We start from the raw sequence: 61,043 nt of genomic DNA, 5'->3' as shown, positions 1-61,043 counted from the left end.
TTTATTAATTTATTTATTAAAAATAGAGTAAATCACATTTTTTTTTAATTTTTTCGCATTTTTTCAACTTTACTACAATTTTTTAAAAAAAAATTTCGCACTTTGTTAACTTTTCTACAATTTTTTAAAATTTTTTTAAACCTATTTCTCATTTTTTTTCTAATGCATTTGGCATTTATGTGCCATGTCAACAAATATTTTAAATAAAAAAACTAAATAAATGTCATATAGGATGGATGACCTTCTATTTAAGTAAAATATCTAGGATTGAAACATCAAATGAAACTTAAATGACCTAATTGGAACAAAAAGAATTATAAGTGACCTAATTAGAACACTTTTGAAACTTGGTTACTATTGTACAAAGTTAACCCTTAAAAAAATAAGACTAATCTCTAACTATATTGATTAATATTATAGTATATTATATTGTATTATTTGATACATTTATATTAATTATAGATAATTATCAATTAAATTACTAATTAAGCCCCTCCACAACCTACAACCTAAGGTTTTGTTGTTAATCCCTATCGGTTTTGAAATGTAATTCCTTGTTTGAGGTCGGTCCACTATTGTGATTTGTTCAATTGTAAATATGTTCACTAAAAGTTGGATTTTATTTGAAGGCAAAAAAAATGTCCCTAATCCGTCAGAAAGCTACTAACCATCGGGGAAATTATGTGGGAAATCTAGGTGGAGGTATGGACATCATCAATGGAACGACATATATTACCGACAGGCCACCTAAGGCTATAGGGTGTGGTCATGACCCTCATGGTCATCATCATCATCATGATCCTCCATATTAGCGTCATGTCACCCACTTTTAATCCACCATCCAAAACCACTACCCTGAGGGTGTGGTCATGACCCAAACCATTATTCTCTTATTTTAATTTATTTTTGTGAAAAGGAAAGGGAGAAATTAAAAAAGGAAAGGAGGTCATGACCCAAACCATTATCCATGCCAACCATGGTGGATGAGACAAGAGGGTGGTGTAGCAATCCATTAATGATCCTACGTGACGATTGATGACCCAATTCATGCCCCCCACACCCTTTAGCCTAAGAGCAATGGAATGACGGATTACCGAGTTCATTTAACGTATATCATATTTGTTTAGATTTAGCAACAAAAATGGAGACAATTTATCGTTGTCGATGAACACACCACACTAAAATTGGAAGCCTCATTATTGGTTATCATTTTGACCTTTTTATGTGGATATTGAAGTTGTAAGGTTGTTTTCTCATCAATACTAAACAATATATCAATAACTGGCTAAGTGCCTCTAATGTTTAATGTTTTATCAAACGTTAGGGGCAGTTTCAACTTTTGTTGATAGAGAAGAATAGAAATCTAACCTTTTGAGTAGTTCTTCCAGTTTGTGTTGATGGCTCTTGCATGTGCCATGTAGTAATACATTAAGGCCATATGTATAAGAAGAAAAGTTTAAAGAAGAGGATTCAATTCAATCAATTAGCTAATGTATAATATATCGGTCATTTGCTTAAGTACAATCAAAGAAACAACTAAACTAACGATCAACCTCTTGCCATTAGCCCGTCTATGTCTATTTCTATCATCGACACGATAATCATGTTACATCCTAAATATAGGTAATGTTGTTAATCGGTTAAGGTGTGTAGGTATAGGGGTCTAGCAAATACGGGTATGGGTTTCTTTCCTTAAATCTTATATCTAATTCATCAGTGCTACCCAATGCATACTACCAACTAACCGTATATCCAACTCATTACTATTTTAGCTTTCACTCGAAAGATAAATGGATAGGCTTTGTATATACAACCAAAAAGAACTTGAAACCTACCAAGTACACACAAAACCAATAATAAACTTTTTAAATTAGACGGGTATGTTTCGATAGATGATAAACGTATCATTCACCAAATTTCAGTCACACAAGATTAAAAAGAAAATCAACTTCCCCTAAAGTAACCGATCCCAAAAAACAATGCCTGTCGTGTTCCACAGTATAATACACTACAAAGCATATGAGCACACATAGTATATGCTTCTCTAACAGTAACTTTACACACCTCCAAATCAAAAATTAAGGACCCAACCACCTATTCTTGCCTCCTTTCTATAACCCTAGTGTGGCAAGAATGTGACTTCACTATATATTATATCATCATGGCTCAAAACTCTTTGCCAAAACCCTAAAGGTTATTTATGTAATTTCACTTTAAAGAGGGTCCATTGATCCACTTTTCAGCCTCTCCATGCGGGCTTGAAGCCCAGATAGTGCCTTTTCATCCATTGGTAGAACACCACTATGGACGGGATTGGGATTGACTGCACTAACCTCGTCTGTGGGTTGACCAGACTCATGGTCTTCGTTACTAACATTCATTTGCATCATGGGTTGGTTCGCAGGTTCTGGGTTCCCAGCAGACGCTAACTGGATGCTCTTCATCCTTTCTCTTATTGCATCTAGAGTCCCACTGCTAACTGTGTATCAATAAATATATAAATAAATAAAGGATTAATTTCATATATACCCTTACAAACTTGAAATTTTTCATATATACCCAATCAAAACTAAAAATATCATATATGCCCTCACAAAATAATTAAAATATAAAATATACACAATTAATTAAAAACAATCTAATAAACAATCATTTTACTCTTATTTTTTTTAACTTCAACTTTTCATATATGCTCATCTTTTAACTTCATAGTTTTATATAACACATATTGATTTTTACCCATTTTTATTTTTTTTTTAATTTTTTCATAGACAATGGGCCAGGATCATTTCAATTTCAGAACCATAAATATTTACAAAACTCGCAGAACTTCTAATAAACAATTTTTTTATTTATATATTTTTATGTTTAGGATAATTTTATCATTTATTATGTGTATTTTTACGATTACATACATGTTAAGAGTAATTTTATCATTTTTTATATGTAATTTTATAATTACACATATGTAGACTAGCTTTTTACATATATGTAATTAGTTATGACACATATATATAATTTTGGCAATTAAACATATGTAAACTACTTTTAACATATATGTAATCAAAGAAATACATATAATAAATGATAAAAAGATCCTAAATACAAAAACTTACATATAAAATGTTTGTTTATTAGGAGTTCTGAAAGTTCTGTAGTTATTTAGAGTTCTGAAATGAACTCAACCCAACAATAGTATTCTTCATATATAATATTTCAACTACTTTGTAAGGGTATATATTTATAATTTTGCAAGGGTACATACGATATTTTGCAAATTTGCAGAGGTATATATGAAATTGAAATAAACAAACAAATTATAAAGACCATACAATTAGTGCACTATGATTGCGGTAGAAATTAAGAAATATACCTCCAGATGGGAATCTGTCGTCTGATTGAACGGGGATTTGACCTCTTGAGGATGACATGTCATCCTCAGCGTATGATGGTGGTAGACTGAAACTTGTGGGGTCCATTTTAGTATTAACAGATTTTCCATCATTTAAAGAATTAGTATGTACAGGTGAAAGTGGTGCGAATTTCGGAGATGGAAGGTTTAAGGCAGATGGTGGAGGTGTTGGCATGGGCACACTGGATGGAGTTCTTCCAGCTGCAGCGTTTTTCTCCATCTGATATACAAGAAAAACTAACTTAAAATGGAGAAAATTTCAGAAACGAAACAGAAGTTGTTGAGAAGAAAGTTGTTATCCAGACCTGTGCTAAACCGTCTCTAATGTATGTTCTGAAAGCTTCACTTGCGTTTTGAAGTTGAGAAAATATGTCAACCTGACAACCAACAGTTAAAGCTCAAGTTCAAAGGTGAAGAAGTAATTTCACTTGTGAGCGAATGATAATAATGTTACCTTTGGGTACAGCTGAGTTATTCGGTATAGTTCATAAAGACCAATACTGCATGTTTGTTTGTCCCCGATTTTCTTGAATATTGCAGCCAGCTCTTGCTGTATACCCCAACACCCAAGAATATTAGAAGCAAGAACAGGTGTACTGAATACAGCAATTTTTACCCATTTACTTAAAAATTAGCAAGTACATAATCTTCTAAATCACTTGTTGCAAAAAATTACTTAAAAAATAGCCATTTTTGTCCCTTGAGGTTTGGCCAGTTTTGCGACTTTCGTCCAAAAGATTCTTTTTTCCACATCTGGATCCAAAAGATTATTAATCTTGCCATTTTCATCCGGCTTCTTAACTCCATCCATTTTTCTCCATTAAGTCGGGGGTATTTTTCGTCTTTTTGTTAACTTAAAGTGCATTTCGGTTTTTTGCCCTTTGAGTTAACAAAAAAGACGAAAATACCCCTGACTTAACCGAGAAAAATGGATGGTGTTAACGAGCTGGAAGAAAATGGCAAGCTTTCAAACCTTTTGGATCCAAATGGAGAAAAAACTTTTCGACGAAATTCGCAAAAATGGACAAACCTCAGGGACGAAAATGGCATTTTACTCTAAAAAATATTATAAAGAAGTGCAATTTTTACAAGAATGAAAAAACTAACCTTCAATTGAGCATCAGCAGAATGTGTAGCAGGCATAGGATTATTGGCCATGGAGTCACCCCAATGAGTTTGACCCACGGGACCCGTTGGTGTCAGCATTCTTGCAGCAGCTAAGGTCTAACAGTTTTTCAAAAACAAAAATAGACTTAATACAAGTATTCACGTCACGTTTATCGAGTGATAGATCAAAGAAAATACCTGGAGATTAAGATCGATGTAGGCAAGTATTATAGGTTGGGGTTCCATGTCTATTGGAACCATAGAAAGATGGCCTTTTATCGCAGTACCACGAAGCTTTACAAGCTCATGCAGAACCGTTTTCACCATGCGCAAAGGCTTGTCATCTGCTCCAGCTCTGTAAATAGCAGAAAATGAGGGTAAACCTGTCATACTACAAATAACAACTCTAATAATTATCAACTGGATTATGACAAGATATAGCAAACCTCCTTCTGATCTCTTCCATCCCAAGTTCTTGGAGATAAATATGAATGCTTTGAAGAATGCGATCAAGGTCAACCTCGTAAATTGTACTTTGTAGAACCTGCATCAAAATATTAAATATTCAAGAAAGACAGACCAATGTGTGAAAGTTAATTAATAATATATCCAAAAGCTGACCGACCTTTGTAAGTTTGATCAGGCATTTGACGACCAAATCTGAAAATTTCATATTTCTTGAAGCAAATGACTCGTTTGATGGTGGATATGGCCATCTAGAAGGGTCCAATGGTTTCAAAAGATTAATCAGTACCACAAATGATGATGTACGCTCAGCATTATCCTGAAATTAATAACAACCAAGTCAACACAATAAGTTAACAGAAATAAAAGTATTAGATATTTTTGCATGAGTTTAGGTAAGAGGCAAAGGTTCACCAATATCTTAAGCATTAGAACATTTAATGCTTTCAAAAGCTGACTGCCATCATCCATCCTTGGAACCCTCTCATCTAAAAGCCAGAGTAAAAGCTCTGTAATCAGATTGTCAAGGGTTCTCTGGTTGACAGCATGGGCAAGCCTTTTATTTTGAAATGTCTGCATGAGTGTGTTGAGAACATATTTACAAGACCTAGAAGATGCACCCCGCAAGCTAAAGTCAAAAGTATTTGCGACCTGGAAAACAAAAATAATTCAAATTAATAGAGAATGTGTGGAAGAAAACAATACTAAACGAAAGTAGAGCAAGAAGTACCTTAGCTGCTAAACAAGACACGAGCTTGTCGGCATCTTTGATTAATTCATCCATCAAACTGCCTTCGGGGTCATTGGTTGCAGCTGCTAACTCATGGCACACAACTTTCATACCTTCAACAGACTGCGTATGCAAATAGCCAGTTTAAGCATTCAGTAAAACCTTCATTGAATAGACAGAATTTAGTTGAAGAAAAAATATATATCAAACCTGCTCAGGAGAGCCATATGTAATGATATCTAGAGCCTCGTTCCAGTCTGTAGGACCGATTACACCTCCAGATGGCCGTGCCATTGGATGTCTTTCCATTTGAGCTTCTGGGGGAGTATAGATATCCCTAAAAGATATAAAAAGCCAATTGTATAACCAAATAATGTATTTTTTTCACATCAGTATGGGATAAGAGGAAAAAGTACAAAGAGAAAATAACAAGTAAAGAAAACAGAACAATGTGGTTACCTGGTAAAAGCTGGTCCGGATATGGATCGTGATACTTCGCCACTTTGCTCGGCAAGGTCAGAACTGTAAAAGAAAGTATAGAAGCTAAATAAATAAATAATAATAAAAATAAAAACAAAATAAAAACAAAAATTCCAAAAGAACTATGACGGTGTAAACTCTAAAATGATTTTTTTTAAAGGCATAAGAAGAAGCAAAGGATAGTAAGGTGAAACAAAAGGGTTATTCTGATGTTTACCCATTCTCTCTAACAGAACGCCTTAATAAAGCAGCAGCTCTTGCTTCACCTGGCATACCCTCCTTTCTTTTATTCATTTCTCGGGCCTAGAGAAACATAAAAAGCATAATAGGGTTACAGTAATAGATTAAAATGCACTGAACAAACAATATTGCTGCATCACATGTACTAGAGAGCAATTATTCATTTGTTTTTCTCCTAAATAGTGGTAGTACATGTACTTATGAATATAGTTCTCAGGGTAGTAGGGCAGAGGGAACTTCAAAAAAGCAAAAACAAAAGTGATAATAGAAATCATTAATATCATTACAATTATAGACTTATAGTAGTGGTAGTACTGTAGTAGTAGAGAGTAATAATCATAAGGGTGTACCTATCTACACACTCATTTCACTATCTACACACCAAAAAAAGGTGTTTTTTGTCCTTACATGCACACCCTGTAGTGTCGAACTGTGGCTAAAACGCGGCGTTTTGGTCCGGTTAACCAGACAAAGACTGACGGGTGTCTGACGGGTCTGTTGACCGGACCAAAACGCCGAGCTTCGGCCGCGTTTTGGTCCTGTCAACCAGACAAAAGACTGACACCCGGTCTGGTTGACAGGACCAAAACGCGGCCAAAGCTCGGCGTTTTGGTCCGGACAACAGACCCGTCAGACACCCGTCAGTCTTTGTCTGGTTAACCGAATCAAAACGCGGCGTTTTGGTCACAGTTCGACACTGCAGAGTATGCATGTAAGGACAAAAAACACTTTTTAATGGTGACTATCTACACACTTAGTGTGTAGATAGTTTGGCCCTAATCATAATAATGATGATAATGATTTTAAAAATAATAACAATTAGTAATAAAAAGGGAGAAAAACAAGAACATAATATACCTTATATTTAAATCTGTCATCTATCATACTTTTTTGTGCTTCAGTCAGCTTCCCAACAAAATTCCAGATGTCATCACCTTGCATCAAACAATAATCACAAAGTTCAACATCTTCCAACAAAGGTTTAGTAGTCCTGTCTATGACGCATATTACATGTTAATCTTCTATTAGTATAAACCTTAAACTCACCAAATATCTTATAACCAGTGGCTAAACAATTTAAAGCAGCTTTTCTAAGATCACCATCTCGTTCTGCAGTTAAACTTGCAACATCTTTCAAGGATTTTAGCTGTGCATTACTTATCTGCATAAATTGTAAGAGACATGAGCAACCTTCGTCTACAAGTTCAGCCATTATTAAGTTTAGGGAGCATGTACCTCGGAGCCATTATTGTCCAGCAAATATCCAACAAGATCAGCACACTCGATTCTTGTCCTGTTATTTCTCGAACGCAGACCTTCCAAAATGAAAGGGAAAGTTTTTGCAGCAGAATAGCTATGTATGAGCTGCTTCATTAGCTCCCGAATTTTCTCTCTTAGTTTCTCGATGTTGTGACCAGTCTGTACAAATAAATAGATTAATCGTAAGTAGGCATTCAAACTCTGTCATGTATATTCTATAAAGTCTAGGGTTAAGTAAACCTTTTCCACCAAGCAAGGAAAAAAGATGTAAGCTTCAGATTCATTCAGAGTGTAGTTCTCGTTTCTTAATGTGTCAAAGAACTCCGGAAGAAATTCCAGCACCTGTAATCATAATTAAAATGAATATAAGTTTTATACATATAATGCCAAACATAAATGACACGATATGTTTGACAAAACAAGATAATAATAATAATAATAATAATAGAAAGTTTTAACCTTTAGTAAGCAAGAGGTGTTGGATTCACAAAATCGCAAAACAAACCACTTTAACAGTATATCAATAACTTCGATTAAATCTTTAGCAATTGTTGGAAGTGCCCTATGAAGCATCTCGATCCCATCAACTTGTTTTTTGAAATCTGTGCTTAAAAGCCGCCGGTGCAAATCCTCCCTGAAGTACTTCATCAAATCATTCTGTTTCATGAAGAAGAAAAAAATTGTTTTTAAAATCTGGATGACCACCACAGCACATTGCCATTGATTTTGATAATAACAACCTCTAAATCCTGAATCTGCTCCACACGCAGCTCTTCAAATTTAGACCTACGAACCACAATTCTCTCTCTTTCAGCCTGCAAGCAAATAAGAATACAATATGCTTAGATACTTTTAATGTTGATTTATACATTAACGTATACGCAACATTGCAACTTAGAACGATACCTTGTTAGAGTCCCTGACATTTATTAAAGCTTGTGACTGGATGTTGATATCTTGAACAGACATGATCGGCTCTGGTTTTGAGCCCTTTGCTGAAACCGCTCTCTAGAACCGAAAAAGAGACAATAATTCAATATAAATTTCACAAATTAGTATGAACAAAGTATAGCAGATAGTATATCAATACCGAAGATACAGATCTGCTTCCATGCCTTGATGCATGACCATTTGATTTGGCAATCTTTGAACCTGTTTTCGATGGTTGTCCAGCTGGGACTGTTCTTGTGTTCTCATGCACTTCTGGAAATGCACCGTGTGTCTTCAATCGTTCAAGAACAATCGCCAGCGCGGGACCTTGAATATCTCTTACATTCTTCATGACCTACAGTGGATGAGAAAATTGGTTCAAAACGATTATGCAAAAGTAAAAACATATGAATATTAAAATTTAAAAGTAAGAAGTTTTACACACCATTTCTGGTCCACAAACTCTAACAATATCTCCAAAGCATGCTTCTGCGGCTTTACGAACATCTGCTGATTTATCCTGATAAACAAAAACTACTTAATCCGCTGACTGACAAATGAAACAACGAATATAGTCTTTATAGATAATAAATACCGTCATAGCAACAGCAACTGGTCTCAGTAACTGAATGGCATCAGGGAACTCTGCCAATCCTGTAAGTTGCCTCGACAACCAGTCAAAAAGGTCCTTACGTCCTTCTGCCCCAAGTTTAGCATCAGTCAAAGAAGCAGTAATATATGGTACCTACAAATAACCAAAAGTCACGATTAATACAGTTAAATATAATTCGAACGCACAAAATTAGATATGAATAAAACATGTACCATTTTATCAAGATGGGTAACAGCAACCCAAGCATCCAAAGTTGTCAAGGTAGATTCCCTCGTGCTCTTTTTATTGTCACCAAGGCATTTGATAACATCGGACAAAATTCCCTGCAAGAAAAGCATATATTATTATTATTGTTGTTAAATGTTAAATCTTGGATTTATAATAACCTAACTTTTTATATATAAATGGAGATAGACGTATCTATTGACCTTGCTGGCCTTCTCTACTGCAGGTCCCATAGCCGATGCAAGAGCACTTATAGAAGTCAGTGTAGCCGTAATTAAGTTTTTGTTGCTGTCATATAACCGAGCTCTAAGAGCCCCAAACAATTCCACTGAAAAAAACACAAAAAAAACGTGTAAAAGATGAGAAAACAACAAAAATATATCAAAAAAATGCAAAAAAAAGTACCTGTTCCAGTAGGCTGAACACGCTTGTTAGCCTCATCCACAATTTTACTTACTGCTTCAATAGATTCGAGACGAGCCTGAACAAAACCAAAAACAATGTCAAAATGACTTTCCATGTTTTATTATTTATTAATTTAATTAATAAAGTAGTTATAAAAGCATCATCACCTTCCAATCATTACTCTCCAATCCTTTAAGAAGAGCCGGTGTTATCTTTCCGCTTATATCCTCTCGTGGCAAGCTATCCAAACCACCACCAGACACAGAAGATACAGAATCTGTTGCTTTAACAGTCTTTTTAGGTGCAGCAGCTGCACCCTCAAATGGATTTTTCTCACACTCTGCATCCACTGCACTAAGAAGAGCAGGCTTAACATCTGACAAGAACGCTTTGATATCGGGACCCACATATTTGTGTAAAGCGCCAATAAGTTTAATGGTGGCATTTCTAGTTGCAGCAGCACTTGATTGTAAACCAGTATCTTTGCAGAAATCAATTACATCCTTCAATTTCAGATGTCCAACGCCAAAATCTTCAACTGCAGAAACCATCCACAACAGACCCTCACTAAGAACTTTAGGATTCTTATGCTCTTTCATAATCTTGAACATCTACAATGTTGTGAAAGAACATGGTATAAAACTTCAGTGTAAGACTAAACGATAAAAAGAAAATCTTTTTTCTAAAAAAATACTGACAACTGGCTACACTTACTCTTTCGAAAATGAAACCGGGGCCCACAGCTTCTGAGAAAGTGGTTAAACATTTCATAGCTTGGGCACGGGTCTTAATATCAGCAACCCTTTCACAAATACCTGCCAGAATGAAAAAGATATACTCAGATGCAAAACAATTTAAAAAAAACATGCTCTTTCCTGATAATATTTTCAATCACATGTTCTTTACTACTGCAAATAACTACTAATCACAATCTATGTAATCTTTTTTACCTCCTATGCAAAGTACAACGCATTTTTTTGGAAATTTTGATGCAGTAGAAGCTATATGGCTGACTACTTCTATAACCTGTTGCTGGACCTGCACGTTTTTCTCAGTCCAACCAGGAACAGCACATAATAGACGGATTAAAATCTCAACCGACCGGTCAAGTTCTTGGAGTGCTACAACTTGTTCTTTAACAGAGGTAATTGCTGCAGAAACATAATTTTGAAAAAACATATTGGTCAATGTCACCCATCATAAAAACGAAAAAAAAAATCTTTAAATCAACGTTATCGCTAGTAATTTAAAAAACAATAAAAGTTTGTTCCAATCTTATGTATCATTATTGTGGATTAAAAAACCTTCAAGTCGTTCTTTCCATGCGGCACTTTTTAACTGGGTAATAGTATCTGCTTGAATAAGAGACCCTATTCTACTTTCGATCTCGTCAAGGGACATCTCAGCCGGCTGCAAGCAACAAACAAAGATATGATTGATTAAAGAAACATAGACATGTGTGTAGGCTGCGCAAGTAACGCACCTCAACATCTTCAGGTTGTTCAACTTTTTTTGTTTGACTTGGTCCATCTGCTTTCTTGCCAGCAACTGTCTTCGCAGGAGCGGACTTCTTAGCAGCAGGCTTAAATATCAAAAAAAAATAATATTAACAACAAGAAGAGGGATAAGATATTTAAAAAAACGACAGAATATTGATATGTAGAAACTCACAGCAGCCGAAATAGGCTTCTTCCCGCTAAGCATGCTTGCTGCTGACCTTCTAACAAAACCTCCATCAGAAGCCTGCAAATTTATGCCATGATGTGTTATCTTATACTCTAATGATAAGTTGATAGCATTAGAATATTAACTCCGTCAACATGTTACTTTTAAAATGAAAATGAAACTAAATGGTATTAACAAGCTAACTAAAAAGCAAAAAAACAAACGCACCTCCGCAGATGATACGGTTCCACCAGACGACGGGGCACCTGCGCCAGCAGTTGGAGCACCACCTCCAGAAACACCAATCATTTCTGACAGCTTCTTTCGTCTGACATCATCAAGTTTCTCCAATGACTTCTCCAAAGGCCGCATACCAACCGACTAAAAAACAGAAAACTGTTTAATATCGGCAGAAAAAAAAATAAAAAATGGTAGGCCTGTACCAAAACTTGTAATATGATGGAATACCTTCGCTATTGCTGCCAAGACTGAAAATGCAGCATCCCTAACGTCAGGTGTCCCGTCATTGAGACACTACAAAAAGCAAACATGTTTTAATAGACTGTTCATCAATCTATATTGAGACGAAAAAGTTAACCAAACTTTTTTTCGAAAATAGAGCCATGTCAATTGTCCAATAATCTGTATTATAACGGCAACAAATACACTAACCTCCATGCAAATGGGAACATAGTCCTTGTGCACTTTAAGAATGACTGCCTTGTTGCTTGTTTCGATGCAATGTGTTACCCAGTTTAATGTCAGTGAACGTACAAGGGGAACTTTATTTTTGACAGCTACTTTAACATCTGTTATAAACCATTTCAGCAAGATATTAGGGCACTGATAGAACAACTATTAACAGATCATCGCTGAGAGAGCAATGACAGACTGCTATAAATACATAATAATACCTTCAACAATATCAGCAAGAGTCACACATCCAGCCTTGTGAATAGCTTGGAGAGTATTACTAAGTGCTTCTGTCATAGTAGGCTTTTTCTCTTTCAATTTTTCCTAGAAAAACAATACTCTTTTGTATAAACAACACTGATCATCATTATATATGATATAAATAAACATGAATCCATGTAAAAAGACTAAACAAGCAAGATAAAATGAGACATTGATGTACGATAATGTTATCTGCCACTACTAGAGACTCTAAAGATCTTAAAACATGATAAAATGTACACTTACAAGCAAAGCAGGCAGTATAAAACGTGAACTTGCAGAAAAGTTGGTTCTTAATCCAGTTGCAAGATTGCCTATGGCTTGGACTGCTTCTACAGCAACAGCAATATTTACATCTGTAATAAGCTGCAAAGAACAGAAATTGCCCAAAACGATTTAATAACTCACTTCCCAGTATAGAGAAAAAGATTCAGAATTTTAGGTACCTTCTTAAGTGTACGACAGATTTCTGAAAAGTCTCCAGGAGCTATCCTCTTTGTCGATGCAAGTTTAGTCAATTCGGCAACAGCATCTTTCCTCTCAGACCACTTAGTAGCTTTCTGGAGGGTATTTATGTGAATATATAAATTAACAGAAGAAACAAAAGCAAAGGTACAGATTTCACAAAACAGAGATGAAAAAACACCAACCACTCCATTCCAAAACCCTGATTTCTCTAATGGTGTTAAGATATCAACGGGATCAACGAGCTCATATTCATCTATTTCTTGAGGAACTGCCACACAAATTTTGTCAGTATATAAATTCAAGCATTATACATAGATAAAAAAAATAAACGTACACATCATACATCTACTATTATAACAGATACTATAACGGAAAATATATTCTTATTAAATATTAGTCAAAAAATATAGCAATTCATAAAGGTTAATGACATACCCTCAGCAGCAGACTCTTCAGAAGGACCAGAGCCCGAAGCCTCAGCTGCAACTTCCTGTTCTGGTTCCTTATCTTGCTCGGATCTGGCAAGCATTGAAAAATATATCCATATCTATAATCTACATTACTATGATATATATAATATACATGGACACAGTGCAACACTAAGCCCAACAAGATATAGAACTGAGACGTCTATAAAGAACTAGAAGTAGAACCTTATTTTGCGAGTAGGCTTAGCAACCCCTGTGACATTGGCAAGCTCAGCCTCCAATTCTTTTTTCTTCAACAACAAAATTAAAAAAATAAGAAACAACATAAACCAGAAGTGGAACAATAAAATAAATAATAATATCAGCGTACCATTGTATCCCGCATTTTCTCGAAGAGTATAGACTTAACAGGGTCTCTACCAATCCAACGACAAAGCTCAAGAGTTAGCCCTTTAGATGAAGCACGAACATTTTGATCTTGATGATCAAAAAGTTCTGGAAGCATCTTTAATATTCTCTTTGGTGGCACAATCTTTGAACCAAATTCACTGTTTATTAGCAGAACATTTTCAATGTTAAAATGGCAACTGAAAAAAATTAGAAAAACCTTCTAATTTAATACCAAACAAATCGGTCGCAAACCTTAAGGCTTGAAACATGACATCTATAGCGGGAACAACAGCTTTCGCAACTTTGTTTTTTATTGCTTTTTCCATAGAATCCTATCACCAAGCAATCCCATTAGAAAACCAATAGCAAACAGAATATTTTGTACTCATAAAACCAGACACTATACACGCAAAGGCATGTTCATTAACCATTCTCTGCAAAATGAGTTGTAGCTATTCTCACAAATTAGTATTGAAAATAAGGTGGAACTACAGTTAATAATAGCAAAACAAGCACCTCCTACTATACAATACATACAGTGTAGAAAAAGTTCCTCATAAGTACACATATACAAAAGAATGATGCTACAGAAGTGCCAAATGCTAACATCCTGAGAACTGCGATATGTATGTGTATGGTAACAAAAACAAGAGCAAATGTTGATGTTTAAATAGGCTATGGAAAGTTGGATGTATACACTTTCTTTAGAAGTATCAAAGTCACCTAATTATCTTTAGTAGTAAACAAAAACCTAGTTTCAATAAACGTTGCATACTTTGCGAAACCAACCTAGGGAGCATGTAACAATACAGCATATAGATATACACACAGAAGGGACTGCATCGCATGCAACAAGTTAAACTTCATATTCAAAATATGCAAATACATTATCTCAACACAAAAGTCAAAAACATACCAGGAAAACATCCACAGCTTCCAACTCCACCCAAAGCATAAACACAATCTGCGCCTTCTCCACCGTCTTTGGCCGCCCCGTAAGGCATTTTGCCACAACTGAATCGCAAACTTCCTTCGCAAACCTACACATATACAATATAACATCTTCAAAACCACGCCTTTCAATTCACAACCAAACGATAACCGCTATCTCAGTTTCTGAAAATGTAACTGAAATCGACATTTAGATCTAGTCGACTTGACTGTCCAAAGCATAGACTACATAACTTCCTTATAAACATGTTAAACAGAAACACAACACCACAAAACCCTAGACAAATTCAAAAACAAAGTAAACAAACCTTCCAGCATCAGCATCCGCCGCTTTCAAGTAAGCAATTAACGCATCAAGCGCCTTATCTTGCACCGGCGCATTGGAATCAGCAACCGTCTTCTTAAAAAAATGCCCTAAACAAACAAAATTCAACATACATTACACAGATCGAGATTACAATCGCCATAACTTAGATCTACAACAATCAAACCCTAGAAACTCAAATTTAACAAAACAAAAAACCATCAAACCCTAGAAACAACAAAAAAACGAAACCGACTAACCTAATTCACGAATTCTCGGATCTTTAGGATCCGTAATCCCGTCGCATAACGCAGCGAGATCAATGTTGGCATCGTTACGGACCTTCCAGTTCTTATGCAACAATCGATCCTCCCAGGGTAACTTCTTCGCCTCCTTTAACAACTTCTCATCTTCGGTTGACATTGTATAGATATAGATGGATAATTATACGTATATACAGAAGAGAAGTATGTGAGTTGGAGTGTGGGGGAAGAAGAAGAAGGGGACGTTTTGGGGGTGGTGGTGGTTGTTGTAATCTGAATTTGAAAAAGATGAGAGAGAGAGAGAGAGAGAGAGAGAGAGAGAGATTAGAGAGAGAAAGAGAGAGAGGGGGGAGATTTGGGGGTGAATGTGAATATTTGAGTTTTACGAATTGAAGGAGGGGGTGATGGTGTGTGTGTGTATGGGGGTCGGGTCGGGTCGGGTCGGAAGTGTGTGTGCCCTGCCGTCCCAGGGTCTAGATTTGGAAATGCCAACATAAAAATGGTGACTTGGTGTTATTATTGATATTAGTTTATTGTTCAGGTTATTCGTTTTGTTGACTGTTATTTTTTTATGTCATAGTATATTTGAAATTTGAATATCTTAATAATTGAGTTAAAAATGATTGAAAGTATGGGTCTGTATAAATTGTTATGATATTACTAAAACTGTAAACTGTATAAAGTTTGATTGTTTGAGATTCAAACGGTTTAGTTCATGATTTAATAGTTGTGGTAGTAGAATATTTGAAATTGATCATTTAACCTTTATTAATTTTTTTTATTTCATCTTTGTGAAGTGTAGATTGTATATGTGTTAGGGTTGTTTGTTTACCTCTTAATGAGTGGTTTAGACCTCTTACTGTTCAGCACTTAGTGGGTAAGACTGTTTGTTTCGCGAGCAGATGTCCGAATGGTTAAGACATTTGTCTCTGAATGGTTAAGATTATACTGGGTCTGAATGGTTCAGACCTCTAATCTGAATTGGTCAGACATTTGTCTCTGAATGATTAAGAATTATACTAGCTCTTAGTGGTTCAAACCTCTTACTGATTCAGCACTTCATGGTTCAAACCTCTTACTGATTCAGCACTTCATGGTTCAAACCTCTTACTGATTCAGCATTTAACTATTCAGAAGTTGCCAAACAGCCCCTTATAACCATGATTTGCTTCATAGGCTTAAAATGTTCGATGCAAACTAATGATTTTGAACAAAAAAAACAGTTGAAGTTCTCAAACTGTTAAAGAGTCAAATAGATGGAACTAGCAGGTCAGGTCGACACATCCATAAAAGGGTTAGTTCACTTTGTTGTTCCCCAAAATCCTTGTTAAGACTATACGGAGTGGGGGCATGAAAGAGTAGCGTTTTTCGACATGTGATTGTCACATCAATACGCGTCAGAAAAATGGCGTGGTGTAAAAAAGGTAGGAGTGGAAGCGGCATGGTTAGTGGCGTTTTTATAAAAAAAAAAAATTAAACAAGAACCAATCAAAACCAACCAAAATTCACCAACACTGAAAAGCATCCACATCACCAAACCTAAGCACCCCATGCGGGGGGTGGTGTTCCCAGCATAGAGGAGCCTCCACGCCATTTTTTCACGCCCACTCCGTGTAAGGGTGTAGGAAGTGGTTAGACACTTGAAAGTGGTAAACTTTAAAATCAACCAATAAGAATGTGCCATGTCAAAGTGGTAAACTATGCTCAAAAGTGTTGACAATGGTTAGACACTTCATGAATTGGTAAACTATTTAAAAAGAAAAATGTGTGATTGGTTGATATGGCATGCCCCACCACACAACCCCACTCTCTCCACTTTCCTCCCTCACCCCGATTCGGTAATCCCTCGCCGATTTCTCCCCCCAAATAGGTAAAACATTTCAGTAAACATTTGGGCATTGGTCACCGATCGGTGCCGAACCCCTTTGCCGACTCCACTCCGGACAGCCTAAGATATTTTAGTGTAATTGGGGTTAACTTTGTGACCAAGGGGAATTATAATATACATCGAACAGGTTAGAGAGTGCACGCTTGTTCGAGCTGTTATAATTCTAAGTGTTCGGGTGAAGCCTCGAATGGCGGTTCCCCCTTTGCAGCGACCCGGGAACAGGGTCTAAGGGGCGACAACCCCTAGTTGGGGTTGAGCTGATTTTTATTTCCATTAAATTGCTTTATTAAAATGGCTTAAAAATAATTTTCCAAAAATTAGGACATGATTTCTCAATGGAAAATAAGGTCATTTTTGAAGGCATTTAAATATTAATAATTAATAAATGCCAACAGGCAGTTACGAGCCTTTCATTCCTAAATGTGAAATTATGGGTTCTTGGTCATATTTTCTAGTTCATTACGAATTTCACATACACACATACTGATGTTCGATTTTTCAATCAGAGTTGTATCTGATTGAATTATTCGGGAGAACCATCGAAATAATTTGATCTGAGAGTGATTACACGTCTCTCTCATTATCCGTGTTTGCAAAATTCCCACTCCATGTGGTCTAAAGCTTTGGCTTTTTTTTGGGTCAAAACCAGCCGAACCAAACTGTAGACATCTATTACAAAATAAACTTTAGATAAAAAATTACTTTAGATAAAAAATTAATTACTTAATAGACCGCTTATAATACCGAATAAATCACTACGAAAATTATCTATTACTGTTAATGTTAATATTGTAACTCACAATCTAGTTCAGAACTAAATATATGGTTCATTTAATTTTCAATTTTTGGTTCAATATGGCAATTGCAAATCTATATGGCCTATAGATGGAAAGTTGTTTTGTGAAGTTCCAAAATTTAATCTTTGTGATGGTGTGTTCCAGTTTTTTTTTTTTTTTTTTGAACGATAAATTTGAATAACCGACGCATCACTCCACTAGATCATATTCATCTCCACTAGGATGTACCGCATATACACCAATTTAAGAGGAAACCTAATAAATCTGGGAAAAATCCCCTTGTGGGAATCAAACCCAAGACCTAATGGTCCTTAGTCTTATCTCACCCTAAGATATCACTAGGCTATAACGTCATGGACCTGCTCTATCACTCTCTCGTCAATGCACCGGTTTCCCCCTGGTTGTCAAATGAAATTTTCGATTCTAGAAATCCTATATAAAGGGTGGTTCTTTATTTTTGATATCATGATCCTTTGTCTTAATCTTGGTAATATGACTTGGCTAGTGTTCGTTTGATTGTTCTATTTTGTCTTTTTTTTTTGCGCAGATGTTTAAAGTCTGCAGCTTGTTTGTTTTCCGGAAGATCTGCAAACCAAAAACGTCTGCCTCACCTCTTCCCCACGCAGACATGGCCTTAAGTCTGCGGACCTCTTCTCCTGCCCACAAACCTGCATCGCCTCCACCACCACACATCTCCGCCACCATCTCCGCCACCACCTCCACCACCACGTCTCCGCCACCACCTCCACCACCACCGCCACCAGATGCACCCCCACAAAAGAAACACCACCCAAAACCCCCAAATCGAAACCACCACGTCTCCGCCACCACCTCCACCATCTCCGCCACCACGTCTCCGCCACCACTTCCACCATCTCCGCCACCACGTCTCCGCCACCACCTCCACCTTCTTCCCTGCCACCACCGCTGGTGCGGCTCCCAAAACCTCCCAAATCGAAACCCAGATCGATCGCTAACAAAACCCCCAAATCAAATTGTCATCATCTGTTATGGTGGTGGTGAGTGTTTGGTGGTGGTGGTGGTTGCGACGGGGGTGATGGTGGGTGCGACGGTGGACGGTGGATGGTTGTGGTGGTGGTGGATGGTTGTGGTGGTGGTGGTGGTGGTGGGGAGATGAAGACAGAGAGAGAAGTTATGTGGTGTGTGTTGTGTGTGTAGAAGATGTTTTTGTAAAAGTAAAAAAAACAAACTCTCTTCTCCTTGCAGACTGTAGACTTTTGGTCCACCTCTTCTCCTGCAGATGCCTGCAGATATGGTTCGCAGACTGCAGATCTTTTCCCGAAAAAAAACAAACACCACCTTTGTCTTTTTTTTTTTTTGGGTATTCCTTTATTTCATCATAGATTGTATTTGTTTATTTCATCAACTGGATATTCTTGTATGTTTGGTATACCTTTATTTCATCATAGATTGTATTTGTTTATTTCATCCGACTGAATAATCTTGTATGTTCTTAAAGCAGTCAATAAAATCATAAATTTTTTACATATATACTTTAAACGTAAAAACAGTTTCGTTTTGGTTGTGTTTAGACACTTGTGGTGCTACTTTTCCATTGCGTTATGTCATATTTAAAGTTCTAGTAAGTTTCTTAAATGTTTTGAAAGAAGCTTGTGATTTTTAATACTTTTCATTTTAAAATTTAAAATAAAGATTTTGATTTGAACAACATCAATTTATAAGACAAGTGATATGTCAATTTAAAATATTAAGATACATGTTTTAGTGGCTTGTTAGACCATGTGTAGTGGTTTAGCTCAATAATGTTCTCACCCTTGGGCGTTTTGCTACACGTGGCAGCCCAGTCAGCATGGGGCATTATTGGGGGTTATTGCAAAAGTGGCGTAGTGGGAATAATGCCCAATAACGCCCCTTCCAATCATTAAACAATTATTATTTTTTTAATTAAAATCTTAAATAGCACTGAATTGGGCCTCGATTAATTAAGTTGTCAGACCATGTGGGGTTTAGCTCAATAATGATTGGTGGGTGCAAATATCTCGCAGCATTTTTAAAACAACGCGATTGAATTTTTTTTCAAAAAAAAACGCCCGATAACGCCTAGGTGTAATGGATATGGGGCGTTTTTCGGCGTAAAAAAAACGCCCCACTACGGGGGGTCTTAGAGTAGCTTAAATAGCAATATATTGGCACTCTTCACACTTTGTCTAAGGTAATAACAAAATCATTTGTTATAAAACCAAATAAATCACCCCCAAAAGATTTTCATTGTCACACATCAAAATTGTGGATTTGACTTGAAAAAGTGTATGCTTCTAGTGACGCTTAAGTTCAGATTTATACACAAGTGTCCAAAATTTTATTTACATATAGGACGCGGTCCATATAAGCCTAATGTAACACATTAGATGATCACAAAACTCTTATAGTGAGCGCGATCAAGCGCCTTAAATGACTCAGTGTTGTGCTGCAAGCATTTGTTCTCTCTATATATACATGTCACTAAGGTTTTTGTTTTCTTATTTAAAAAAAATACTACTGCATATTGTCGGCTTGTATTTGTTGTGCGATCTCTCTTGTTAAGTTTTCAGCACGATCATCTTGTCCCCCAGCAAATGAATAGACCCGAAATGCAAACTGGAATGCCTTCCAAAGGGTTTTCCCTGAACTAACCTTCTTCGCGTTTTTTCTAGACGCACTTGCCAATTTTCTTTCCTGTTCAAAGACAAAATCGCATCAATTGAACATGATCATGTAATACATATCGAGTTTTATTATATTTAGAGTAAACTTCCGTTTTGCTCCCTGTGGTTTGGTCACTTTAACGGTTTTGCTCCAAACCTTTAAAAATAGCCATTTTGCTCCCTGATGTTTCGGTTTTTTTGCCAGTTTGCTCCCCGCCTCTAACTCCATCCAAATTGTTTGTTTTTCCATTTTGATATCAAGTTTTATTATATTTAGAGTAAACTTCCGTTTTGCTCCCTGTGGTTTGGTCACTTTAACGGTTTTGCCCCAAAACTTTAAAAATAGCCATTTTGCTCCCTGATGTTTTGGTTTTGTTGCCAGTTTGCTCCCTGCGGGGAGCAAAATGGAAAAACAAACAATTTGGATGGAGTTAGAGGCGGGGACCAAACTGGCAAAAAAACCGAAACATCAGGGAGTAAAATGACTATTTTTAAAGGTTTGGAGCAAAACCGTTAAAGTGACCAAACCACAGGGAGCAAAACGGAAGTTTACTCCTAATATTTTGATGATGCTTAGATGAAAAATGATTTGACAAAATTACCTTTAATGCCAATTCCATACAGCTTGAGGAGACATCCACCATGAGTTCTTTAATTCTGGTAAGTATAGCAAAATCAAAATGGATTTTTTGGCTCTTAAATTTCTTGATTTCTTCATCCTTCGTTCGGTCTAATGTGTCCAATTCTCCTTTGATCTTGACGTGAAATCACTCATCTGTTAGCGACGAAAAAGGAAAACGGTCTAAGAGTAAGATAAATTAGAAAAAAAAATGTTACCTTATTGAAATAATTCTCAACTCTATCAAGAAGTTGATTCACTGGTGGCTCTATATTCCAGTTTTGCAACGTATCGGCTATCGCATCTAACTTGGAGTATAACGCTGCAGCCATTCTTAATCCCTCCAACTTCTTACTAGGAAAATCTTCGAACCTTGCCAGAACCTAGAATTAAGTTAAATCTAAATGTGTTTCGTCTTTCGAATTACATTCATACAATGATAAAATAGTCATCGATGCATCGTATAATAAGAGTGTAGACCTGCGTTTCATCGGATAGTTTCTCAAGATGGGATTCCACGTATTTGTGGAAGCTGATGAGCTCATCCATATCTGTTGTTTGAAACTTTATCAATGCAACTTGCACCTCTTTGATAGAATTTGAATAATTTTTCACATCCTCTTCGATTTGCTGAAAGTAGGATGATCTGAAAACAAAAAAAGATAACTATACAGGGAACAAAAGAAGTTTATATATAGAGTAAAATACCATTTTCCTCCCCTAAGGTTTGGTCCGTTTTGCGACTTTCGTCCAAAGGTTTGATTTTCCGCATCTGGATCCAAAAGGTTTGAAATCCTACCGTTTTCATCCAGTTTGTTAAATCCATCCATTTTTCTCCGTTAAAGTAGGGGTATTTTCGTCTTTTTTGTTAACTTAAGGGTATTTTCGTCTTTTTGAAGATTTGTACATTATGCTAAATGCTTGTGCATAAAGTGAAAAAAACGAATTGCCCTTTAAGTTAAAAAAAAAAGACGAAAATACCCTTGCCTGAACGGAGAAAAACGGATGGAGTTAACGAGCCGAATGAAAACGGCAAGATTTGAAACCTTTGGGATCCAGATGCGGAAAAACAAACACTTTGACAAGTCGCAAAACTGGCCAAACCTCAGGGACGAAAATGGCATTTTACCCTTATAAATATGTGTACTTAATGTTTGGTTATAAACTTATAATTACCGTCTTGTAATCTCTGCAAGTGCATCAGCCATTCCCTTTTTTTCATTACCACTAGAAGCAGGCACAACTTTACTGTCTTTCTTTTGCGATGTTCTAGTTTTGGTACCTGATCCTTCAACCTTTGCTTTGAGTTGGCGGTACAGGCATCCCATCTGAGATGATCTTTTTAACTTGCTAACTGATTTACGCAGCAATTTGCCGCCATTACTACCACCAGGGGGTGGTGGTGGAGCACCCCCTTTGACCTCTTGCACTGGTTTTGGTGTTGGAACTGATCCGTTAGATGATGGTATAGGTGGTGGTGGTGGTGGAATGTTTCCACATGCTGTCGGAGCTGGTGGTGGAATGCTTCCATGTGCTGTTGGAGCTGGCGGCGGTGGTGGAGGCAATCCTAGTGCCACTGGCATGCCATTGCCATTGTCTGACGACGACAGAGGCGGCGGTGGTGGCGGTGGTGGTGGCGGTGTCGATACATTACTTGCGGTGAATGAGGGCGGTGGAGGTGACAATGATGTTGTATTACTTGTTACTGGTGGCAGCGGTGGTGGCGGTGGCGGTGGCGGTGGTGGCGGTGGTGGAGGTGGCGGTGGTGGAGGTGATACTGATGTTGTATTACTTATGGTCATTGACGGTGGAGGTGGAGGTGGAGGTGGCACTGGTGTTGTTTCAGTATCACCTTCTACCACTGAGAGAAGTGGCGGAGGCGGCAATGGTGGCGGAGGTGGTGGGGGACGAAGATTGGTGGCCATCTTTGGTGAAGGCACATCTTCTGTTTCCTTAGAAACTGGTGAAATCTCCAACTTCTCACATGGCTGAGGTGGTGACTGCGACTGACTGGCTTCCGAATCCAATAGTTGTGACGGCGACGACACTACTGCCGCTGAAATCGTTGGCCTCTCAGAAGACGTTGATGGCAACCCTCCTGCAGGAATCAACTGTACGTTCTCCGAATCCACAATTGATTTTAAAGATGATGACGGTAGTGAAATCTCCATCTGCACCGTCACATTGCCATTACGATTCACAATTTTGTTCTTCACTTCATCACCTTCAGCTACTTGAGGGTCCATCTGGAATCACAATTGCCACATAAGCAAACATGTCAAAATTGCCACATCTAGTTAAGAGAGCAGGCGGAGAGAATGTAACTTATGAGCATGCCTTTGCAGATTTATTATTTGAAAACACGCGGAGAACTGAAGTTGGTGAAGGTACTTTGTCCGGATAAGACATTGAAGAAGATTTCCCGTTCGAACTAGAAGGTGAGTCTACATTGTCTTTCATTTCTTTGTTATTATTCGTATCCCTTTTATTATACATTTTCTCTCGTGCCACATTAATTATGTCATCAAGCAATGCCAACACTATAACGCACCACAAGAACCGTATTACAAGATGATTAACTTGGATCCATAGTTAATGGCGAATAGCAACAAATAGCGATAAGGTACCTATATGCTACATAGCAAATAGCGATAAACAGCAGGCGCTATTTTTAAAATAGCGATACAGTAGAAAAAAATTATTTTTTTTATATGTATATTATATCAAAATACCCTGGTATATACGCTATTTTACATGTATATTTAACAAAAACCTAAAATCCAGCTATTTTATAGCTATATTAGCCGCTATTTATATTTAAAAAATAAAGAAAATAACTGAAATCCCGCTATTTATGGGCTATGGCTACATACCCTGTAGCAACCTTCGACCTATATGCTACGCTATTCGCTATAACAACCATAGCGACCACTATTGACAACTATGCTTGGATCATATACAATATATAATGAAGTATATTAACTTATTAACTTACCATATTTTTCCAAATCACTATTCACTTCATCGTCTGTTTTGGATTTGACCATCCATTCGTCATTACGCATCCAATGCTTCCCGAGAGACTTGATAGCAGCACAAAGCTCATTGATTGCCTATTTGCAGCACTCGTTAATTACTAAAAAACCAATACTTTGAAGTCGATAAAAAAAAACACAATTATATTTTTACAATTTACATCTAAAAAACCTTATCCATAGCTCCTCCTGAATCTGATACCGAAATACAATGCACGACATCCGGGTGTAATTTATGCAATTCTTTGACTGTGTGTTTCACCAACTGCATGTAAAAAACCAGAGAAATAAGTTGAATGATAGAATCGATTATCTCATTTTGGTCATCCACTTGTAAGCATTCACGTTCAAAATGAATAACCACAGAAATAAACGGACCTCAATAACGCCTGAAGAACCAATACAGGGAGGCAAATCAACCAACTCTCTAAAACTCATGATCTTCTTTCGAAGCTCAGTCATTCTGTCAGAGTTGTCAGCGTTATGTGACTTTTGCACCACCGCATTTTCGGTTTCTCGTGCCCTTTTTGATGACGGAGATCTTTTACTATTCCCCGAAAGGTTTTTACTTGTCCCCTGAATACTCTTACTCGACCCCACGGTACTTTTCCCTTTCTTTCAGATCAATAACAAGTCAATCAGCCGAGCTATTATACTACCGTACACACCTTTAAACTCATTTGGGTTTTTCATCGAACAACTTATGTGCATTAGAAAAGTAGTGCATAATGCACAAAATAAGCGCTACAAGTCTACAACCTATATCTATCATTCAGATTTTCAGCAGGAACGATAGAAGATTCAGAATTTAATGAGCATATATGCATCAAACAGCTACTAATTCAAAAGTACATCATAAAACCCTAAAAAAAGAAAGAAAACCCGAGATCAGAAAAACTTGTTTTGGAAAAGACAGCCAAAACATGTCATCTCAAACGACGTAGATCAATAACAAGTTATCATACTACCAGTCTATCTATCGGTACAAATGCTCAAACTCATTCAGGTTTTTCATCAAACACCTGATGTGCATTAGAAAAGTAGTGCTTAATGCACAATTCAGAGTCATAAATCATGTATTTAGTTCTTCTTGCTTATGGGTCATACTAACTAAATCATGTATAATAAGCAGGAATGGTAAAAGATTCAGAATTTAATGAGCATATACACATCAAACAGCTTACTAATTCAAGAAAAAGATTACCCGAGATCGAGAAGACTTCTTTTGGAAAAAACACCCGAAACATGCCATTGCAAACGACTTATGCCGCATCGCAACAGAAATTAACGATCTTTTTGGGTCAAATCATAGGGTTCAGTAGTACTTGGGTTGAACAAGAACCCTAATGGTTGACAATTGAACAAATTAATCCCGAAAAAATACCCAATTAAATATTACAAAGAAAAAGAAGATTCAAATTGAAAAGAATAATAATTGTAAACTTGATGAACACATTATCGTGCGACCCATTTTCTGGACTCTCCTCGTTGAATCGAAAGAGTCCAGAAAATCGAAAAGAATTTTCCTAATTTTTTATATAATTTGAAGGGTTTTTTTAATAATAATGTAACGTGAAATGCCCCAATTTGCATAAAGTTCGCGCCTTTTGTGTTCTTGAGTTTCAATATAATGATTATAATCTCCGTGAAGAGAAAGATGGAAGCTTGGTATTTATATGGTATGAAAGTAGTTACATATATAGTCCCTAGACTAAATCTCTGTTGGCAAAATTAGCCCCTTACATTTTTCAGTTTTGGCCTAAACCACATTAGTATTAAGCCCATGCGTTACGGCGAGGTGTAAAACCATATCAAGTCGCACACCAATGTCATAGTATGGCCAGTGATCATTAACACCGGAAAAGCTTGTATAAAAAAGAAATAATAAAAAAATGAACGAAAAGTAGACGTAAAGTCGCTGAACAACGTATGGGAAACATAAAACGTAAAGTCGATCTAGTACCCGTGCGTTGCGACGGGACCGTTAAACGGAAAAAATAGGCTTGAAAACGGTGAACCACACTCCACAGACGCACGTTGCGGCGCGTTAACTCGCAAAATTTATACTGAAATGTAAACGGAAAATTTGTGAAAGATGAAAAGTATAGGGAGCAAAGTTGAAAGTGAAAGGACGTTGAGTTTAAATTGTAAAAAGATGTACAAACATTGAAGTTAAAACTAAAGTAAAAAAAAACGAAAGATTAGGCTGGACGGTATGGTCCCGTCCTCCACCCGGCGCCGCCACCGTGTCACCGTCCCTCCACGTCGCCCCCCTCTGTCCCCCCTCTGTCCCGTCCTCTGTTCGCCGTTTGCGACGGAGCAAACAGATGGGCCCCCCCTCTGCGACGCCCGTCCTCCCACGCTGCCGCCCCCGTCTTCATCCCGTCCTCCCACGACGCCCGTCACCATACCGAGTAGTCTTAAAATAAGAAAAAAAAAAACACCCAAAAGTGGGTACAACCCACCAAAGCTAAATGTACATACCATAATGCACAACAAAGTTGCAAATTAACAAAAGTTGAGCTATGTACAACCTCACCCACCATCAACGGATTTCGCCTTTTAATACCGTCACCGGAAAACGAAAGCAAGCAGGAAAGTTGTCAAGCATGAGGTGAGATATGAAAAGAGACGTGTATGTGACCATGGAGCTATTTCTGAACGTGGTGGCGGTCTGATGGATGAAAGAGATGAGGGTGAAGCAGGAATTGAGATATAAGCGGTGGTGGGACACGTGGGTTAAAACATAGTGGACTGCTCAAGAGTGTTGTTTATCTATGCTTAACAATATTGTACTATTAGCTACAGTAGAGTGTCCTCACATACTGAAGTTGTTTTTTAATAATACATATAATTTAAAATAAATATAAGTTGAGCTATAAGAATGTAGCGATTCGAGAATCAGGGCCGACCCTGGGGGTGGGCGGGGAGGACCATCGGCCAGGACTCGATATTTTGGATGGCACACTATTTTTAGAAAAAAACCGGATATGTATGCGTAAAAATTTCTTTTTTAATAGGTATACCTATACAAACACCAACATAGGCCTAATTACAAAACTATTTTTATGCTTTAGATTAGTTATTAGCCAATTGACATTAGTCTTAGACCTTTGTTAAGCCCAATACCCAAATTTGTTATGATCTAAGGACACATTTTTTGGAGCTTGAACATGGTACACGAATTCTCAGGGTCGGCTCTGTAGAGAATGGTCGTATAAACTAGAATCTTGTTGGGTCATCGTTATCGATGGCTTAATTTAAGTAAATTAGGTATAAACAAACATCATGTAACTTATATGATTATGAGATAAAACAACGATCACTGGCTTAGCCACTTTATTTATAGGCAAATTGGAAAATAATAATCCCACCTTTTTGAAATTGGCCAATAATAATCCCAAGTCACGAAATAGCCACCAATAATCCCACCTCGTCCATTTTTTTTGTAAAATACTCCACAGTTAAGTTTAGGCTAACTGAGTTAATAAACTGCTGACGTGGCTAATAAGTGTCTGCCACATGGATTTTTTTAAATGACTTGGATTATGGATTATATTAAATCATTTAATGGTTTAGTTGACTGATTATAAAAAGGGGAATTGACCACATGTTCGATCAGAGTTCACCAAGCATGAACCCTAATTCATAAACCAACCCCCAATCTCCAAAATTCAGCCTTTTCCATCGATTCCAATCACGAAAACATGAGTTCATCATCATCGTCTTCTACAATTCGTTCAAAAAACCCCAAAATTTTCAGACTTGGCACTGATGGAAGAGTTTATTGTAACCATGAGTTAGCTGCAATCCGTAGGGTGGCTGGAAATCGAAGTTCAAGGCAAGGAGAAGAGTTTTATGGATGTCCTCTCTGGCCTGTAAGTTAATTTACAAAAAAAAATGATATTCAATCTCAAATCTTAACCACTTGTTTGTTAGGGATCTGATTGCAAATTCTTTATGTGGAAACAAGAAGTCGATGCAGTGTTATCAAGTGAATGCAACTGTCGTTTCGTTGAGATGGACAATGAAAGACTGATATTTGAGAAGACATTGATAGAAGAAGAGAATAAGAGTTTGAAAAAGCAATCAAAGAAAGCATGTATTGTTGTTATTGTTTGCATTGCAGCAATGTTGTTTTGGTTATATTGACCCGCTTTAGTCATGTGTCGACTATGTAATAGGGTGTTTTGGTTATATTTGACGCTTTAGTCATGTGTCGACTATGTGATAGGGTGTTTTGGTTATATTGACGCTTTAGTCATATATCGACTATGTAATAGGGTGTTTTGGTTATATTGACGCTTTAGTCATGTATCGACTATGTAATAGTTTGTTTTGGTTCAATATATCATGTTTTGAGTATAGTTTATTGCAATGGTTACATGGTTTAATGTGTTTGGACATAAACTGTACATAAAGTGGACATAATCAAGGCTGCAAAACAAAGGCATTTACTGGACATCAAGTGGACATAACTAAGGCTGCAAAACAAAGGCATTAACTGGACATAAAGTGGACATAATTAAGGCTGCAAAACAAAGGCATAACCAAGACATAACCAAGGCTGCAAAACAAAGCCATAAGCTGCACATAAAACAAACCAAACAGGACTGCCATACATAGTTTAAGTCTTCCTGGGATTACAACTTTGACAAAATCCAAAAGAAACCCATAACTTCATCCCATAACTACTTTAACAAACATCAAAGGTACTACAAGTTTTAACAAAAACCAAAACATAGATAGCTAAAAAGTCATCAGTTGGTGGTTTTGGCAATCTTTTTTGGCCTTCCCCTCCTAGCCTGCCCCTGAGATTGTTGAGTGGAACACTGTGATTGTTGAGTGGAAGTGGTCTGAGATACTTTTGGTGCTGCTGTTGACTGTGAAGCTTGTCCATCAGCTGACTTTTTTGGCCTGCCCCTCTTTCTTTTCTCTCCAGTAACTTCAGCTGCAGGTTTGTCACACTTTGATGTTTTATGTCCTCTTCCATGACAATTCTTGCAAGACATAAGTATACCGTGCCTACTCAATTTCCCAGATTTTTTCTTGGTTTCATGTGGATCCTTCTTCCTGTTCTTTTTTGGTCTGCCTGGACCAATCTTAACTGGAGGAGGGTCCAAAGGTAATTCAACTGTTGGCCAATATTTTTCTGAAGGCAGTGGTGGGATAGTGTACTCATAGGCCTTGAGATACATCTCTTTGGTCAAGTAACTATTAACAAATTCTTCAGATTCCCTACGCAGAAATGCTGCAACTGCACACATATGATGACATGGGATGCCTGTTAAGTCCCATTTCCTGCATGTGCAGGTTTTGTTGCTTATATCCACAGAAACATCATCAAAGCTTTTCACTTGGAACAAAGTTCTGCTTGAAGGATACACAGTACAAGTATAAGCTTTATCCTTGTCTTTATCAAGCTTTTTCCTTTGGACTCTAGGGCAAACAACCACATTTTTACTTGACATGTCATTGAACTTGGTAACTAACCTGGTCATTACAGCCAACCTGATGTCTTCCAACATTTGAATTAAATGCTTTGATCTGGACTGTATGATGAAACCATTGAAGGTTTCTGCCATATTGTTCACAATAACATCAGTCTTGTTCTCAATATTAAGATAGCACCTACAGAAGCACTTAGGATTCTGCTTAGTGAATGCATCAGTTGCCTCTTCATCCACAATCCTCATTTCTTCAATTGCTCTTTTGTGGTCAGCAATATTATAAGCTTTAGCAGCCCTCCAAAACAACTCCTTAAGTTCATCACCCTTGTATTTTTTGTGCCAATTAGCATATATATGCCTAGCACAATTCCTATGCTCAGAATTGCCCCAAACAGAGGCAACAGCATTCAATAATCCCTGAAATAAGTCAATTAATGCAGCATATTATAAACCAAACATTTGTTATATAATAACTAAAAAATCAATCAAATATTTGTTATATAAGTGTTACCTTTTGCTGGTCAGATACTAGTGTCCAACCCTTCCCTTCATCAGAAACTTCTAAGCACTTCTTCAGCTCATTCATGAACCACCACCAACTGTCATTGTTTTCACCTTCCACAACTGCCCAAGCAACTGGATACATCTGATCATTCCCATCCCTACCTATTGCCACCAATAACATACCACCAAGAAATGTCTTTATAAAACAACCATCTAGACATAGAAGCCTTCTACAACCTGCTAGAAACCCCTTCTTAATTGGATCAAAGCAAATAAACAGTCTAAAGAAAACCTCTGTACCAGGTTCCTGTCCATAATATTCAGATGGGACAGTCACAAGTTCAAAAGTAGATGTTGGATTGGCTTCTTTCAATGCTGCTAAGTATGCACCCAGCTTCCCATAATGTTCTTTCATTGAACCATGAAGTTTGAGCTAGGCATAAGTCTTTGCCTTGTATGCCAACCAACTACTGACAATGACCTTGAACTTTTCTTTCACTGCATCCTGGATTTCCCTTGCCTTCCAATGAGGATTAGCCTTGAAAATATGTAGGAACTGACTAGCTATGAATTGTCCAGTTAACTGTCTGTTCTTCAACATATTTCTTTGACAACTATGTTCATTAACTACACTTTTAACAAGGAAGCATGCTTTTTTAACATGGTAAGACACATACACCTTAAAGGGACAGGTTTTAACACATCTAACACCAACCCTTCCCAGCCTATTCTTATCACTTACAGACACTTTAAGATTCCTACCATTGAAGACTGCATAATTTCTAAAAGCATCTTTCACTGCATCCCTTGTTGGGAACCTAGTACCAACTACCCAAACCCACTTAGTCCAGTCAGTATTTTCACTTACAACTGGATGAACTTCCTTGTACTTCTTACCCCTTATGTCATCATCTTCACTCTCTCCAGGTGAATTAATATCTGCATCTGAGTCCTCATAGCTGCTAGCTTCACTAAATTCTGTTTCTACAACAGACTTGTTACATTTGAAGTCTTTCAGTAACCTTTCAACAATTTGTTTCTTTGATAAATTGTTTTGCTTTAATGCAGCCACAGATGCCCTCCACTCCTCATCATCATCATCTGAACCATCATCTAACTGATCTGGAATCCAGTCTGCATCTTCTTCTCCACTTTCTGATTCAGATCCTTCCTTATCTTCATCAGATCCAGAAGGTTCTTTGGTAGGAGTTGACTGCCTGCACTGAATTGCCTTCGTGAAACCAACAGGACTTCTGGTTTTGTCTGGTGAATTAGTCAACTGTACAAGTTGTTTGGTAGGTGTTAGGTTCCTGTTTGCAGTACTTCTTGTAAAGCCTCTGAAGACAGTTAGGGTTTTAGTTTGGGGTTCAAGTTGGGGTTCAGGTTGGGCTTCAGGTTGGGGTTCAGGTTAGGCTTCAGGTTGGGCTTCAGGTTGGGCTTCAGGTTGGGCTTCAGGTTGGGCTTCAGGTTGGGCTTCAGGTTGGGCTTCAGGTTGGGGTTCAGGTTGGGCTTCAGGTTGGGCTTCAGGTATGGCATCAGGTATGGATTCAATAAGTTGTTTTGTAGGTGTCAAAGTCCTGTTTGCAGCTCTCTTGGTAAAACCTTTGAAGGCAACAGTTTGGGCTTGGAAGACTACAGATTTCTTACCTTGTGCATACAAATGAAGGATGTGCCTAGCATCTTTGTCCCCCAATTTTTTCAGCATATCCATTACATCTTCATCATTGGTAATCTGCACAATACCATCTGCAAAATTCTTTCCAGGCATCAGGTAAAAAAGTTCAATATTCTTATCTTGGTAAGACCCACCCTCAATCACATAATCGATCAGCTCAAAATAAGACATCTTGTCTACTTCTACTTCAAACATATGAGTATCACCACCTTCATAGTGCAATTTAGGTCTTCTTTTCAGCTTACCACCGTGCCAAGCTTTAACAATAATCTTGTCATCCATACTGTTGGTTTAAAGAGTGAGAGAAGGGTTAAATCAACATTCAATCGCATAAAGAACAAGAATGTAACAAGAATTTAGGGTTAAATCATCATACCTGCTCGTTCGTTTGCAGCGTTCTTCTTGATAAGAATTTAGGGTTTTGAAGAGAGAAGAGATGTGTTAAGTCTGATGTTTTGATCGATCGTTCAGTGTTAAATGGCTTTTGTATTTACCCAATTCCAATTTTGGATTAAAAAAATCCATGTCATTAATAATTTAACATGTGGCAAACACATGTGGTAGTTAGATGACACTTATTAGCCACGTCAGCAGTTTATTAACTCAGTTAGCCTAAACTTAACTGTGGAGTATTTTACAAAAAAAATGGACGAGGTGGGATTATTGGTGGCTATTTCGTGACTTGGGATTATTATTGGCCAATTTCAAAAAGGTGGGATTATTATTTTCCAATTTGCCTTATTTATATAAATACAAAACAACTACATTATATCTAATAAGTTACAAATTTTTTATATAAAGTGGCGGGAAGAAGATATTGACTTATTGTGTGTGGTCTAATAAGAATTGAAACAAGTATTCGTGTTACTATCTTTCCCTTTAAAAATGGAATCAAACAATATATATTGTAATGACTAGAGTAAATTGCAAAACATCTAATTTGCTTTATTTTTTTATCAAACATTTGGATGAAAATGACAAAAAATCTCAAATCTCATGGACCATTTTGACCAAAAAAAAAAAAGTCAGATGTTTGGATGAAAATGACAAAAATATCCCAAAAGTGAAGGACTATACTGTACAAAAAGTTGTTTTTGATGAAAATGACAAACATACTCAAAGCTCAAGGACGATTTTGACAATTTACTCTAATAATAATTATAATGCTTGAATATCAAACTCTAACCCGAACACATATAGTAATGTTTGATTTTGAACTTTTCACACTATTATATATATATTATATTACGAAGGACGATAAATAGTAACTTTATTTTTATAATAATATATAGCTTTTTATTATTTTTTATTTAATATATTATAATAGTTTATTATTATATTTACTTTTAATACCATATTTTTAACCTTTTTCCCGTTTTTAAAACCATATAATATTTCCTTTACATTTTTTTAATATTTTTTTAGAATCCGTTTTTAAAACCATATAATATTTCCTTTACATTTTTTTAATATTTTTTAGAACATATATTAATTTATCAATTAATTTGATACTTCTTTAACTATTTACATTTATAACTTTTTTCTAAAAACATTAGTATAGTTATGCTTGATTTTTTCCCTTAACATTCCGTTATAAGTTTTGTAAAAAACGAAGTTGTACTAAAAATAAAGTATTTATTTAGTATAATAGAACGGTACGATGATAAACTAAACCGTTCTAATGGTTTGGTTTTCTAAACAACATGTTTTATTTTTAAATCACGTTTGTTTTACATTATCATTGGTCGGTTTCGCCGCAACGCGCGACGTAAAAGAAGCTAGTAATAATAATTGTTCAAGGTCAAAAATCAAGCATAGTAACATCTCCAAGATCCGGTTTAAAATGTTAAGTCTACAACGGTCACAAGAGGGCAACAATATTAAAACATTTGGATGACAAATTTTAAACCAACAAACAAACAAATACTAATCTTAAAAACACAAAATAATTTCATAATGTGCCACAACAACCACCATGTTTATTACAAATTAACATAAAAATGCATTATACATACACAAAAATTATTCAAAAAACTTATAAATACCTGTATCATCATTGTATTTAACAGAAACCACCCAGTATTATACACCAACTCACAACTACCAACACAAATCAACAACTCCATAATAACAATCGTCTTCGTGCCGCTAGGATGTGTGTGAATTCTCCTTTATGTTCAAACTTTTTACCAGCAGTTTACTTGCCGGTCGCCTTTGTAGTAGTTTTCTTAGGTGTACCAGAACTGCCCTTTTGGATAACAGGCTTCTTCGTAGAAGCACTCGCTGCGGTTCTTTCGGCGATTCTCCTTTGTCGTTCGGCCGCTAGTTCTTCCACCCTCTTTCGAATCTCATCTTCCTGTTTCAACAAAAGGTGAATTATAAATACCTATAAAGATTCAAGAACCAGAAGAAAAACATGAAAAATATTGTTTTTGTAACATGATATCTATGTTTTTCGCCCTGTGAAAAAGTTGAATATATGAATGAAAAGAATCGATTTCAAAACAAAAGAACCGTGTGCTTTTCGGCCTATTGAATTTGAAAGACCTAAAGGTTCATGATCCCAATCGAAGAGCCGAAAATATACATGAAACATATTGTTATATGGCAAGAGTTTCTTGCCAAGAAACCATATACTTTTCGCCCTTTGACTTTGAAAGGTCTAAAGATGCAAGATCCTAGTTAAAAGGCCAACAACATACATGAAACATATTATTTTTAGAGTTAATTACTGTTTTCGTCCCCGTGGTTTGTCAAAAATCAATATTTCAGTCCATTAGTTTAAAAATTGCGATTTCAGTCCCTGTGGTTTCACTTTCGTAACCATTTTAATCCATTTATTCTGTTAGTACAGGGACTGAAATGGTTACGAGGTGGACTAAAATGGTTACGAAAGTGAAACCACAGGGACTGAACTCGCAGTTTTTAAACTAGTGGACTGAAATAGTGATTTTTGAGAAACCACATGGATGAAAACAGTAATTAACTCTTATTTTTATAAAAGAGTAAAGTACACAGATGGTCCCTACAGTTAACCAAAATTTTGGATTTGGTCCCTATGGTTTGCACTTTGTAACGCATTTAGTCCTCAGCTACTAAATCTAAAGGTTTCACCATGTCCAAGTTAGGGACTAAATACGTTACAAAGTGCAAACCACAGGGACCATCCATGTACTTTTGACAAAGGTTGGGGACTAAATAAGTTACAAAGTGCAAACCACAGGGACCATCCGCGTACTTTTGGAAAGCTAGGGACCAAATCCAAAATTTTGGTCAACCATAGGAACCATCCGTGTACTTTACTCAATATAAAAAAGCAGTGAAGAAACCAAATACTTTTTGTCCTTTGACTTTGAAAGGCCTAAAGATTCAAGATCCTTGCTAATAATCCAAAATATAAATGAAATGTATCATTTTTATAAGAGTTAAATGCCATTTTAGTCCCTGTGGTTTGGGTCATTTTGCCAGTTTAGTCCAAAGGTTTCATTTTTAACCTGTGGGTCCAAAAAGGTTTCACAGTTGCCATTTTAGTCCACTGGGTTAACTTCATCCATTTTTTCTGTTAACGAGAAGGCCAATTTGGTCATTTTGTATGTAATTCTGTTAACTAAAAGGGCAATTCAGCCATATAAAATGACCGAATTGGCCTTCTCGTTAACAGAAAAAATGGATGAAGTTAACCTAGTGGACTAAAATGGCAACTGTGAAACCTTTTTGGACCCACAGGTTAAAAATGAAACCTTTGGACTAAACTGGCAAAATGGCCCAAACCACAGGGACTAAAATGGCATTTAACTCTTTTTATAACAAGAAAACTATATGGTTTTCATGTTTTGACATTGAAAGTCAAACTTGTATTGGACAAAGTTAAAATTCATATTCAATCATTTGAATTGAATAATAAGGCACTAATTATATTTGAATTTAAAGTATTTAAAGTTAGATTATGATATAAATATTGGTTTCAGTATCAAGGTCAAGTCAAAACACTTTCATACCTGTTCTCTTTTGCTCTTGGGAACCACTGACCGACTCACGAAAGGTGTCCTCTTGTCCGTCGGGAGAGATCTCGACAAAGGTCGAGGCTTTGTCACCTTCTTCGCTTTAGCTTTGACCGGAGACTCTTCGGTTTGATCTTTCGTCTCAATAGGAGCCGGCTTGGGTTCAGACTTTGTGAACTGAGCCTCGGTCCCATAGTCTATTTCCGGGGTCCACGAGGACCTAACCGATGGCTCGACCCCAGAATCCCGTGAGACCATCAAATAGAGGTCATCTGGCTCATAAGATCCGGTTTTCGCTGCCTGGCTAGACTCATTGGCATCGGGCTTGTTAATGCTCTCGACCATGCTAACGTCGGTTGACCGCCATTGTGAATCATATGCAACCGTTGTTTGGGGTTGTACCATGAAAGAATCATCTATGAGTTCAGTCTTTTTGTTTGTTTCAGATGAAAAAACGTCGCCTCTCATTGAAGCATAGTCATCATTAAATGTTGACTTTTCGATCGGACTCTCGGAATTCTTGACCACAAACCAATCTCCGTCCCTTTTGTTTCTAATCATCGACGATTCGGATCCAAGATCCCGTAAACCCGTCGTTCCATTGGTTCCGTCACCGAATCTGTGCGAAACTACCAGATCAGCATCCGAAGAATCTCTACCCTTCATCCTAAAAGTCTCACCGTTTTCAAAATCATGAGAGCCGACTTTTCTCGATTCATCGAATCCGTTTCTATCAGGAACCACAAAAGAGTCGTTGGCTTTGGCTCTCGCTTTCGGATGATTTTTCACATAACTTTCCGCACCGACATCCATCGCATCATTTCGGTTTGCGAAATGCTCATCTTGATCATCATCTTTCAAGAGCAGATTTTGGAACGCATCCCAATTCTCATTTCGTTTTCCCGAATCAGTATCTAAATCCGCATCTTTTTTCTTCTTCTCGTGTGATTTCGACGACTTGCTATGGTGTTTCGCCAACGTTTCAAGAACACCGTCAACTTCATCTTCGGCCGAATCATCACTACCTCCATCAGAATTCTTCCTATTGGAAGTAATATAATTAATGTTTCGGATAACAACCGTTTTCGAAGACTTCTTTTTGTTCTTTTTACTTGACTTTTCATGCTTCGACACGGTACCTGAATCACTAACCGAATCAGACTCACCGTCTTCATCGCTATCCTCATCTTCTTCGTCGGAGGATTCAGGTAATAGAGATTTCGACTTCTTTTTCGAAGATGATCTATGATGTCGGCCATGGCTAGAGTCGTCAGCGTTTACGGGCCAGTTCATATGAGCCGGATAATATGGCGGCATACCAGGGTATGGATACGGGTAACGTGGACCTTGTGGGCCCGGATAATTGTACATATACGGCATCTGGTTTGGCCATGGCATCTGCATCGGGACATTTGAAGGAGTCGATGGTACCTGATCAGTGCTTTTGTCACCTTCGTGCTCGAAGCTGAGCTCATTATTTAACGTTGAAGCGTTACTTTCGGTTGCAATTAGTATTCCCGAGGTACCGGTGTACGCTAGTTCTGAAGGGGGATACGCAGCCATTGCCGCTAACTCATCCATCCATAGACCATCATTGTGCTTCTTTTTGCATAAATCTCTGAATTCTATGCATGCTTCCCTGTATCAAACAAAAAATTATTAATATAAGAGTAAATTACGTTTTTGACCCCTGTGGTTATATCACTTTTACTATATTAGCCCAAAATAAGAATTTTTAACATATCTGCCCCCATGGTCTCTATAACTAACCATTTTGGCCCCTAAGTCTAACCATTTTGGCCCCCATGATCTCTAGAATTAGGGGCCAAAATGGTTAGTTATAGAGACCATGGGGGCAGATATGTTAAAAATTCTTATTTTGGGCTAATATAGTAAAAGTGATATAACCACAGGGGCCAAAAACATAATTTACTCTTAATATAAAGATCCAAACATTAAGATTTAAAAGTATTGCAAAATGGTTCGGACCATGGGCGGACCTAGGTGAAGCCCAGGGTGGGCGAGCGCACCCCTTGAAAAAAAATTTAGTGTATTTTTTAGGTAAAAAACCCGACCGCACCCCCTAAAAATATGCTTGAACCACTAATCCGCACCCCCAGCAAATAATTTCTGGGTCCGCCACTGGTTCGGACCCATGTTGCATACCTTAAACGTGATGCTCCAAAATGATCAGCAAACAATATGAGATCGTTCATGTTTTCTGTCTCAAATCCAGCCACAAGCGCACGATGATAAGCCATTGCTTGTTCTTTCCGAAGCATCGCTTTTCGTGTCTCCAATAGTCGTTGAAGTTGAATCCTGGTGAAACGAAATTGACAAAAAGTCAACCTTAGTTACATGGATATATATATATATATATAAATCGCAATTAAATCGTTTATAAGCAAGCTCAAATTACTTGGAATTTTCTTCTTGTGCATTATCACCAGCTTCTCCAGCTTTGATCTATATATTAGATACAAACATAATTAATCCCTCTTCTAAAGAACGAAGATATAGTTGACTTTTAAGGTCAAACAAGTCAAGTTAGGATATTACAAGGATTCTTGTGTTAGAATCTAGTTTGTATACTTACTTAAGTTATATTTGTCATTTTATTTTTTTTAACTTTTATTTTTTGTTTTTTAAATAAAGTATCTAGACTTTACAACTTTATGTTTCGACGGTTTGACTTTGACCCAACATTTTTTTTTTCCGATTTGTGTAAGAAGTACCTTGGAGGGATCGGTAGACTTCTTAGTGCTTCCATCAGACGATAAACTTCCAACTAACAAATCAATATCAAGGTGAGGCAACAAATAAACACTAAAAAACAACACATCAAGAGTTGACTTTTCGACATGTGAACAATACCTTCGCCAGCTTGGTCTTCATTGTCATTGTTATGATTAGAGTTCTCAATTTGCGAAATTTCTCGTTCTAATCTTATAAACCTCTCAAGAACTTCAGGCGAGTTTATGAAGCGCACAAGCCTACAAATATCAATTAATCGTCATCGTTACGCCTTATCGATGCCAAGATTCCTTACTTTGTTATGACTCAAGGATAATTAACTTTGCTTTCCAATCAGGCAACCAATTGAAAAGTCAATAAAGCATATCTTGTAATCAAGGTCTATAGGGGCTCACGGACCATTTGATTCTTACTTTTATACACTCATGACTCAACCCATTGAGCATTTTATACATATATTATATCGAAATAGAGGGACCATATATTATATCAAAAATACAATTACGTAAAGTATATTTTTTCGGTAATAACTTAATGAACGAAACGTTTTAGGAGGTTTTATGTATTAGTATACACTTTGGTTGACTTCAAATTTGTTTGACCCACTTGATCCGTTAAATATTAAATATAGCCCAAATTGACTCGTTCTTTTTACTCAATAGTTTTTACCTCAATTTAGGAAAAAGGTCGTTTTTGTGACATAAACCTTCTACTTAATAAAACGTATCTCGTTAACACTATCTGTTGGGGCTTAATGTTTACTTAATCGTTAGAGTAAATTACGTTTTTGACCCCTGTGGTTAAATCACTTTTACTATATTAGCCCAAAATAAGAATTTTTAACATATAAGCCCCCATGGTCTCTATAACTAACCATTTTGGCCCCTAATTCTAGAGATCATGGGGGCCAAAATGGTTAGACTTAGGGGCCAAAATGGTTAGTTATAGAGACCATAGGGGCAGATATGAATTCTTATTTTGGGCTAATATAGTAAAAGTGATATAACCACAGGGGCCAAAAACGTAATTTACTCTAATCGTTATAACATTCATCAAGTGATGTGATGTTCTATCTGTATATCAAATCTAGAGGAGTGGTAGGAAACAAAGTCAAGACTAAATTATACCTTTGAAAAGTGGATTTGGTGAACCAAAAAGCATTAGTGGTTGGTGGACGAAGAGTGATCGAGTAACCCCCTTTCGAGATTTGATCTTTAAACAATTTCAAGTGAGATATGAAAGGCTCCACTAATCCAGATGCTAATTTCTCTTTGTTTTTCCCATAGCATAGCAAAAGATCACATCTACAAGACAATTCCAACAAGAATAAAGAAAACCCAAATTAGCACAATTAGAATCACACCCAAAATCAGCTAATTTCACTAAAAATTTGTCCAAGATCGCTATTTCTAGCCTTTTTGCGGTTTTACACAAGTTGATTGCTCAAGATTCATGCAAAATAGGTTAAATTAACACAGAAAAGATGCAATCTTCAGAAAATGTAAATGATGAATAAAATCCTAAATTGGCAAACTTGAAATCAGACACACACACACAAAAAAAAAAAAAAAAAAAAAAAAAAAAAAAAAAAAAAAAAAAAAACAGACCATTCAACAAGAACAATGAGAGACCAATTAAACACTCAGATTACAATCAATTCCAATAATATGAGAACATGCTTTTTAGGATCTTAAACAAGAACAAAGAAAAACCCTATTCAGCATAACCAAAACCAAATCAAAAGATCAACTTTATCAAGAATCTTGACAACCCAGAACAAACCCAACTCATAATAACTGAAATCAGACCAAATTATCAATCTTTTAATAACTTAAACAAGAACAAAGAAAACCCTATTCAGCATAACTGAAATCAATCAAAAGATCAACTTTACCAAGAATCTTGACAAAAGAGAAAAAACCCAACTCATATTAACTGAAATCAGACCAAAAGATCAATCTTTTAAGAATTTTAACAAGAACAAAGAAAACCCTATTCATTATAACTGAAATCAAATCAAAAGATCAAAGTTATCAAGAATCTTGACAACACAGAACAAACCCAACTCATAATAACTGAAATCAGACCAAATTATCAATCTTTTAATAACTTAAACAAGAACAAAGAAAACCCTATTCAGCATAACTGAAATCAATCAAAAGATCAACTTTACCAAGAATCTTGACAAAAGAGAAAAAACCCAACTCATATTAACTGAAATCAGACCAAAAGATCAATCTTTTAAGAATTTTAACAAGAACAAAGAAAACCCTATTCATTATAACTGAAATCAAATCAAAAGATCAAAGTTATCAAGAATCTTGACAACACAGAACAAACCCAACTCATAATAACTGAAATCAGACCAAATTATCAATCTTTTAATAACTTAAACAAGAACAAAGAAAACCCTATTCAGCATAACTGAAATCAAATCAAAAGATCAACTTTATAAAGAATCTTGACAACCCAGAACAAACCCAACTCATAATAACTGAAATCAGACCAAAAGATCAATCCTTTAAGAGTTTCAACAAGAACAAAGAAAACCCTATTCAGCATAACTGAAATCAAATCAAAAGATCAACTTTATCAAGAATCTTGACAACCCAGAACAAACCCAACTCATAATAACTGAAATCAGAGCAAAAGATCAATCCTTTAAGAATTTCAACAAGAACAAAGAAAACCCTATTCATTATAACTGAAATCAAATCAAAAGATCAAAGTTATCAAGAATCTTGACAACACAGAACAAACCCAACTCATAATAACTGAAATCAGACCAAATTATCAATCTTTTAATAACTTAAACAAGAACAAAGAAAACCCTATTCAGCATAACTGAAATCAAATCAAAAGATCAACTTTATCAAGAATCTTGACAACAGAGAAAAAACCCAACTCATATTAACTGAAATCAGACCAAATTATCAATCTTTTAATAACTTAAACAAGAACAAAGAAAACCCTATTCAGCATAACTGAAATCAAATCAAAAGATCAACTTTATCAAGAATCTTGACAACAGAGAAAAAACCCAACTCATAATAACTGAAATCAGACCAAATTATCAATCTTTTAATAACTTAAACAAGAACAAAGAAAACCCTATTCAGCATAACTGAAATCAAATCAAAAGATCAACTTTATCAAGAATCTTGACAACAGAGAAAAAACCCAACTCATATTAACTGAAATCAGACCAAAAAGATGATTTTTTTTAAAGAATTTCAACAAGAAGAAAGAAAACCCAATTCAGCATAACTGAAATCAAATCAAAAGATCAATTTTTTTCAAGAATCTTAACAACATAGAACAAACCCAACTCATAATAACTGAAATCAGACCAAAAAATCAATCTTTTAACAACCTTTCAGCCAAAACAAAGAGACCCAACTTAAAGCAACTGAATTTAAACCAAAGGGAAGAAGATCTTGAAACAAGATAGAAATCAGTACCTTGTTCTGGTAGGAGTAAGTTGAAACAGAGCATATTCAAGAGGGGTGAAGGGATCCATAGTGCCTGCAAACAATAGATGTGAAGAATGGAATGGGTGGAAATTGGGATTAAAGAGAATGAGTATTGTTGTAGTGGAACATGTGAATTGGGATCATGAACAGATCTGTGAATATTGGCAGTGTGTTTTGTTTAGGGGAAGGTAGTAAGTAAGCCAGCAGGAAATGATGAGGTAGAGCACATGCATCAGAGATGGGTAATGGGGAAAGAGAGTGAGATTGAAGATTGTCACATGTGGGATCACACTCAACCACAATGTCCCCACCCTCTTATTGGAGAATGAAAATAATGTACTACTTGTTCATTACATTACAGATGCTGAATTAAACAAATATATTACAGGATTATTGTACCGTTGGGGATACTTCATACATGATTAATTAATCAACCAAGGGGAAGGGGTTTGTTTCTTTAGTTTTTAATGAGACTTTTAATGGTTTAAATCAGTATTTAATGGTTCAGACTATATGTTTTTGAACGGTTAATCATTATATTGTCTCTTAATAGTTCAGACTTCTTATTTAGTGTATGTGTAGTGGGACGCTATATGCCCTCATAAAGCCCCTATAAAGCCCAAACACCACTACAAGGGGCTTTATGAGACAAAAAAAAGGTGGGTGGCGCTATATATATGGCGCCTAATGGAGGGAAGGATTTCAAAAATGGACCAATAAAAAAACAGCAAGTGTTTTTTTAATTAATTAATTAAAAATTAATAATTAGGTAATGATAGGTAGGAGCTTTATGACTACGAGCTCTACTGATATAACACCCCATAAAGCCCCTGTGTGACGTGGCATGACACGTGTCGCATAACGCCCCACAAGGGGCTTTATGATTACGGATGGCCTTATTAAGCACATCACAGGTGAGCGTTTAAGTTATTTTCTAGCCAATAATATTATTGTCAAGTCCTCACTCCACTCCTCATTTTGCACTCAATCAATGGTCAAACACATAGAGAGCAGTAAACTTTAAAAAAATGTTATTGGTTGAAAGGGGTTGGGGTCTACCATTCACCCTCTCTCTCCCACCTCTCGGCCTCTCCCTCTTCTTCACCGAGTCGGTGAATACTCACCGCCCACACCACTTCTCTCCTCCTCCCCGCTCCCCGATTTAACCCCGGCGGCACATCACCGATCGGCAACCCCACTCCCCGAGACCCCTCCCCACTACCATACCGTATCCCTTTAATAAGTTCAAATCTCTTAGTGGTTCAACAATTACGTATTCAAAAGTTCACAAACAGGTCCGACTTAATATAACGACTTAATATAATATAGTGAGAGGGTTAAGTGCACCGTTGTGAATGATTTTAATATATGTAAGTAGATAGTTTGTCCGTATATGTAATAAAGATATTAAATGATGATAAAATAAAAGTGTAATGATAAAATATTAGGTAAAAAGTAAATTATTATATTAAATGTGATCATATGATCGGTGATTTGTTTATTTATAATACACGATACTTAGACTAAAGGGTATGGAGAGGATGGGCTTGGAGGGGATGAGCCGCCACGTAGGCGTCACGTAGGAGTGGCTTGGAGAGGATGGACCTAGGGGGGTGGGGGATGAACCCCTTTGTGTATATATATGTATGTATGTATAGGTATATGTGAGAGAAGGAAGGAAGAGAGAGGACCGGCTACCCCGGCTGTGGGGTGCCGGGTGTGCCGAGCCGAGCCCCAGGGGGGCGGTGTGGGGGACCGGCGCCGGTCCTAGCCGGGCCTCAGCCGGCCCCCATACCTTCCAGTCTTATACCATGTGTAGTTTTGGGGTGAATAATGCTTTACTTTTGGGCGTTTTGCGTTATGTGGTATCCCAGTCAGTAATAAAGTGTTTTTCTAAAATGGATTTAGTGGATATATGGGCATTATGTTAAAAGGGGTGTAAAGAATTAAAAAAAAAAAACCATGAAAAAAATTGATTGGCTAAAGAAGAAAAGAGTTAGATGTGATTGGCCCATCAAATAGGGCTTGGGCGTGCTTTTAAAAACGCCTGGGAACCAAAAACCACAAAACACGCCCATGGAGGCGGCCTTGCCGGCGTGGAAGAGGGGCAAAAAACACCCATTACGTTTGGTCTTATAGTCATTTGTTATAGTTGTTATTAGAGTTTTTGAACTTTTATATTTACAATTATCATAGAAAGATCTTAGTTGAGATCTAAAAGGGTCTCGGATCTCAAATTTCCGCTTCAAAGTGTAAATTTTACCGAAAATTTTATATATATATATATATTTTTTGAACGGTAAATCAACTGGATTTCCAACTTACTTCAAAGAACCAGCATATGTTGTTCAAACCCTCACCCCAAGTTTAAATCCCTCCTAGTGGTGCTCACCCATGTTTACATAATTTGCTCTTAGTAGAGATCGAACCTGACACCTCCCCAGAATGAAACCACATATTAGAAACCCTCCTGATCAACTGAGCTATACCATATTGACACCGAACATTTTATATGTAAGGACTCCCCCTGACTTCATTTTTTATGTAAAATTTTCGGCCCCCTATTTAAAAATTTAAGATCCGTCATTAATAATACTATTATTATGTAATCAAAGCTTATAATAACATTAGTTTATAGTTTGATTTAGTTTTCTTTGGATTCTTAAACCAGCAATTGAATATGTTTCTAACACTTAAAATGGATATTTTTCTTTAAAAGTTTATCATGACCCTTTTTCTGAACTCTTACATTTTTTCTTTGGATTTAACTTGCCCTGCCTTCAGGACCCCCAGTGTGAGCTTCTTCTTTTAAGGTTATACATGGGGGTAGCTAAGTTACTGTTTGGGTTGCGGACCTGCCAACCCCACTTGATGGCAAATGCGGTATCCTGTTTTGACGATGGTCTTCGAGAGGCTATTGAAGACATTGTTGTTTGTGGGGGGTCCTACTTCGGTGACCTTCAGTGGCGTCTGGCATCTTTGCCGATGCGTCTGAGTGGTTTGGGCCTCCTCTCAGCTCGGGATGTTGGAGTTTATGCTTTTGTGGCGTCTAGAGCTCAGTCGTGTGTATTGCAAGACCATATCCTTCGGAATAGTGGGGTTGTTAAGCTTGACGTAGACTACCAACAAGCCCTTGAGTACTTAAGTGACTCTCTTCCAGACTTTGATATTGACGGTTTCTCTAATATGGACACCGCCCCCTCAAAGCCACAAAAAACTTTGGCGAATGCCCTATTTGACAAAATCGCTCGGAGTCTGGGAGAAGCATTTGATTTGTCTCCCCGCCAGAAGGCGGTGATTGAGTGCTTGAAAGGCCCCCACGCGCAAGACTTTTTGACTGTTATCCCGATCGAGGGGCTGGGGCAATGCATGTCGGCTGTTGAGTATGGGGCTATCCTCAAATACCGGCTGATGATCCCTATGTATCCAGAAGACGAAACCTGCCCAATCTGCCATAAAGCCTGCATGGATAAATACGGGGAGCATGCTGTTCATTGTAAGGAGCTCCCTGGGTTCAAATATCGGCATGACTGGGTGAGGGATGTTTTAGGGGACATCTTGAGAGAGCGGGGATTTCTGCCAAGAAGGAGGCCCCTGTGAATTTCCTTACGGATCCCATGGAAGGGAGATCTACATTGAGACCAGCAGATCTGCTCGTCTTTGGCTGGGCGGGAGGGAAACATGCTTGTGTGGATCTCACAGGAGTCTCCCCCTTAGCTGGTTTAAGGGATAGCGGGTTTGTAGCAGGACAAGCTATAAGGAAAGCGGAATCAAAAAAGGTGGATAAACACGCTAAAGCCTGTGCTGATAACCAATATGCATTTGTCCCCTTCGCCTTTGACACCTTTGGCTCCCTAGCTCCAGAAGCTATCCGTTTGTTGACTAGGGTCCAAAAGGTTGTCCACAGCAGTTGCTCATCAACAGGGGGGCAGGGGTTTGTCTTTAATAGGCTAGGGTTTGCTATTCAGAAGGGGGTAGCGGCGCAGCTTGTTGCTCGCTTACCTGCGTTATTGATGTAACTCGGCCAGTTCATATATATATAATAGTTCATTCGTGATTAAAACTTGACCAATGAAATTGTTTCCGGTACGTTTTAACCTTTTCTTTTTTCTTTTGAATGTTCATGACAATATATCCGTGACGTGACCATGAAATGTGTAATAGTAGATGCAATTAAGACAAAGGCATACGAGTAAAATACTTTAATATTTATAGATCGATAAACATTATTGTCGTCCTTTTTAATATATTCAGACATCTTAATAGCAGATGAAAACAAATTAACCAAGCAAAAACTGTCTTGTAGTGAATATTCCATTATGAATCTTTGGATCTTGATTAGGCTTATGATGTTAAAAAAACTATTGGGTTGAGTAATGTATAATGTAACTATATTTCACCTGGTAAAATTGAAAATTTTAAAACCAGTGATTATAAACAAATGGGTTGAGTAATGTATAATGCAACTATGTTTCACCTGGTAAAATTGAAAATTTTAAAACCAGTGATAAACAAATGGGTTGAGTAATTGATGTAGCGTGTGTTATGATAACGAAGAACAAATCACGTTGATTCTGCGAATACCAGTGATGATCTTCCCCAAACCCCCAAAATTCAACCAAAATGGCAGAGAATTTAAAGTGAAAAATGATTAAACTCGAAATTGATTTCTGACCATTGGAATTACAAGAGCAATACATAAATAGAGACTGAAATTCAAAATGGGCCACAAAAAGGCCATGGGCCAAACACAAACCCAAAAAGAAAATGCATAAAACACCGAAAAAACATAAAAAGTGTCCAAAACTCCCTTTAGCCAAAGTTATGCTCGTTTTCGTAAATCACACTGTTATGAACTACATTAGTTCATCACAGGCCCAACTTGACAGCCCGTTCAAGGAGCCCATCAAGAGAGCAGGCCTGTTTTGTCGTGAAGGAAAAGCTATTGCCGAATATAAAGCAGGAGAGACTGGAAGAATGGGGCATGAAGATTGTTTAAGCAAATTGGTTATTCTTCTCTCATCTCAAATTCTATTCTCATTCTCATCTCCTTCTGAATTGTTCTTATTTCTCTATTGTCTTCTATCCATTGTAATCCGTACATAATCAAGTCGTTTAGTGCCTAAATTGATTAGTAATTGGTTGTGATTAGATCTGTTCACAACATTGGTGCTTTCATTGATCCTTAGCATCGATGGCTTTGGAAGATCTCGAACCATAATTACCTCGTTTCACTGGCTCTGATCCTAACTCGTGGATCTCTCAATCGGAGCTATACTTTCGATTTTACTCAATCTATGGTGATGAACGATTCTCATACGTTATTGAAGTATTTGAGGATGAACCATTCTACTGGTTCAATTCCTGGTTTCAAAGCGATGACCTCACATGGAACGATTTCACTACTGCAATGCTTCTTCGATTCCGTTCTTCATCCTTAAAATCTACTGTTGATACCGTTGTCAATTTGTCCCTACCATTATCTGCCCTCCAGGTGTTTGATGAAATGCCTGATCGTGTTAAACATGAAATTTTCAGTGTAGATCATGAAACCATGACTGATGAGGTGTTAAAAGTTCATACCGATTCAATGGTTGATGTTCATGAATCATTCGAAGTAAATGATGCTCAACCGGATCTATCATATTCTAATTTTGTGCTTCAGGATGTTAAAGCTGGTCCACATTGTTCAATTAGATCATCAGATTCACCACAACCAAATCACACTCCCCACAACACATCTGATTGGCATTGTTTTGAAATATCGAGGCAATTTAGTAGTGCTTTGCCTGTTATTCACAATTCTGAATGGAAACCGGGTTGGTGTTCTGGTGGAATTAAATACGCAATGACTAGAATTCATGATGTGGTAATTGATGGCCCATTGAGTTCTACGCAAACTGATTCACCAGACGGTGTTAACGAGTCATTTGAAGTAAAGGATGTTCAAATGGCTATTTTAGATTATAGTTTTCTTATTCAAAGTGTAGTTGCGTCTTCTGCGATTCAAGATGAGGCAGCCATATGGTTCAAATCCTTGTATCGTAGATTCCAGTTAACCACATGGCGGGTTTTCACCGTTGCCATGGTTGATAGATTTGGCATTACGGATGTAACGAAACTTCAGACCGAGCCCATTGTTGCTACTTCTATGATGTCAGGTTCAGTTGAGTCTGCGATCAAGGTTGTGGTTCCAGTTGTTAAGACACTGAAATCTAATTCTGCACCTCCTTCCATTAGCACTTCAAATGACTCTCATAAGGGCTCCATTTTGACCATGACTCATGACATTATTCCTTCTGGTTCAATCGCATCAGATTCTGAGGGTGTTCTCTGCCAATTCTGTGATATCAAATCCGATACTCTCGCCAATCCTTCGTTCACAATTGCCATGGTTAATCGAAATCGTGTTTATGATCTAGAAGAACCGTGGACTAATTACATGCGTGCTCATTCGTGTTCTCTCATTGAGTCTGCTAGTGAGGTTATTCATTATCAATCGGGTGTGGTTGAGCCGCTGATACCTATTCTCGCGACACCTTCCATTGGCGCTTTCTATACTGATGCGGTTTTGCATATGGTGGAATTTTCGATACCGGAAGTGATACCGGAGATTCGAATTGGTTCAATACAAGCGGTTAATACTTGGTTGTTCACACCGCGTATGCTTCCATTTCATGCAGCCTGATGTGTGCTAAACAGACTATAAAAATTAACTAAGTTAGACTCTCTAAGCTAGACACTACAAAGCTTTAAATTTATAAAACAGACTCTCTAAACCTAAACCACACAACTGGCAAGTGTACCGGTCAATGTAGTACAGCCTAAGCAAGTCCGAGTATCGAACCACAAGACTCTATGTATCATGCAATTAGACTCTGACAGACGCTGACAGACACGACTTAACTTGTTTTAATTGTTTGGGGGGGGGGGTTACTGAAAACTAATGAAATCTATATTAAACTACTAAATTAACTAGAATTAGACTAGAGACGAATAAAGACTGAGAACTTTTCTTATATGAGAACACGACCACCTAGACAAGAATCCTGGATTGTTTTTAAGAGATTACCAATTAAGTTAAATGCACGAGTTATGGAACCGGGATCTTAAAATACTAAGCCTATTAAGAACCAACGAGACCCCTCGACCCTTCTCAAGGAGAAACCTGTGGAGCTACCTAGGCTGTTAATCTTACCGGTTATTAGATTCCTTCCCAGGTTGTCTAATTATTGTGTAAGTACCCTAATGTTGACCTATTCTTTCCCAATCCTAGATCTAGGTTAGTTTGAAATAATAGATTTGACTTGATAGACTAATAAGACCGACAGGTAAACCAAGACATAACCTTTCCCAAGGCCTATCTAAAGCAATTCGCCGGGTAAGACCTACTAATAGCCCCTCACTTCCCAGTTATTAGGACTAGTAGAACACTAAGACCTAGCAGATTATTATTATTTACTTCTAGAGATGATCGGCCGATTTTCCCTAAAGAATTAAGATCTATTACATGATATAGACACTCACCAAGATCTAAACCCTAGCATGACTCTATGTTGTGATATAGACCGTCACTAAGAATCATACGAAGCAAATAACAATAATAAACCAAATCAAAGCACGCATACACATCAAATCATTAAATCAAACCTCTTACTAAACACAATCACCCATAACAATCGTGCAAATAACGAAAAAGGTAAAATCTTTATATTAATCCATTCATCAAGTCTAGGTGGTTTATGAAATTAGCCAAGCATCTCAGTAAATGAAAACAAAACAAAGATGTCTAAAACAGAATTCATTGTAACAGAGTTCAACAAAAGTAATCGATAAAACAAGGGATTAGAAAACCCGATTGATTCTTCGATTCTTCAATCTCGACTCGTACCAATGATTCCCTTGCCTTTGAATCTCCAATTGTCTCCAAAGAATGCTCTCCGAATGCTTCAAAGTCTCTCAGATTCGTTACTAGGGTTTCTGTTCAGTTTCTTGGTAATTAGAAGTCAAACCCTAATTCGAAAGTCAAATCTGGTCAAAATAGGGACCCTCGCGTGACGCGAGGATGGTGTGGCGTCACGCGGCGCCTCAAAGCCTGATTTCTTGATTTTTTTATTATTTTCCGATTTCCAGCTTCTCCGACGCGTGTACGAATCCCGTTTTTCTTCCGAACTGCTCGTTTTTCCTCGTTTTTCAACACTTTAAGCTACGGGACCTGAAATCAAAGCTTAACGTCAGCAGTATCATAGTTCTAACCTAAAACAGACTCAAAACGACTGAAAACTGACCAAAATATACACTATAAACATATGTACTTTTCAGTACATCAAACATCCCCACACTTACTCTTTTTTCGTCCCCGAAAAAGAATTATGCAACGGAATCAGAAACAAACAATTACTCGGGTCAAAAGTATAGGTATAATTAATTAAAACCAAGACTTGCGTTAGCCGCGATTGCAAATATACTTGTCCACTTTAAACCCGAATCCAATCCTAATCCCTTATCATGTAAATTCAGTTTAAGTGCGGTCAGTCTACCTAGGGTCTCACACTAGAATCTACAGTCCACCTACTCCCGCCTCAAGCTTATAGGACTAAAGGAACGATCATTTGACCAATTCCCAACCGTCTTATATCAAAACCAGAAGAGTTTACAATCAAATTTTTTTTCTTTTTTCCATTTTTTTTTCTATTTTTGCTTTGCTTCTTGCTTTTTTTTTTTTTCGTGAGTCTAGACGATGCTTTCCCTAACCAAGAGGTATTCCGGCTGTAGAGTCGCTATCCCCAACCACAGATTACTTAGGTTTCGGTACTTTTAATCGGCAATTCGATTTCACACATCCCAGAGGCATTCCGGCTGTAGAGTCGCTATCCCCAACTCGGATTACATAGACCTGTGTTACTTTCATTTAGTTTCTAGCTCACTTTTTATTCTTTTTTTTTCATGACCACAAACTCTGACAGTTTTAACTTATAACGGTGCCCCTTATACTATTATCGGCAGTTTTAATTTCCCATATCTCCCAGGCGAAAACCCACTAGCAGACCGACAATTAAGGTATATTAACTCAAAGGGACTTAGAACCAAAACCCGGGCCTATCCACATATCCCAAACTAGACGCAAACTCAGTTTATTATAATCTCATATTATTATTATTTGAACCCGAGCAAAAATTTGTTTTTTCTATCATTTTCCGTTTTAATTGCAAACTTCTTTTATTTCAAAAGAAATTTTCTGATTTTTCAATTTTTTTTTTAAATTTTTTTTTGTGTTTTTCATAATTAAGACTCAATATTTACATGTATCCCATCCCCACACTTAGAGATTGCATTGTCCCTAATGCAAGAACGGAATTACGACTCAACACTACCTAAAAAAATAAAAACAAAAGAAAAATAAATAGAAATATACAACAATAACAAAAAGGGAAGCGACTTAGCTGGTTAGGACAAAAGTCAGTGCCAGCCGTACGAATCTTGAATCCCACGAACGATCGTATAGCATTTCATTCGCGATCGTTGCCTAGCCTGCTTGAGTTTATCAATATGGCAGTCCCGAAATCACCCGAATGGAAATTGAGTACGGGTGGTACAATCCGAAACCTGCACAATCAAAGCAAAACAGAACCCAACGCAGCACCTACTCTAAAAACGACCCAAACCACTAATTTAGACTCAATATACAAACTAAAGGACTCAAAATACAAAATAAAGGCCAAAACACAATTTGAACCGGTTCAAGAAGGCCTCGCGCGACGCGGTAGGGGTCTCGTGCTACGCGGCGGGCCACAAAGATTTAATTTTTTGACCGTTACCCCTCGCGTGACGCGAAGGGGCTAGGTGTTGCGCGACGGGTCAGTTTTGGCAGAATGTTTCGTCCATTTGTGTGTTCCATGCCTTAGAAAATTTTCCACAATTTTCCCAACCCATCCAAAACCTTCACAAATGTTTCTAAGTGTCTAAGACACTTACCTGGACCTCTTTTCTCATTATTCCCTGCAAATCTTTAGCGATGTACTCCTGCAAACGACTCAAACCACAAACAAAGACCCGAAAAAAAAAACTAACAAAAATGAAACTAACTACTCTAAAAACGGAAAATAAAGGAAGATACAAATTATACAAACTCTACAAATGAATTGCAACTTCTCACATACTTATGGAGGATCATGGAGATGCAGATCACCTCCAAACATATTCTCGCGGGCTGTAGCACCTCTATATGTATCGCCCAAATCAACCCGAAAACCCTTATCTCTTTCAAAACCTCTCAATTCTTCATCTAGCGTTTTGAATCTACATTCCCCATATTGAAGTCTATCCCCACACTGAGGTTTGCTCAGTGTCTTAATCCTAGATTCTAAACGCTCCACTCTCTCCTCCAATTCCTCTAACTTTCTATCCGGTGGGTCCCCACACTTAAATCCTGTCATTTTCTCTAAGCTCGCATCACTAACGTCCTTCTTCTCATCTCTCTCGTCATTCTCACACTCCCCCGCTAACGAAACTGCCTGCACTCTATCACCAGGCCCTCGCGAATTCATAACCTTAAAAACTACCGATTCCTCGCCCGCTCTAAGTGTGATGGTGCCTAAAAAGACATCTATGAGAGCTTTAGCGGTATTCAAAAACGGGTGTCCTAAGATTAACGGTACGTTTTCATCGGCTTCCATGTCGAGAATGACGAAGTCAGCCGGAAAAACGAACTTGTCCACCTTAACAAGCAAATTCTCAACAATTCCCTTCGGGTGTTTCACGGACCTATCAGCTAAGGACAATGTCATTCGAGTAGGTGAGAGCTCGCCTAAGTCTAGCTTCTCATAGAGAGAAAAGGGCATCAAATTAATGCTAGCACCTAGGTCGGCTAAGGCTCTAGTGTTCGTGTGACTACCGAATAGACAAGGGATAGTGAACACACCTGGATCGGTAAGCTTTTCGGGTAACTTGTTTGAGACGATGGCCGAACACCCTCCATGCAATGGGACATTAGACAACTCACCTAATTTCTCCTTATTCCTAAGAAGGTCCTTCAAAATTTTTGCATATTTTGGCATGGACTGGAGTGCCTCTATAAACGGAAGATTAATCTTCAATTGCTTGAAGATATCTAAGAACTGCCCGTATTCCCTCGAGTATTTTTGATTCTTAAGGCGCGAGGGAAACGGAACATACGCATGATTCACATAGGGTGAAGGTCTAACGTCTATGGGCTTTTTCTCAACTTTCTTCTCACTTTGAGATTCACCGGGCTGTGCGGCACTTGCTGGGCTTAGCCTCTTTTGCACTTTGCCGGGAGCCTCCAACTCTATCACTTCATCTATAATGTCTCCATCCTCATCGACCTCTCTCCCTTCTACACTCGGGTTCCCTACGGTTCTGCCACTACGAGTGGTAATGGCTTTTACATGAGCATTCGGGTTAGGTTGGGTGTTAGCTGCAAACTGACTGGGTAATCTTTCATCTAACTTCCTAGACATATCACTTACAACCCTAGAAAGGTCTTGGACCGCAGCTTGGTGATTCTTGAGCATAAGATCATGTTCACTAAGTTTCTTTTGGGTAATTTGATCCCTAACAATTAGTTGACTCATCATGGACTCCATTCTTTCCATGCTACCCCCTAAATCGAAACTTGAACCTTGACCTGTTTGAACCTGAGTGTTTGACCCCCCATCCTTGACTTGCCCATTTAAGCCCCCACTGAAAAGCGAACCTAGACCTCTATTTGGATTTTGGGCAATTTGAAAACCAGGAGGTCCATTTGAGCGAAAATTGTTATTATTGTTAAAATTATTATTATTACTTCGCCAACCCGAGCCAAGATTATTGTTACCCAACCCGCTAGACTGACCTCTACCGAACCCTCCTCCTACGTAGTCGACCTGCTCCTCACCAACAAGTAATGGACACGCATTCGTGTCGTGAACCCCTCGACAATACTCACATTTGTCTATCTTAGCCCTAATTTCTTTGAGTTCCCTAGACATATTTTCCAAAACAGAGGCTAAACTAGGATCCATTGTGACATGGTTCACCCCTCGGGCGGGTGTACTAGTAGTGGTGTGGGAATTACCACTTTGATACCTCTGATCGGATCGTGCTTGGGATTGAGACTGAGCAAATGCCTCAAAACGCTCTCTACACTCAGCTACTGTAAGAATACCCATCATGTGCCCCCCCGCATTAGTGTCGAACCTATCACGAGTCTCTTGGGTGAGACCGTTATAAAATTTCTCACATAAAGCCCAATCAGAAAGACCATGCTGGGAGCAACAAGCACAAAGGTTTTGGAAACGCTCCCAAGCAAGGTAGTAAGGCTCGTCGGGCTCCATGCGAAAAGAGTGGATTTGGTCCCTAAGGCGTGCGGCTTTGGCGGGCGGGAAATACTTGTTCAAAAAGGCTTGACGAAGCCCCGCCCAAGTGGTAAAGGTACCGGTTGGTTGAGAGTCCAACCAAGTAGCCGCACGGCCAGCTAATGAGAATGGGAAAAGCTGTAGGTAAGTGGCATCGTTGGGTGCACCGTGAAGGCTAAAGGTAGCTAGCATCCTAGAGAAACGGTTAATGTGGGCCGGGGCGTCCTCATCATCTCGGCCATGGAATTGGATACTATTGGTGATGGCTTGCATGGCATATGATGGAATCTGCCATGAGTTGTCATTAACTATTGGTGGGACGGTGATGGGTGAAGCAAGGCCGGTAAAATCCTGAGTGGCCTGCTGATGGACGGTTTACCTAGGGTTGGCCATTGGTTCTACGGTTACTAGATTGCTAGAGGTACTAGAAGTAGGGCTTTCGGGTGGGGAAACCTTAGGTGAACGGTTTGGTGAAGGTGGAGGGGTGGGTAACGGGGTGGAATCGAAATTGGGAAAACGAGAAGAGGATGAAGAAGCAACCTGAGGGCCTTGGCCCAACTGAGATGATGACTGCTTGACTGGTGGTGGTGGCCCGTGCGAGCGCAGATGTGGCATCCACTACAAGCAAAAACCTGAACACATGAAAAGCAGACAGAAGTTACTACGACTCAAGATGAAAACAAAAGACACAAAACAAAATAAAACACGTAGCATGTATTTGTCACTGAAATCTATCAAAGCTAATGAACGCGATTGCCAAGAGTCCCCGGCAACGGCGCCAAAAACTTGATGTGTGCTAAACAGACTATAAAAATTAACTAAGTTAGACTCTCTAAGCTAGACACTACAAAGCTTTAAATTTATAAAACAGACTCTCTAAACCTAAACCACACAACCGGCAAGTGTACCAGTCAATGTAGTACAGCCTAAGCAAGTCCGAGTATCGAACCACAAGACTCTATGTATCACGCAATTAGACTCTGACAGACGCTGACAGACACGACTTAAGTTGTTTTAATTGTTTGGGGGGGGGGGGTTACTGAAAACTAATGAAATCTATATTAAACTACTAAATTAACTAGAATTAGACTAGAGATGAATAAAGACTGAGAACTTTTCTTATATGAGAACACGACCACCTAGACAAGAATCCTGGATTGTTTTTAAGAGATTACCAATTAAGTTAAATGCACGAGTTATGGAACCGGGATCTTAAAATACTAAACCTATTAAGAACCAACGAGGCCCCTCGACCCTTCTCAAGGAGAAACCTGTGGAGCTACCTAGGCTGTTAATCTTACCGGTTATTAGATTCCTTCCCAGGTTGTCTAATTATTGTGTAAGTACCCTAATGTTGACCTATTCTTTCCCAATCCTAGATCTAGGGTAGTTTGAAATAATAGATTTGACTTGATAGACTAATAAGACCGACAGGTAAACCAAGACATAACCTTTCCCAAGGCCTATCTAAAGCAATTCGTCGGGTAAGACCTACCAATAGCCCCTCACTTCCCAGTTATTAGGACTAGTAGAACACTAAGACCTAGCAGATTATTATTATTTACTTCTAGAGATGATCGGCCGATTTTCCCTAAAGAATTAAGATCTATTACATGATATAGACACTCACCAAGATCTAAACCCTAGCATGACTCTATGTTGTGATATAGACCGTCACTAAGAATCATACGAAGCAAATAACAATAATAAACCAAATCAAAGCACGCATACACATCAAATCATTAAATCAAACCTCTTACTAAACACAATCACCCATAACAATCGTGCAAATAACGAAAAAAGGTAAAATCTTTATATTAATCCATTCATCAAGTCTAGGTGGTTTATGAAATTAGCCAAGCATCTCAGTAAATGAAAACAAAACAAAGATGTCTAAAACAGAATTCATTGTAACAGAGTTCAACAAAAGTAATCGATAAAACAAGGGATTAGAAAACCCGATTGATTCTTCGATTCTTCAATCTCGACTCGTACCAATGATTCCCTTGCCTTTGGATCTCCAATTGTCTCCAAAGAATGCTCTCCGAATGCTTCAAAGTCTCTCAGATTCGTTACTAGGGTTTCTGTTCAGTTTCTTGGTAATTAGAAGTCAAACCCTAATTCGAAAGTCAAATCTGGTCAAAATAGGGACCCTCGCGTGACGCGAGGATGGTGTGGCGTCACGCGGCGCCTCAAAGCCTGATTTCTTGATTTTTTTTATTATTTTCCGATTTCCAGCTTCTCCGACGCGTGTACGAATCCCGTTTTTCTTCCGAACTGCTCGTTTTTCCTCGTTTTTCAACACTTTAAGCTACGGGACCTGAAATCAAAGCTTAACGTCAGCAGTATCATAGTTCTAACCTAAAACAGACTCAAAACGACTGAAAACTGACCAAAATATACACTATAAACATATGTACTTTTCAGTACATCACAGCCACACAGATATATCAAACCCCTGTGATAGACAAATGTATTGAAAGACAAACTCTTAGAGGAACTGTTTGTGTTTTCCCTTGCATTATAAGTTTGGTACATGGAGTTAATATTCAACACCGCAGGCTTCGTAGTTATGTTAGGCTCCTTGTTGATTTTCGTTTACGTATTGTTGCTGACTTAAACAGAACCGATTCTGTTTTCGATACGGGTCAAATTTTTGTTACACCACCCTACTTTATTAGAAATGTTAAAAGCGTTGCATCCTTTGGTGACGAGGTATCTCATTGTCCAATGTTTTTACCTGTTATACCAAGGATTGGTGGCTCTACTTTCAGGCTTATAACAACTTTTCCACTAGTCACATCATTGTATAAGGCTCACTCTCTCCATTTAATGTCATGTTACTTAACGGCAAAATACTTTTATGAGTGCATAAAAGATGGTATTGAGGTATTAGCAACCGATGCATGTAATGTTAAAGCTCTTTATAATAGAGGTCAAGCATATAACAGTTATGGGCAACTTGAAGGTGCAGTGTCAGACTTGATAAGTGTCACACCCCCAAAATCCACCCGCGGAATACCACCGCTCGGGAGCGTGACTGACCAGGATCAAGCCATCAATCATATCAAACCATAGCAATTAATAATAGAAGTAGTTAATATAAGTCACCATGACATGATTGATGTTTCAAAAACCAAACACTGTTTTAAGTAGCGGAAGCATAGTAAAGTAAATCCAAATAGTTTTACGAGTTATGAGTTCAACATCATCACGATCCATCTGCCCACAACGACCTGCTCTTCCCTGTGCAAGCTCCAAGTATACCTAAGGTCCTGCAAGGCATGCAGCAAATAATCAACAAACTAGTTGAGCGAGTTCACAGAAAGTAAGTTCATTGTGTAATGCATAAGTATAGCTAGTGGGGGCTTCCCATACTAGTGTGTAATAAAGGTGGGGGCTTCCCATGTTCATCCTGGTTAATGAGGGCTTCTCATTAACGGTACTTACTAGACTAACATCCGACCATGTGTTCTTCTTTACCGAGAACAGGAATACGTACAGGGTCACGTAGGCTTTACGTGACGTGCCCTTCCCCGAGGACAGTGGTACGCGTGGGGGCTACGTAGGCTTTACGCAGCGTGGCCTTCCGACCTGGAAGCCAGTGAATGGTATTGGGTTACGTAGGCTTTACGTAACGTGTCCTTCCCGACCCGGGAGACATATGGCAAGCATACTGGGTTACGTAGGCTTTACGTAACGTGTCCTGACTAACCTGAGGACGATGGTCTATAGTCTGGTATATGCGTAAGTACGAGTAACTCATTTTACAGTAACAAATCCAACCCAATTCCCAACCCGGGAATCCCATGCCTTGGCTGTGTGAACTCACCTTGGTTTGCTCGGCAGATACACAGAAAGTACAAGTAGCAAGTAAATGATCACTCACGTCCTATCATGGTTATTATACGAGTCAGGTTCGTATATAGCACGTATATAGTAATCACGTATAGTCATGGCAAACATGTACGCACGTAAACAGATAAGACATAGCCTGTGAGGATCCAATTGTTCTAAGTCCATTCATACCCGGCCCAATGACATAAGCAGCCCAATAACAAAACAATCCAGATTCTCAATCGGCCCAAATAGCAAACACAAACAAGTCCAATAATAAACAGTCCACAGTTCAAATCGTTGGGCTCAATAGATTGGGCCCGTGACAGTGAAGGCCCAACAGTGTGCGTGTAAACGATGGTCTCGAGTCGCAACGGAGATCTCGAGTCGCAACCGGAGATTACGAGTCGCAACAGCTGGTTGCGAGTCGCAATGGAGATCTCGGTTCATCATGGTCTGGTTACGACTGATCATGTGCTGGTTACGAGTCGCAACGGGACTCGCAACCGTAGTCTCGACTTGTGCTGGCTTGGTTACGAGTGGGATTCTGACTCGCAACTATGGTCCCGACTCGCAACCAGGTGTCGAAATCGCGTATGTAACTGATTTCCATAATTCCTGCATTGACTATTCCGTGATTCTAGCAAACATCTACGGCAGTTTCGAAATCAGATCAATCACAGAAATTTATCATCAGTTAATTCAGATTTCATGCATATTCATAACAATTCAAGAACATCAAACCGGCAATTTAATTAGTAATCATGCATATGAACAATAGTAACATTCATAACAATACATACATTCTAACATGGATCCCGATTACCAACTCTACCCGATCAAACAATGTCCAACAGCCGATTACTAACTACTCGGTGCTTATATCCAAAACGTCAATTATTGTGATCATGTTTAGCATACATGAGTCGATTAACAAAACTAAATCAATTATCACCCCAATCAATACATCAACAAGAATTCTCGGTTAAGCAACACCAACATACAAAACCATACGATAACCATTTAACAAGCAATCTAATTATCAAGCACTAACCGGTTGGATTGAAGGTAGAGGATCGATTCGTTTCACAAGCTTCAAAGTGTGTGTGTGTGTGCCGTCGGGTTCCAAGCAAGCCGAGAGAGAGCAAAGCTTCTAGGGTTTGTGTGTGTGTGTTTGTGATTTGCAAAAGTGGTGAAACAAGCCCCTTGTTCCGGTTTTGTGTTGCGAATGGGGAGTGGGCCGAGCCCACTCGGTTGTCTAATGGACCCGAGAACAAGGAGTGGCCCCAAGGGCTTTGTGTGGCCGGTTTGTGTAGTTTGGGCTCGTGCAACACATAACATTCATACATACACAACACACGTAAACAATTATTCATTTAAAATCATATAATTCAGTTCTCATGAGCACGTAACGTTACATCAAAGCATGTCTAAAGTTCGAGTTGTCACATTATCCCCAACTAATTGGAAATTTCGTCCCGAAATTTGGTATGCACTCACTGAGGAAGCTAGGTAAACTGTACTGTTCACTGGTTTTCCTGGGGTGTCACATCCTCCCCCCGTTGATCTGGAATTTCGTCCCGAAATTCCGAAGTAGTAGCTTCAGCCTCAGTAGTGGTTGCCTTGTTCCCGAATAACTGGGGGTACTTTTCTGTCATCCTGTCTTCGCGTTCCCAGGTGTACTCTGGGCCACGTTTGGAGTTCCAACGAACTCGGACAAGAGGGATTCTCTTGTGTTTGAGGACCTTCACATCCCGGTCCGTGATTTCTACTGGTTCCTCAACGAACTGCAACCGCTCGTCGATAGTGAGTTCCTTGAAAGGAATGATAAGATTTTCATCTGATAGGCACTTCTTTAAGTTCGATACATGAAAGACATTGTGAACTGCCCCGAGTTCAGCTGGTAGGTTCAACTTGTAGGCTACCTTGCCAATCTTTTCTATGATTTCAAATGGTCCGACGTACCGCGGATTCAGTTTACCCCGTTTGCCAAAACGAACCACACCCTTCCAGGGTGAGACTTTCAATAAAACCCGGTCCCCGACCTCAAATTCCAATGGCTTTCTACGCTTATCCGCGTAGGCTTTCTGACGGTCGCGTGCTGCCGCCATGCGTTGTCGTATTTGTGCAATCTTTTCTGTGGCGTCCACAACAATCTCTGGACCCGTGATCTGACTATCTCCCACCTCTGCCCAACAGAGAGGTGACCGGCATTTACGCCCGTACAATGCCTCGAATGGAGCGGCTTGAATGCTGGTATGGTAACTGTTATTGTAAGAAAACTCCACCAAAGGGAGGTGCTTTTCCCAGCCGTTGCCGAAGTCGATAACGCATGCCCGAAGCATGTCTTCAAGTGTTTGAATCGTACGCTCAGACTGTCCATCCGTCTGAGGGTGGTATGCTGTGCTCATGTCTAATCGTGAGCCGAAAGATTTATGCATTGCTTGCCAAAGTTCTGACGTGAATCGTGCATCGCGATCCGAAATGATAGATGTGGGCACCCCGTGCCTCGAGACAACTTCTTTAAGATATACGTCTGCGAGAGTGGAGAACTTATCCGTTTCCTTAATCGGCAGGAAGTGTGCAGACTTGGTGAGTCGATCAACTATGACCCATATCGTATCGTTCCCACGCTGGGATCTAGGTAGGCCTGTAACGAAATCCATGGAAATTTCTTCCCATTTCCACTGAGGTATCT

General features: G+C 38.1%; 5 protein-coding genes across 7 annotated transcripts; all 5 read right to left on the bottom strand.

The window, feature by feature from the left end:
- Nucleotides 1–1,851: 1,851 nt before the first annotated feature.
- LOC110937862 (protein MOR1) lies at nt 1,852–15,628 on the bottom strand. The gene is made up of 46 exons (XM_022180311.2): nt 15,288–15,628; nt 15,032–15,137; nt 14,689–14,812; nt 14,025–14,104; nt 13,753–13,930; nt 13,608–13,672; nt 13,390–13,472; nt 13,137–13,222; nt 12,933–13,046; nt 12,733–12,852; nt 12,447–12,549; nt 12,205–12,341; nt 12,001–12,066; nt 11,761–11,913; nt 11,539–11,610; nt 11,351–11,449; nt 11,172–11,277; nt 10,818–11,018; nt 10,582–10,682; nt 10,035–10,478; nt 9,868–9,943; nt 9,666–9,790; nt 9,450–9,560; nt 9,220–9,369; nt 9,070–9,144; nt 8,785–8,979; nt 8,601–8,702; nt 8,435–8,509; nt 8,154–8,351; nt 7,935–8,036; nt 7,671–7,853; nt 7,482–7,596; nt 7,293–7,369; nt 6,412–6,497; nt 6,174–6,236; nt 5,925–6,051; nt 5,715–5,837; nt 5,399–5,635; nt 5,145–5,303; nt 4,966–5,063; nt 4,718–4,874; nt 4,520–4,636; nt 3,867–3,962; nt 3,718–3,789; nt 3,374–3,632; nt 1,852–2,479 (listed from the first exon to the last, which is right to left on the bottom strand). Exons 1-46 carry the CDS (start codon nt 15,448–15,450, stop codon nt 2,214–2,216), a joined length of 6,045 nt encoding a protein of 2,014 aa, XP_022036003.1. The 5' UTR covers nt 15,451–15,628; the 3' UTR covers nt 1,852–2,213.
- Nucleotides 15,629–20,341: 4,713 nt separating this feature from the next.
- Nucleotides 20,342–25,914, bottom strand: LOC110934162 (uncharacterized protein At4g04980). 3 transcript variants are annotated; one of them, XM_035988769.1, is made up of 10 exons: nt 25,500–25,914; nt 24,674–24,910; nt 24,468–24,560; nt 24,256–24,373; nt 23,598–23,800; nt 22,437–23,506; nt 21,741–21,906; nt 21,479–21,643; nt 21,244–21,396; nt 20,342–20,672 (listed from the first exon to the last, which is right to left on the bottom strand). In XM_035988769.1, the coding sequence occupies exons 1-10, from the start codon at nt 25,566–25,568 to the stop codon at nt 20,493–20,495; spliced, it is 2,454 nt and encodes an 817-aa protein (XP_035844662.1). In that variant the 5' UTR covers nt 25,569–25,914; the 3' UTR covers nt 20,342–20,492. The 3 variants fall into 3 exon arrangements, with proteins under 3 accessions (XP_035844662.1, XP_035844664.1, XP_035844663.1); XM_035988770.1 differs by lacking the exon at nt 20,342–20,672 and having other exon boundaries at nt 21,246–21,389; XM_035988771.1 differs by lacking the exons at nt 24,674–24,910; nt 25,500–25,914 and having other exon boundaries at nt 24,457–24,560.
- A 3,141-nt stretch (nt 25,915–29,055) lies between these two features.
- LOC110934163 lies at nt 29,056–30,664 on the bottom strand. Its single transcript, XM_022177351.1, has 2 exons — nt 30,257–30,664; nt 29,056–30,162 (listed from the first exon to the last, which is right to left on the bottom strand). The coding sequence occupies exons 1-2, from the start codon at nt 30,662–30,664 to the stop codon at nt 29,056–29,058; spliced, it is 1,515 nt and encodes a 504-aa protein (XP_022033043.1).
- Nucleotides 30,665–33,851: 3,187 nt separating this feature from the next.
- LOC110937863 (COP1-interacting protein 7) lies at nt 33,852–42,506 on the bottom strand. Its single transcript, XM_022180312.2, has 8 exons — nt 42,141–42,506; nt 39,807–39,983; nt 38,800–38,918; nt 38,661–38,713; nt 38,345–38,391; nt 38,092–38,244; nt 35,923–37,564; nt 33,852–34,280 (listed from the first exon to the last, which is right to left on the bottom strand). Exons 1-8 carry the CDS (start codon nt 42,197–42,199, stop codon nt 34,122–34,124), a joined length of 2,409 nt encoding a protein of 802 aa, XP_022036004.1. The 5' UTR covers nt 42,200–42,506; the 3' UTR covers nt 33,852–34,121.
- A 9,806-nt stretch (nt 42,507–52,312) lies between these two features.
- Nucleotides 52,313–54,781, bottom strand: LOC110934164. The gene has a single exon (XM_022177352.1). The coding sequence runs from the start codon at nt 54,779–54,781 to the stop codon at nt 52,313–52,315; it is 2,469 nt and encodes an 822-aa protein (XP_022033044.1).
- Between the last annotated feature and the right edge of the window lie 6,262 nt (nt 54,782–61,043).

Source organism: Helianthus annuus, chromosome 4 (assembly GCF_002127325.2).
Source record: "Helianthus annuus cultivar XRQ/B chromosome 4, HanXRQr2.0-SUNRISE, whole genome shotgun sequence".
Classification (NCBI taxonomy): Eukaryota; Viridiplantae; Streptophyta; class Magnoliopsida; order Asterales; family Asteraceae; genus Helianthus; species Helianthus annuus.
The sequence above is the reverse complement of the archived record's forward strand: the minus strand, read 5'-3'. Positions and strand labels throughout refer to the sequence as shown.

What these genes read in the sequence shown, in the direction of transcription:
- LOC110934163 (XM_022177351.1), bottom strand. Translation starts at nt 30,664, where the DNA reads ATGAAAGAACATTATGGGAAGCTGGGTGCATACTTAGCAGCATTGAAA. An exon ending in TAGTATCTGACCAGCAAAAG is followed by an intron (nt 30,163 to 30,256) that starts GTAACACTTATA and finishes GACTTATTTCAG; the next exon opens with GGATTATTGAATGCTGTTGC.
- LOC110937862 (XM_022180311.2), bottom strand. Translation starts at nt 15,450, where the DNA reads ATGTCAACCGAAGATGAGAAGTTGTTAAAGGAGGCGAAGAAGTTACCC. An exon ending in AGAAGCCTATTTCGGCTGCT is followed by an intron (nt 11,450 to 11,538) that starts GTGAGTTTCTAC and finishes TTGATATTTAAG; the next exon opens with CCTGCTGCTAAGAAGTCCGC. An exon ending in GAGTTTGTGGACCAGAAATG is followed by an intron (nt 8,980 to 9,069) that starts GTGTGTAAAACT and finishes CATCCACTGTAG; the next exon opens with GTCATGAAGAATGTAAGAGA.
- LOC110937863 (XM_022180312.2), bottom strand. Translation starts at nt 42,199, where the DNA reads ATGGATCCCTTCACCCCTCTTGAATATGCTCTGTTTCAACTTACTCCT. An exon ending in CTTACTCCTACCAGAACAAG is followed by an intron (nt 39,984 to 42,140) that starts GTACTGATTTCT and finishes ATTGTCTTGTAG; the next exon opens with ATGTGATCTTTTGCTATGCT. An exon ending in GCACAAGAAGAAAATTCCAA is followed by an intron (nt 38,245 to 38,344) that starts GTAATTTGAGCT and finishes TCGTTTCACCAG; the next exon opens with GATTCAACTTCAACGACTAT.
- LOC110934164 (XM_022177352.1), bottom strand. Translation starts at nt 54,781, where the DNA reads ATGCAAGCCATCACCAATAGTATCCAATTCCATGGCCGAGATGATGAG.
- LOC110934162 (XM_035988769.1), bottom strand. Translation starts at nt 25,568, where the DNA reads ATGCGGCATAAGTCGTTTGCAATGGCATGTTTCGGGTGTTTTTTCCAA. An exon ending in GTTCTTCAGGCGTTATTGAG is followed by an intron (nt 24,561 to 24,673) that starts GTCCGTTTATTT and finishes TTTTACATGCAG; the next exon opens with TTGGTGAAACACACAGTCAA. An exon ending in TAGTGATTTGGAAAAATATG is followed by an intron (nt 23,801 to 24,255) that starts GTAAGTTAATAA and finishes GGTGCGTTATAG; the next exon opens with TGTTGGCATTGCTTGATGAC.